General features: G+C 47.3%; 1 protein-coding gene across 1 annotated transcript; it reads right to left on the reverse strand.

The window, feature by feature from the left end:
- Positions 1–15,178: 15,178 nt before the first annotated feature.
- Positions 15,179–52,177, reverse strand: LOC140110290 (ubiquitin carboxyl-terminal hydrolase CYLD-like). The gene is made up of 15 exons (XM_072132135.1): positions 52,088–52,177; positions 47,371–47,870; positions 46,213–46,479; positions 43,243–43,315; positions 42,861–43,048; positions 36,478–36,640; positions 36,254–36,389; positions 35,369–35,479; positions 34,943–35,034; positions 19,135–19,201; positions 18,694–18,826; positions 17,398–17,506; positions 16,973–17,091; positions 16,686–16,893; positions 15,179–16,079 (listed from the first exon to the last, which is right to left on the reverse strand). The coding sequence occupies exons 2-15, from the start codon at positions 47,833–47,835 to the stop codon at positions 15,895–15,897; spliced, it is 2,316 nt and encodes a 771-aa protein (XP_071988236.1). The 5' UTR covers positions 47,836–47,870; positions 52,088–52,177; the 3' UTR covers positions 15,179–15,894.
- Between the last annotated feature and the right edge of the window lie 9,081 nt (positions 52,178–61,258).

A 61,258-nucleotide genomic window follows, 5' to 3' on the forward strand; every position in this document is an offset into this window, starting at 1 on the left:
CTATGTGCAAGAATATAACTACTATAATACTGCTCGCTATGTACAGGAATATAACTACTATAATACTGCTCCCTATATACAGGAATATAGCTACTATAATACTGCCCCTATGTACAAGAATATAACTACTATAATACTGCCCCCTATGTACAGGAATATAACTACTATAATACTGCCCCCTATGTACAGGAATATAACTACTATAATACTGCCCATATGTACAGGAATATAACTACTATAATACTGCCCCCTATGTACAAGAATATAACTACTATAATACTGCCCCCTATGTACAAGAATATAACTACTATAATACTGCCCCCTATGTACAGGAATATAACTACTATAATACTGCCCCCTATGTACAGGAATATAACTACTATAATACTGCCCCCTATGTACAAGAATATAACTACTATAATACTGCCCCCTATGTACAAGAATATAACTACTATAATACTGCCCCCTATGTACAGGAATATAACTACTATAATACTGTCCCCTATGTACAGGAATATAACTACTATAATACTGCCCCCTATGTACAAGAATATAACTACTATAATACTGCCCCTATGTACAGGAATATAACTACTATAATACTGCCCCCTATGTACAAGAATATAACTACTATAATACTGCCCCCTATGTACAGGAATATAACTACTATAATACTGCCCCCTATGTACAGGAATATAACTACTATAATACTGCCCCCTATGTACAGGAATATAACTACTATAATACTGCCCCCTATGTACAGGAATATAACTACTATAATACTGCCCCCTATGTACAGGAATATAACTACTATAATACTGCCCCCTATGTACAGGAATATAACTACTATAATACTGCCCCCTATGTACAGGAATATAACTACTATAATACTGCCCCCTATGTACAGGAATATAACTACTATAATACTGCCCCCTATGTACAGGAATATAACTACTATAATACTGCCCCCTATGTACAGGAATATAACTACTATAATACTGCCCCCTATGTACAAGAATATAACTACTATAATCCTGCCCCCTATGTACAAGAATATAACTACTATAATACTGCCCCCTATGTACAAGAATATAAATACTATAATACTGCCCCCTATGTACAAGAATATAACTACTATAATACTGCCCCTATATACAAGAATATAACTACTATAATACTGCCCCTATATACAAGAATATAACTACTATAATACTGCCCCCTATGTACAGGGATATAACTACTATAATACTGCCCCCTATGTACAAGAATATAACTACTATAATACTGCCCCCTATGTACAGAAATATAACTGCTATAATACTGCCCCCTATGTACAGGAATATAACTACTATAATACTGCCCCCTATGTACAAGAATATAACTACTATAATACTGCCCCCTATGTACAGGAATATAACTACTATAATACTGCCCCCTATGTACAGGGATATAACTACTATAATACTGCACCCTATGTACAGGAATATATCTACTATAATACTGCCCCCTATATGTAGTTATATTTTTGTACATAGGGGGCAGTATTATAGTAGTTATATTCTTGTACATAGGGGGCAGTATTATAGTAGTTATATTCTTGTACATAGGGGGCAGTATTATAGTAGTTATATTCTTGTACATAGGGAGCAGTATTATAGTAGTTATATTCCTGTACATAGGGGGCAGTATTATAGTAGTTATATTCCTGTACATAGGGGGCAGTATTATAGTAGTTATATTCTTGTACATAGGGGGCAGTGTTATAGTAGTTATATTCTTGTACATAGGGGGCAGTATTATAGTAGTTATATTCTTGTACATAGGGAGCAGTATTATAGTAGTTATATTCCTGTACATAGGGGGCAGTATTATAGTAGTTATATTCCTGTACATAGGGGGCAGTGTTATAGTAGTTATATTCTTGTACATAGGGGGCAGTATTATAGTAGTTATATCCCTGTACATAGGGGGCAGTGTTATAGCAGTTATATTCTTGTACATAGGGGGCAGTATTATAGTAGTTATATTCCTGTACATAGGGGGCAGTATTATAGTAGTTATATTCTTGTACATAGGGGGCAGTATTATAGTAGTTATATTCTTGTACATAGGGGGCAGTATTATAGTAGTTATATTCCTGTACATAGGGGCAGTATTATAGTAGTTATATTCCTGTACATAGGGGGCAGTATTATAGTAGTTATATTCCTGTACATAGGGGCAGTATTATAGTAGTTATATTCCTGTACATAGGGGCAGTATTATAGTAGTTATATTCCTGTACATAGGGGGCAGTATTATAGTAGTTATATTCCTGTACATAGGGGGCAGTATTATAGTAGTTATATTCCTGTACATAGGGGGCAGTATTATAGTAGTTATATTCTTGTACATAGGGGGCAGTATTATAGTAGTTATATTCCTGTACATAGGGGGCAGTATTATAGTAGTTATATTCCTGTACATAGGGGCAGTATTATAGTAGTTATATTCCTGTACATAGGGGGCAGTATTATAGGAGTTATATCCCTGTACATAGGAGGCAGTATTATAGTAGTTATATTCTTGTACATAGGAGGCAGTATTATAGTAGTTATATTCCTGTACATAGTGGGCAGTATTATAGTAATTATATTCCTGTACATAGGGGGCAGTATTATAGTAGTTATATTCTTGTACACAGGGGGCAGTATTATAGTAGTTATATTCTTGTACATAGGGGGCAGTATTATAGTAGTTATATTCTTGTACATAGGGGGCAGTATTATAGTAGTTATATTCCTGTAAATAGGGGGCAGTATTATAGTAGTTATATTCCTGTACATAGGGGGCAGTATTATAGTAGTTATATTCCTGTACATAGGGGCAGTATTATAGTAGTTATATTCTTGTACATAGGGGGCAGTATTATAGCAGTTATATTCCTGTACATAGGGGGCAGTATTATAGTAGTTATATTCCTGTACATAGGGGCAGTATTATAGTAGTTATATTCTTGTACATAGGGGGCAGTATTATAGCAGTTATATTCCTGTACATAGGGGGCAGTATTATAGTAGTTATATTCCTGTACATAGGAGGCAGTATTATAGTAGTTATATTCTTGTACATAGGGGGCAGTATTATAGTAGTTATATTCCTGTACATAGGGGGCAGTATTATAGTAGTTATATTCTTGTACATAGGGGGCAGTAATATAGTAGTTATATTCTTGTACATAGGGGGCAGTATTATAGTAGTTATATTCCTGTACATAGGGGGCAGTATTATAGTAGTTATATTCTTGTACATAGGGGGCAGTATTATAGTAGTTATATTCTTGTACATAGGAGGCAGTATTATAGTAGTTATATTCCTGTACATAGGAGGCAGTATTATAGTAGTTATATTCTTGTACATGGGGGAGAGTATTATAGTAGTTATATTCTTGTACATAGGGGGCAGTATTATAGTAGTTATATTCCTGTACATAGGAGGCAGTATTATAGTAGTTATATTCCTGTACATAGGAGGCAGTATTATAGTAGTTATATTCCTGTACATAGGGGGTAGTATAATAGTAGTTATATTCTTGTACATAGGGGGCAGTAATATAGTAGTTATATTCTTGTACATAGGGGGCAGTATTATAGTAGTTATATTCCTGTACATAGGGGCAGTATTATAGTAGTTATATTCTTGTACACACGGAGCAGTATTATAGTAGTTATATTCTTGTACATAGGGGGCAGTATTATAGTAGTTATATTCCTGTACATAGGGGGCAGTATTATAGTAGTTATATTCCTGTACATAGGGGGCAGTATTATAGTAGTTATATTCCTGTACATAGGGGGCAGTATTATAGTAGTTATATTCCTGTACATAGGGGGCAGTATTATAGTAGTTATATTCTTTTACATAGGGGACAGTATTATAGTAGTTATATTCCTGTACATAGGGGGCAGTATTATAGTAGTTATATTCTTGTACATAGGGGGCAGTATTATAGTAGTTATATTCTTGTACATAGGGGGCAGTATTATAGTAGTTATATTCTTGTACATTGGGGGCAGTATTATAGTAGTTATATTCCTGTACATAGGGGGCAGTATTATAGTAGTTATATTCTTGTACATAGGGGGCAGTATTATAGTAGTTATATTCTAGTACATAGGGGGCAGTATTATAGTAGTTATATTCTTGTACATAGGTGGCAGTATTATAGTAGTTATATTCTTGTACATAGGGGGCAGTATTATAGTAGTTATATTCTTGTACATAGGGGGCAGTATTATAGTAGTTATATTCTTGTACATTGGGGGCAGTATTATAGTAGTTATATTCCTGTACATAGGGGGCAGTATTATAGTAGTTATATTCTTGTACATAGGGGGCAGTATTATAGTAGTTATATTCAAGTACATAGGGGGCAGTATTATAGTAGTTATATTCTTGTACATAGGGGGCAGTATTATAGTAGTTATATTCTTGTACATTGGTGGCAGTTTTATAGTAGTTATATTCCTGTACATAGAGGGCAGTATTATAGTAGTTATATTCCTGTACATAGGGGGCAGTATTATAGTAGTTATATTCCTGTACATCGGGGGCAGTATTATAGTAGTTATATTCCTGTACATAGGAGGCAGTATTATAGTAGTTATATTCCTGTACATAGGGGGCAGTATTATAGTAGTTATATTCCTGTACATAGGGGCAGTATTATAGTAGTTATATTCTTGTACATAGGGGGCAGTATTATAGTAGTTATATTCCTGTACATAGGGGGCAGTATTATAGTAGTTATATTCCTGTACATAGGGGGTAGTATTATAGTAGTTATATTCTTGTACATAGGGGGCAGTATTATAGTAGTTATATTCCTGTACATAGGGGGCAGTATTATAGTAGTTGTATTCCTGTACATAGGGGGCAGTATTATAGTAGTTGTATTCCTGTACATAGGGGGCAGTATTATAGTAGTTATATTCTTGTACATAGGGGGCAGTATTATAGTAGTTATATTCCTGTACATAGGGGGCAGTATTATAGTAGTTATATTCTTGTACATAGGGGGCAGTATTATAGTAGTTATATTCTTGTACATAGGGGGCAGTATTATAGTAGTTATATTCCTGTACATAGGGGCAGTATTATAGTAGTTATATTCCTGTACATAGGGGGCAGTATTATAGTAGTTATATTCCTGTACATAGGGGGCAGTATTATAGTAGTTATATTCCTGTACATAGGGGGAGTATTATAGTAGTTATATTCTTGTACATAGGGGGCAGTATTATAGTAGTTATATTCCTGTACATAGAGGGCAGTATTATAGTAGTTATATTCTTGTACATAGGGGGCAGTATTATAGTAGTTATATTCTTGTACATAGAGGGCAGTATTTTAGTAGTTATATTCCTGTACATAGAGGGCAGTATTATAGTAGTTATATTCTTGTACATAGGGGGCAGTATTATAGTAGTTATATTCTTGTATATAGGGGGCAGTATTATAGTAGTTATATTCCTGTACATAGGGGGCAGTATTATAGTAGTTATATTCTTGTACATAGGGGGCAGTATTATAGTAGTTATATTCCTGTACATAGGGGGCAGTATTATAGTAGTTATATCCCTGTACATAGGGGGCAGTATTATAGTAGTTATATTCTTGTACATAGGGGGCAGTATTATAGTAGTTATATTCTTGTATATAGGGGGCAGTATTATAGTAGTTATATTCCTGTACATAGGGGGCAGTATTATAGTAGTTATATTCTTGTACATAGGGGGCAGTATTATAGTAGTTATATTCTTGTACATAGGGGGCAGTATTATAGTAGTTATATTCCAGTACATAGGGGGCAGTATTATTGTAGTTATATTCCTGTACATAGGGGGCAGTATTATAGTAGTTATATTCCTGTACATAGGGGCAGTATTATAGTAGTTATATCCCTGTACATAGGGGGCAGTATTATAGTAATTATATTCTTGTACATAGGAGGCAGTATTATAGTAGTTATATTCTTGTACATAGGGGGCAGTATTATAGTAGTTATATTCTTGTACATAGGGGGCAGTATTATAGTAGTTATATTCCTGTACATAGGGGGCAGTATTATAGTAGTTATATTCTTGTACATAGGGGGCAGTATTATAGTAGTTATATTCTTGTACACAGGGGGCAGTATTATAGTAGTTATATTCTTGTACATAGGGGACAGTATTATAGTAGTTATATTCCTGTACACAGGGGGCAGTATTATAGTAGTTATATTCCTGTACATAGGGGGCAGTATTATAGTAGTTATATTCCTGTACACAGGGGGCAGTATTATAGTAGTTATATTCTTGTACATAGGGGGCAGTATTATAGTAGTTATATTCTTGTACATAGGGGGTAGTATTATAGTAGTTATATTCTTGTACATAGGGGACAGTATTATAGTAGTTATATTCTTGTACATAGGGGACAGTATTATAGTAGTTATATTCCTGTACATAGGGGGCAGTATTATAGTAGTTATATTCTTGTACACAGGGGGCAGTATTATAGTAGTTATATTCTTGTACATAGGGGGCAGTGTTATAGTAGTTATATTCTTGTACATAGGGGGCAGTATTATAGTAGTTATATCCCTGTACATAGGGGACAGTATTATAGTAGTTATATTCCTGTACATAGGGGGCAGTATTATAGTAGTTATATTCTTGTACATAGGGGGCAGTATTATAGTAGTTATATTCCTGTACATAGGGGGCAGTATTATAGTAGTTATATTCCTGTACATAGGAGGCAGTATTATAGTAGTTATATTCCTGTACATAGGGGGCAGTATTATAGTAGTTATATTCCTGTACATAGGGGGCAGTATTATAGTAGTTATATTCCTGTACATAGGGGGCAGTATTATAGTAGTTATATTCCTGTACATAGGGGGCAGTATTATAGTAGTTATATTCTTGTACATAGGGGCAGTATTATAGTAGTTATATTCTTGTACATAGGGAGCAGTATTATAGTAATTATATTCTTGTACATAGAGGGCAGTATTATAGTAGTTATATTCCTGTACATAGGGGGCAGTATTATAGTAGTTATATTCCTGTACATAGGGGGCAGTATTATAGTAGTTATATTCTTGTACATAGGGGGCAGTATTATAGTAGTTATATTCTTGTACATAGGGGCAGTATTATAGTAGTTATATTCCTGTACATAGGGGCAATATTATAGTAGTTATATTCTTGTACATAGAGGGCAGTATTATAGTAGTTATATTCCTGTACATAGGGGCAGTATTATAGTAGTTATATTCCTGTACATAGGGGGCAGTATTATAGTAGTTATATTCCTGTACATAGGGGGCAGTATTATAGTAGTTATATTCTTGTACATAGGGGGCAGTATTATAGTAGTTATATTCCTGTACATAGGGGGCAGTATTATAGTAGTTATATTCCTGTACATAGGGGGCAGTATTATAGTAGTTATATTCTTGTACATAGGGGGCAGTATTATAGTAGTTATATTCTTGTACATAGGGGGCAGTATTATAGTAGTTATATTCCTGTACATAGGGACAGTATTATAGTAGTTATATTCTTGTACATAGGGGGCAGTATTATAGTAGTTATATTCCTGTACATAGAGGGCAGTATTATAGTAGTTATATTCCTGTACATAGGGGGCAGTATTATAGTAGTTATATTCTTGTACATAGGGGGCAGTATTATAGTAGTTATATTCCTGTACATAGAGGGCAGTATTATAGTAGTTATATTCTTGTACATAGGGGGCAGTATTATAGTAGTTATAATCTTGTACATAGGGGGCAGTATTATAGTAGTTATATTCCTGTACATAGGGGGCAGTATTATAGTAGTTATATTCTTGTACATAGGGGGCAGTATTATAGTAGTTATATTCTTGTACATAGGGGGCAGTGTTATAGTAGTTATATTCCTGTACATAGGGGGCAGTATTATAGTGTAAACCATTTAGTAAATTTAGACAATAATTTGGGATCCATAAAAACAAGAAAATGGACCCAGCGCTCATGGAAGGGCTTGTACTTATAAATGGTTAATCTTCATCTCTGAGACTCAAAGGCGAAACTAATAACGGATTAAGAAATCAGAGGTGAATGTGTGTCAGTACTTTGTGCACTCCTCCGTGTTGTTCCGTTTTTTATGACCATGTAGAAGCCGTTCCCCGAGCTCCGGGCGGTTGTCCTCGCTTTCCTGGCTTGTTGTCTCGTCTCTGGATGGACCTGGAGGGGGTCGGAGCGCTGAGTGCGCTTTATATTCCCTATAATTTTGGGATCATCGGTTATGAGTGGATTTGCTCGTTGTTGTCACGCACCAGGTTTGCGTTGTATCTGCGGTATTATTTATGCTGTCAGGTTGTTGTAGCGGAGGGATCGGACGCCATTAATTACACAAGTGGATTGGAGCGGTAATTAATATCCTGGTTTTCCGGATGTTGGGGTCTCGGGGGACGGCGGTTTTCCACTTGGGGTCTTTGGACCGTGATGGATCAGGTGATCTGCGCTCGGATTTACCTGCGACTACATGAAGGTCCTCCGTTTATCTCTGCCTGGTGATTAGAGGAGCGCGGGGAGGAAGCGCTCTCCTTGGAGGGACAGTCCCTGACATCCTTGTCACTCCCAATTACTCCCTAATTACCCCCATGACGTGCACTTTATTAATCAAATTAATAAAAACCCATCGGCCTGACCTCGACAATGTGCTGACACCAGGCCGATCCTGGCAGGCCGGAGCGTGGGGGAGGGGCCACATGTAATGGGGGGGGGGGGACGTGCTGCGTGTTTGTCTTTATTCTAATTAAAGTTGCGCTTGTTTGCTGGCGCCGCGGCTCTGGGGAGAGTCGGGGTTATTGCTCACATTATGTAAAACGTCTCTCCTCTTAACCCTTACAGTCCTGTGTCTATTTATTTATAGGGAACAAAGCGGGAAATGTTCAGCTGTAACATCACATCCGACGCTCCAGTCACATCCAAAGCTGCAAATCTAAACTCTAAAAGAGATGTAGAAAGTGCGGAACGTGGGGGGCAGTGTGTGGCGGGGAAAATAGGGAGAATCGCATCTTCAATGTCCTGGAATATTGTGGAGGAAGAAGAAACAAAGTATCAAGCGGCAGTAAGTCCTAGTGTCACCCGGCGCCGCTCAGATCCCAGAATATAATAACAATGTAATAATAATATAATAGTAATGAGGGAGCAGATCCCTGATACTGGAGTACAGATAATACCGCCATGCAGTGCACACATCGCAGCGTACACCATACAGCACCAGACTCACTATATAACAGGCTGGGGGCATCTCTGTGCGGCCCGGGTGACTCCTCCCCTCTATTCTTCGGGTCGGTACCATCACCGAGATGACAGCGCATTTATACATTTTTCTTTGTGTTTGCGTTTTTACTTTAAAAAAAAAAAAAATTAAAAAATCCCCATATTCTAATATCCATAATAAAAAAGTTGCCCCGGTGCGGGGGGCAGTGGAAGGTGCGTTGCTTTTTGCAGGATGAGGTGATGATTTTTGGGGACTATTCGTCCTACGTAATAACCCGGATTTATTACAGCCCTGCGCCACATTGCTGTCAGACTTTGCATGTTCTTTCTAGTGATAACTGCTGGTACATGTAGTCACTCAGTGTCCGCACTGCAGGGGGCGCCCCGGTGCTCAGATGGATTGTGCGCCACATTTATCATACAAAGTCCCACAGAATTGTGTCACACGCCCCATGTTATAGGTGCTCCAAAAAGAGTGCAGATAGTACACATCCCCTGCACATAGTACACACCCTGCACATAGAACACACCCTGCACATAGTACACCCCCTGCACACAGTACATCCCCTGCACATAGTACACACCCTGCACATAGAACACACCCTGCACATAGTACACCCCCTGCACACAGTACATCCCCTGCACATAGTACACACCCTGCACATAGTACACCCCCTGCACACAGTACATCCCCTGCACATAGTACACACCCTGCACATAGAACACACCCTGCACATAGTACACCCCCTGCACATAGTACACCCCCTGCACATAGTACACCCCCTGCACATAGTACACCCCCTGCACATAGTACACACCCCCTGCACATAGTACACACCCCCTGCACATTGTACACCCCCTGCACATTGTACACCCCCTGCACATTGTACACCCCCTGCACATAGTACACCCTGCACATAGTACATCCCCTGCACATAGTACACACCCTGCACATAGTACACACCCTGCACATAGTACACAGGACACTGAACATAGTACACACACCCTGCACATAGTACACACCCCCTGCACTAGTACACACCCCCTGCACATAGTACACAAGACACTGCACATAGTACACCCCTTGCACATAGTACACAGGACACTGCACATAGTACACAGGACACTGCGCATAGTACACCCCCTGCACATAGTACACACCCTGCACATAGTACACCCCCTGCACATAGTACACACCCTGCATAGTACACACCCCCTGCACATAGTACACCCCCCCAGCACATAGTACACCCCCCCTGCACATAGTACACCCCCCCTGCACATAGTACACACCCCCTGCACATAGTACACACCCCCTGCACCTAGTACACCCCCTGCACATAGGACACCCCCCTGCACATAGTACACACCCTGCACATAGTACACACCCCCTGCACATAGTACACAGGACACTGCACATAGTACACCCCCCTGCACATAGTACACACCCTACACATAGTACACACCCCCTGCACATAGTACACACCCCCTGCACATAGTACACAGGACCCTGCACATAGTACACACCCCCTGCACATAGTACACAGGACACTGCACATAGTACACAGGACACTGCACATAGTACACACCCTGCACATAGTACACACTGCACACAGTCCACACCCTGCACATAGTACACACCCTGCACATGGTACACACCCCCTGCACATGGTACACACCCCATGCACATGATCGCCGGACAATGCACTTTCTGTGAACTCCTCTGGACGGGTAAGCAAATGTGCGCCAATTTCTATATATATATATATAATGGTTTCTGGGCGGGAGGCAAAGTTTTTACAATTTTCCCTTTTACTACTTTCAGATGGATTCTATATCAAGACTGTATATCCTGTGTGAGCGGTGGTCACAGCCCCGCCCCCTGTGTGAGGGGTAGTCACAGCCCCGCCCCCTGCCTGTATATCCTGTGTGAGAGGTAGTCACAGCCCCGCCCCCTGCCTGTATAGCCTGTGTGAGAGGTAGTCACAGCCCCGCCCCCTGCCTGTATAGCCTGTGTGAGAGGTAGTCACAGCCCCGCCCCCTGCCTGTATAGCCTGTGTGAGAGGTAGTCACAGCCCCGCCCCCTGCCTGTATATCCTGTGTGAGAGGTGGTCACAGCCCCGCCCCCTGCCTGTATATCCTGTGTGAGAGGTAGTCACAGCCCCGCCCCCTGCCTGTATATCCTGTGTGAAAGGTAGTCACAGCCCCGCCCCCTGCCTGCATATCCTGTGTGAGAGGTGGTCACAGCCCCGCCCCCTGCCTGCATATCCTGTGTGAGAGGTAGTCACAGCCCCGCCCCCTGCCTGTATATCCTGTGTGAGAGGTAATCACAGCCCCGCCCCCTGCCTGTATATCCTGTATGAGAGGTGGTCACAGCCCCGCCCCCCGCCTGTATATCCTGTGTGAGAGGTGGTCACAGCCCCGCCCCCCGCCTGTATATCCAGTGTGAGAGGTGGTCACAGCCCCGCCCCCCGCCTGTATATCCTGTGTGAGAGGTGGTCACAGCCCCGCCCCCCGCCTGTATATCCTGTGTGAGAGGTGGTCACAGCCCCGCCCCCCGCCTGTATATCCTGTGTGAGAGGTGGTCACAGCCCCGCCCCCCGCCTGTATATCCTGTGTGAGAGGTGGTCACAGCCCCGCCCCCCGCCTGTATATCCTGTGTGAGAGGTGGTCACAGCCCCGCCCCCCGCCTGTATATCCTGTGTGAGAGGTGGTCACAGCCCCGCCCCCTGCCTGTATATCCTGTGTGAGAGGTAGTCACAGCCCCGCCCCCTGCCTTTATATCCTGTGTGAGAGGTAGTCACAGCCCCGCCCCCTGCCTGCATATCCTGTGTGAGAGGTGGTCACAGCCCCGCCCCCTGCCTGTATATCCTGTATGAGAGGTGGTCACAGCCCCGCCCCCTGCCTGTATATCCTGTGTGAGAGGTAGTCACAGCCCCGCCCCCTGCCTGTATATCCTGTGTGAGAGGTAGTCACAGCCCCGCCCCCTGCCTGTATATCCTGTGTGAGAGGTAGTCACAGCCCCGCCCCCTGCCTGTATATCCTGTGTGAGAGGTAGTCACAGCCCCGCCCCCTGCCTGTATATCCTGTGTGAGAGGTAGTCACAGCCCCGCCCCCTGCCTGTATATCCTGTGTGAGAGGTAGTCACAGCCCCGCCCCCTGCCTGTATATCCTGTGTGAGAGGTAGTCACAGCCCCGCCCCCTGCCTGTATATCCTGTGTGAGAGGTAGTCACAGCCCCGCCCCCTGCCTGTATATCCTGTGTGATGGTAGTCACAGCCCCGCCCCTGCCTGTATATCCTGTGTGAGAGGTAGTCACAGCCCCGCCCCCTGCCTGTATATCCTGTGTGAGAGGTAGTCACAGCCCCACCCCATGCCTGTATATCCTGTGTGAGAGGTAGTCACAGCCCCACCCCCTGCCTGTATCTCCTGTGTGAGAGGTAGTCACAGCCCCGCCCCCTGCCTGTATCTCCTGTGAGAGGTAGTCACAGCTCCGCCCCCTGCCTGTATATCCTGTGTGAGAGGTAGTCACAGCCCCTCCCCCTGCCTGCATATCCTGTGTGAGAGGTGGTCACAGCTCCTCCCCCTGCCTGTATATCCTGTGTGAGAGGTGGTCACAGCCCCGCCCCCTGCCTGTATATCCTGTGTGAGAGGTAGTCACAGCCCCGCCCCCTGCCTGTATATCCCGTGTGAGAGGTAGTCACAGCCCCGCCCCCTGCCTGTATATCCCGTGTGAGAGGTAGTCACAGCTCCGCCCCCTGCCTGTATATCCTGTGTGAGAAGTAGTCACAGCCCCGCCCCCTGCCTGTATATCCCGTGTGAGAGGTAGTCACAGCCCCGCCCCCTGCCTGTATATCCTGTGTGAGAGGTAGTCACAGCCCCGCCCCCTGCTTGTATATCCTGTGTGAGAGGTAGTCACAGCCCCGCCCCCTGCTTGTATATCCTGTGTGAGGTAGTCACAGCCCCTCCCCCTGCCTGTATATCCTTTATGAGAGGTAGTCACAGCCCCGCCCCCTGCTTGTATATCCTGTGTGAGGTAGTCACAGCCCCGCCCCTGATGATATCACTGGTATAATGCCCCTGTGATCACACATCTGGGGGCACATTTATATTGGGGTGCAGACTTGTCCCATTTCTGGGGGATGTGATTATGAGGACGGAGCGGGGGATCGGGGATCGGAGACTTCTCTGCGTCTGGTGTAAAACTGCTGAGCAAGCACAAGCTGCCGGTGACACAATGTAACAAGCTATGGGGGGGGCATGAGCCGTGTAACAACACTGCCATCTGCAGGAGCTCAGCGGAAGTGCAGGAGCAATCACCCCCATTACCTGGATCCGCCTGGAGTCCGCGCTCCGCACTTCTGGGATATTTTATATTTATTGCAGATTTTTCAGAAGTTTTTTTTTCTATTTTTGTGTTTAAAATAAGACAAGAAGCAACTTCAAAAAACGGCAGAAGAAAAAGAAAACTAGGAGGTTCCCAGGATCAGGGGCAGCAGGAGGGAGTACGGGACCCGAGGCAGGGGCGGATTATAATACAGGAGGTCTGGGCGGCGGCCTGGGGCCCAAGGCTTCTAGGGGGCCCCTGGTCACCCACTATATTATATACTGAGAAGGACCTTCCCCCTGAATCCTTGTACATCCGTCCCTGCTCTCATATCAGGATTACTATAGGACCTCCAAAGGTCCTGGAACTGCAGCCTGAGGGGCACATGTACTGAGAGTGGTGCAAACTGCACTAAATGCCTCTGCCTGTGTATAATGCAGGGGGCGCCAGAGACACCCCTGACCTGCCCCCACAGAGGGCAACAACTGTTTTTGCTGCACCTTTACCATGGGGGGTGCGACATGTGACTGTGCAGGATAAATCTGGCGCACGGTCAGAATGAGCACAGGGCGCCCCCTTGTGTTGTATGAAGATCAGTGCAGCCGCACCACAGGGTCACGTGCCACGTCTGCCCAGGGACCTGCGGCGTCCACAAGATGCACAATCCAGTCAGTGAGTGGTGATAGTCACAGGGGGAGGGGGGCGCAGGGGGTGCAGGTGTCCCCATGTAAGATGCAGGACTGTGAATGTGGGAGGAGCCTGGACGATCAGCAATGACATTCAGATAGAAAACCATCCACAACTGACACTCGTCTTACATGTAACAACACTGCCCCCTGCTGCTGCACAACAGAATGACACCCAGACAGAAAGCTCCGCTACAGGATAGGAGCCCCAATAACCTCAATACCTCAATGCGCCCCAATGTGTGAAATCCTACCTCTAGTGGCCGCAGTGAGCACAGCAGTGTTAGGACGCTCCGCCACTGCACTAGGAGAAGATGCAACCCTGGAATATAAATCAATATTTCACAGTCCTGCTGCTACTAACAACTTATACAAATCAGTGTATTTCCTCTCCAGGGACAATGCATAACACTGACTGCAGAGAGCACAGAGCACAGCAGTGTGAGGTCTGATTACACCTCTCTCCAGGGACAATACATAACACTGGCTGCAGAGAGCACAGAGCACAGCAGTGTGAGGTCAGGTTACACATCTCTCCGGGGACAATACATAACACTGGCTGCAGAGAGCACAGAGCACAGCAGTGTGAGGTCTGATTACACATCTCTCCAGGGACAATACATAACACTGGCTGCAGAGAGCACAGAGCACAGCAGTGTGAGGTCTGATTACACATCTCTCCAGGGACAATACATAACACTGGCTGCAGTCTGCACTGTCATAACTTCTGTTCTGATCCCCTTATATGTGAATGGAGATGAGCTGCATTACCAGACATGACCTGCATATGTGAGGTGGCGCTGATAATCTTGTGTGATCCCTTTACCAATGGTCTGTTACCTGTGACCCCAGTGACACTACAAGTCCCAGCACGTTGTGAAGATGCAGATTGTCACACATTATAATTGTATTTGTCCAACAACTGGGAAGACAATAAAACTCTGAGACATTGACTGTAATAAGATTAAAGGAAACTTCCGATAATCTGGATCCACTTCTGCAGGAGCATCGGATCTTCAGAACTTCATGACCGGGTTATTGATACATTGAGAATATTGTCTGTGGAGGAAGAGGCGGCACTTCCCTGAGATTCTCCATCATCAGACCCAGAAGCTGCCGGATGAAGGGAGACCCCATAACCCTGTGACTACCAGGGGTCTGACTATCATCCTATGAGATAGGGGAAGGGTGATGCCACTGGGCCAGGACCAGGGTGACCCATAACCCTGTGACTACCAGGGGGTCTGACTATCATCCTACAGGTGAGGATTGTTACTGGACCCTTCTCTTTTGCTATTATGGGGGGGGGGGACAGGACTTGGGTGTTGTGGGTGGTGGGGTTCTTCCTGAGAGCCTATAAATTCACAGTAATATCCAGAGATTGAGGGTCCCATAGATCCCCCCATAGAGCGGGGGGAGATGGCAGCACTGGAGGCTGACCGGAGCAGGTAGGTGCCTCGGGTAGGTGAACCTCCATCACCATTCTCATATATATCCCATATATGACTCCTTGTTCCTGGAGGGTCCACATCCCAGACCTGGGGCAGCATGAATGGAGCGCGGACCCCCGATGTGTCCTCACTTGTAGAGCGCCATCCGTTTGCTCTGGTACATGTACATGTAGGCGTCACAGAAGAGCCGCTTGGCCACGCCCTTCATGTCCCGCGGGTTGTGGTTGGTGAGGTCGCTGAGGGGGGCCGCCAGGTAGGTGGCCACTTCCGGACAGAGGGTCACTCGCGGGATGTTGTAGCCCTTTTCACTCCCTGTGGAAACAATGAGATAACTAAACACTTAAAGGGGGATTCCACCTACAACCAGGGAGTCAGGTCCCAAAGTCCTGGATACAGGACGGGCCGAGGACCTCTCCGTGCCGCCCCATTATTACCCCATTATTACCTCCACACCCTGTAACAGCTGGGGGTCGCATCCTCCTGGACCACACTGTGAGCCGGAACCATCTCCCCCTCCACCACATCCGTTACTAGTCCGCGCTCCGCTGATTCTGGCGCAGGTGGAACGTTTTCTGCATCCTGCGCCGATCCCGAGGGATCAGATAATTTTACCGCTCAATACGCCATTAGCCTCTTTACTGTCAAGTGGGCGGTCCTTAGCTGGAGCACATCCCACCTGCCGGTAGAGGGACTTATTAGCATATTGGGCGCTAATTGCTCGGGAATTCCAACTGCGCCAGAATCTATGGAGCGAAACCTATTGACGGATGTGAAGAGCTGAAGCTCCGCCTACCTCCACTGCTCCAACCAATCATGTGTCCAGGATCCTGGGACCACAGTGACGCTTCATGGTCTACGGTAGTGATGGACCCCATGACCTCCCCTTTACAGATTAGATCATGACCCTCAGTCACTCACCGAACCGGTCGGCCATGCTGTCGAAGAACATCCAGCTGCCCTTCTCGGCTCCGTACTTCACAAAGGACACGTAGTGACTCGTCTCGATGGAGAGAACGGCAAACAGCTCCAGGGTCTCCCGCGGGATCTTACCGGACGTCGCGTGGAAGCCCTCGGGGACCTTCAGGGGGGCGGGGCGGTGGTCCTTCCTCTTGTGATGTGAATGGACCTTGGGGGGACAGGAGACCGCTGTGATGTGTAATACCGGGCTGTGACATCACAGGGTAATTAAAGGGATTGTACGTTACCCGCTCATTGCAGGGTCGGCAGTACTGCTTCAGGCCGCTGTCCGAGAGGAGAACACCCAGGAAGCACTCGGCACATTCATGGGTGGCCAGGGTCCCGCACACCACACACTCCCGGGGACCTGGTAACACAGGAGGACCCCACATAGTCAGTCAGTAATAATCCATCCCCATCCCAGGGACAATCAGCCCAAATCCTTCCCCCGCCAGTGATCCCGGGACAACAGGTATCCAGCACATTGGAGCTGCTGGGATCGTTACAATGTATCAGCACAATACGGGATTTGTAACATTGTACCACCGCAGTGTGGGGTTTGTTACAATGTATCAGTGCAGATATTATCTCAGTGTGAACAGGGGAGTCATGTAAAGGTGCAAAAGTGAAGACAGCGAGAGGAAGGAGGAACCAGAGCATCCCCCAAACTCACTATCAGACAGAAGATCCGTGACGTCCAACTCTAGAGACGGGACAATCTTACTGAACATCTTATATTCCTTCCCAAACCGCGGCATCTGGATGATAAAGCAGGAGGGGACCTAGAAGAGACATCAAGCACGGCTGATAACAGAGAGTAATAGATTGTATCCCCCCTGTACAGTCTCCTCTCCCCGGGATGTAATGGCTGATAACAGAGAGTAATAGATTGTATCCCCCCTGTACAGTCTCCTCTCCCCGGTATGTAATGGCTGATAACAGAGAGTAATAGATTGTATCCCCCTGTACAGTCTCCTCCCCCCGGGATGTAATGGCTGATAACAGAGAGTAATAGATTGTATCCCCCCCTGTACAGTCTCCTCTCCCCGGGGTGTAATGGCTGATAACAGAGAGTAAAAGATTGTATTCCCCCCCTGTACAGTCTCCTCTCCCCGGGGTGTAATGGCTGATAACAGAGAGTAATAGATTGTATCCCCCCCTGTACAGTCTCCTCTCCCCGGGATGTAATGGCTGATAACAGAGAGTAATAGATTGTATCCCCCCTGTACAGTCTCCTCTCCCCGGGGTGTAATGGCTGATAACAGAGAGTAATAGATTGTATCCCCCCCTGTACAGTCTCCTCTCCCCGGGATGTAATGGCTGATAACAGAGAGTAATAGATTGTATCCCCCCCCTGTACAGTCTCCTCTCCCCGGGATGTAATGGCTGATAACAGAGAGTAATAGAATGTATCCCCCCCTGTACAGTCTCCTCTCCCTGGGATGTAATGGCTGATAACAGAGAGTAATAGATTGTATCCCCCCCCCCCCTGTACAGTCTCCTCTCCCCGGGATGTAATGGCTGATAACAGAGAGTAATAGATTGTATCCCCCCTGTACAGTCTCCTCTCCCCGGGATGTAATGGCTGATAACAGAGAGTAATAGATTGTATCCCCCCTGTACAGTCTCCTCTCCCCGGGATGTAATGGCTGATAACAGAGAGTAATAGATTGTATCCCCCCTGTACAGTCTCCTCTCCCCGGGATGTAATGGCTGATAACAGAGAGTAATAGATTGTATCCCCCCTGTACAGTCTCCTCTCCCCGGGATGTAATGGCTGATAACAGAGAGTAATAGATTGTATCCCCCCCTGTACAGTCTCCTCTCCCCAGGATGTAATGGCTGATAACAGAGAGTAATAGATTGTATCCCCCCTGTACTGTCTCCTGTCCCCGGGATGTAATGGCTGATAACAGAGAGAAATAGATTGGGATGGCTGATAGCAGGGAGCAGTAGCGGCGCTCCTCACCTCGGCCAGCTTGAGTCGGGAGTGATGGAACGATTGCTCGAGGAGCTGCTGCACGTTGGGCACGTTCATCCCCTGCTGTTTCTCTATGAAGATCTGGTAGCAGTAACTTTCCTGCACCCTCTGACCCTCAGATCTGCCGGGAGGAATCACCAGAGTCATCCTTAAAGGGATTGTCCATACAACCACCAAATAAAGATTTCTGACATAATTCATGGACTGAATGTAACATCACAGAGATCAGAGACATTGTACAATCCATGTGAGGTCCTGTGTGTTACAATGTATCAGAACATTCCAGGCTCTTCAGCTTACAGAGGGCTGTATATAATACATGCAATTGCAACAAACCCTCAGCTCTCAAACCCCCAATAGATTTCAATAATTGAATATATGGCAAACAGTGATAAAGCAAATCTCCAAGCTCCTCCCACAGTCACTTACTGAAGCTTTAAGAGAGGGTCCGCCCCCAGGATTCGGTGCATGATGAGGTTAAGGAACTCCTCCGGATCTAAGGAGAAAGCAAGGAATAAAACCTATTATCTGACTCCTGCAGCAGAATAGTGAGTGCAGCTCTGGAGTATAATACAGGATGTAACTCAGGATCAGTACAGGATAAGTAATGCCATGTATGTACACAGTGACTGCACCAGCAGCAGAATAGTGAGTGCAGCTCTGGGGTATAATACAGGATGTAACTCAGGATCAGTACAGGATAAGTAATGTCATGTATGTACACAGTGACTGCACCAGCAGCAGAATAGTGAGTGCAGCTCTGGGGTATAATACAGGATGTAACTCAGGATCAGTACAGGATAAGTAATGTCATGTATGTACACAGTGACTGCACCAGCAGCAGAATAGTGAGTGCAGCTCTGGAGTATAATACAGGATGTAACTCAGGATCAGTACAGGATAAGTAATGTCATGTATGTACACAGTGACTGCACCAGCAGCAGAATAGTGAGTGCAGCTCTGGGGTATAATACAGGATGTAACTCAGGATCAGTACAGGATAAGTAATGTCATGTATGTACACAGTGACTGCACCAGCAGCAGAATAGTGAGTGCAGCTCTGGGGTATAATACAGGATGTAACTCAGGATCAGTACAGGATAAGTAATGTCATGTATGTACACAGTGACTGCACCAGCAGCAGGACAGTGAGTGCAGCTCTGGAGTATAATACAGGATGTAACTCAGGATCAGTACAGGATAAGTAATGTCATGTATGTACACAGTGACTGCACCAGCAGCAGAATAGTGAGTGCAGCTCTGGGGTATAATACAGGATGTAACTCAGGATCAGTACAGGATAAGTAATGTCATGTATGTACACAGTGACTGCACCAGCAGCAGAATAGTGAATGCAGCTCTGGGGTATAATACAGGATGTAACTCAGGATCAGTACAGGATAAGTAATGTCATGTATGTACACAGTGACTGCACCAGCAGCAGAATAGTGAGTGCAGCTCTGGAGTATAATACAGGATGTAACTCAGGATCAGTACAGGATAAGTAATGTCATGTATGTACACAGTGACTGCACCAGCAGCAGAATAGTGAGTGCAGCTCTGGGGTATAATACAGGATGTAACTCAGGATCAGTACAGGATAAGTAATGTCATGTATGTACACAGTGACTGCACCAGCAGCAGAATAGTGAGTGCAGCTCTGGGGTATAATACAGGATGTAACTCAGGATCAGTACAGGATAAGTAATGTCATGTATGTACACAGTGACTGCACCAGCAGCAGAATAGTGAGTGCAGCTCTGGTGTATAATATAGGATGTAACTCAGGATCAGTACAGGATAAGTAATGTCATGTATGTACACAGTGACTGCACCAGCAGCAGAATAGTGAGTGCAGCTCTGGAGTATAATACAGGATGTAACTCAGGATCAGTACAGGATAAGTAATGTCATGTATGTACACAGTGACTGCACCAGCAGCAGAATAGTGAGTGCAGCTCTGGAGTATAATACAGGATGTAACTCAGGATCAGTACAGGATAAGTAATGTCATGTATGTACACAGTGACTGCACCAGCAGCAGAATAGTGAGTGCAGCTCTGGGGTATAATACAGGATGTAACTCAGGATCAGTACAGGATAAGTAATGTCATGTATGTACACAGTGACTGCACCAGCAGCAGAATAGCGAGTGCAGCTCTGGAGTATAATACAGGATGTAACTCAGGATCAGTACAGGATAAGTAATGTCATGTATGCACAGTGACTGCACCAGCAGCAGAATAGTGAGTGCAGCTCTGGGGTATAATACAGGATGTAACTCAGGATCAGTACAGGATAAGTAATGTCATGTATGTACACAGTGACTGCACCAGCAGCAGAATAGTGAGTGCAGCTCTGGGGTATAATACAGGATGTAACTCAGGATCAGTACAGGATAAGTAATGTCATGTATGTACACAGTGACTGCACCAGCAGCAGAATAGTGAGTGCAGCTCTGGGGTATAATACAGGATGTAACTCAGGATCAGTACAGGATAAGTAATGTCATGTATGTACACAGGGACTCCTCCAGCAGCAGAATAATGAGTGCAGCTCTGGTGTATAATACAGGATGTAACTCAGGATCAGTACAGGATAAGTAATGTCATGTATGTACACAGTGACTGCACCAGCAGCAGAATAGTGAGCGCAGCTCTGGGGTATAATACAGGATGTAACTCAGGATCAGTACAGGATAAGTAATGTCATGTATGTACACAGTGACTGCACCAGCAGCAGAATAGTGAGTGCAGCTCTGGAGTATAATACAGGATGTAACTCAGGATCAGTACAGGATAAGTAATGTCATGTATGTACACAGTGACTGCACCAGCAGCAGAATAGTGAGTGCAGCTCTGGAGTATAATACAGGATGTAACTCAGGATCAGTACAGGATAAGTAATGTCATGTATGTACACAGGGACTGCACCAGCAGCAGAATAGTGAGTGCAGCTCTGGGGTATAATACAGGATGTAACTCAGGATCAGTACAGGATAAGTAATGTCATGTATGTACACAGTGACTGCACCAGCAGCAGAATAGTGAGCGCAGCTCTGGGGTATAATACAGGATGTAACTCAGGATCAGTACAGGATAAGTAATGTCATGTATGTACAAAGTGACTGCACCAGCAGCAGAATAGTGAGTGCAGCTCTGGAGTATAATACAGGATGTAACTCAGGATCAGTACAGGATAAGTAATGTCATGTATGTACACAGTGACTGCACCAGCAGCAGAATAGTGAGTGCAGCTCTGGGGTATAATACAGGATGTAACTCAGGATCAGTACAGGATAAGTAATGTCATGTATGTACACAGTGACTGCACCAGCAGCAGAATAGTGAGTGCAGCTCTGGGGTATAATACAGGATGTAACTCAGGATCAGTACAGGATAAGTAATGTCATGTATGTACACAGGGACTCCTCCAGCAGCAGAATAATGAGTGCAGCTCTGGTGTATAATACAGGATGTAACTCAGGATCAGTACAGGATAAGTAATGTCATGTATGTACACAGTGACTGCACCAGCAGCAGAATAGTGAGTGCAGCTCTGGGGTATAATACAGGATGTAACTCAGGATCAGTACAGGATAAGTAATGTCATGTATGTACACAGTGACTGCACCAGCAGCAGAATAGTGAGCGCAGCTCTGGGGTATAATACAGGATGTAACTCAGGATCAGTACAGGATAAGTAATGTCATGTATGTACACAGTGACTGCACCAGCAGCAGAATAGTGAGTGCAGCTCTGGAGTATAATACAGGATGTAACTCAGGATCAGTACAGGATAAGTAATGTCATGTATGTACACAGTGACTGCACCAGCAGCAGAATAGTGAGTGCAGCTCTGGGGTATAATACAGGATATAACTCAGGATCAGTACAGGATAAGTAATGTCATGTATGTACACAGTGACTGCACCAGCAGCAGAATAGTGAGTGCAGCTCTGGAGTATAATACAGGATGTAACTCAGGATCAGTACAGGATAAGTAATGTCATGTATGTACACAGGGACTGCACCAGCAGCAGAATAGTGAGTGCAGCTCTGGGGTATAATACAGGATGTAACTCAGGATCAGTACAGGATAAGTAATGTCATGTATGTACACAGTGACTGCACCAGCAGCAGAATAGTGAGCGCAGCTCTGGGGTATAATACAGGATGTAACTCAGGATCAGTACAGGATAAGTAATGTCATGTATGTACAAAGTGACTGCACCAGCAGCAGAATAGTGAGTGCAGCTCTGGAGTATAATACAGGATGTAACTCAGGATCAGTACAGGATAAGTAATGTCATGTATGTACACAGTGACTGCACCAGCAGCAGAATAGTGAGCGCAGCTCTGGGGTATAATACAGGATGTAACTCAGGATCAGTACAGGATAAGTAATGTCATGTATGTACACAGTGACTGCACCAGCAGCAGAATAGTGAGTGCAGCTCTGGTGTATAATACAGGATGTAACTCAGGATCAGTACAGGATAAGTAATGTCATGTATGTACACAGTGACTGCACCAGCAGCAGAATAGTGAGCGCAGCTCTGGGGTATAATACAGGATGTAACTCAGGATCAGTACAGGATAAGTAATGTCATGTATGTACACAGTGACTGCACCAGCAGCAGAATAGTGAGTGCAGCTCTGGAGTATAATACAGGATGTAACTCAGGATCAGTACAGGATAAGTAATGTCATGTATGTACACAGGGACTCCTCCAGCAGCAGAATAATGAGTGCAGCTCTGGTGTATAATACAGGATGTAACTCAGGATCAGTACAGGATAAGTAATGTCATGTATGTACACAGTGACTGCACCAGCAGCAGAATAGTGAGCGCAGCTCTGGGGTATAATACAGGATGTAACTCAGGATCAGTACAGGATAAGTAATGTCATGTATGTACACAGTGACTGCACCAGCAGCAGAATAGTGAGTCCAGCTCTGGGGTATAATACAGGATGTAACTCAGGATCAGTACAGGATAAGTAATGTCATGTATGTACACAGTGACTGCACCAGCAGCAGAATAGTGAGTGCAGCTCTGGGGTATATTACAGGATGTAACTCAGGATCAGTACAGGATAAGTAATGTCATGTATGTACAGTGACTGCACCAGCAGCAGAATAGTGAGTGCAGCTCTGGGGTATAATACAGGATGTAACTCAGGATCAGTACAGGATAAGTAATGTCATGTATGTACACAGTGACTGCACCAGCAGCAGAATAGTGAGTGCAGCTCTGGAGATCGTTATCTCATTAGCAGAGGGTGTGGCTGTGTGTGAAGCTGCTCTGTGCTTGTGCTCCTGAGCTCCTGGAGGAAGATCTGCCCGCCCAGGGCCTGCTCTCTCCTCTCCCAGGGAGGGAGTTAGGTTCCTGGGGATGAGTGAGGGAGCCAAGTCCCAGGCTCCTGCTTCCCGGTCTAGGCCGGCGGGAGGCAGGAGAGGACACCAACCGGCCAGCGCTATGGAGGACTCAGGGGTGAGACGTTCCACCCGGAGTCGTAGCAATACGGCTCCTGCTCCCCCTGAGAAGCGGAGAACCCAGAAGCTGAATGCCCAAGTCGGTGCGGGTGGGAACGGTCCTTCCGGGGCTGGAGCCATGAAGCGGAGTGCTCACAGAGGTAAGGCTGACCATGCGGGGGGAGGCTGGGCGGTGCAGGGGCCCCAGGAGTCTTTGTCCACCTATGCCTCCCGGGTCCAGAGCCACCTCTGTGAGTACGAAGAGGCAACTAAGACCATCAGGAGGCTCCGGGAGGAGCTGCGATGTGCCCGCGCCAGGGTGAATACAGCAATGGGGAAGCAGAGGTCAGAGATTACCGGTGAAATTAAAAGGCTAAAATCAGACATTGAGAAGCTTCTTATAAGAAAGACTTTTATTAGTGAGAACGGCGGTCCATTCAAGGAAAAATTGTTGAATGATGACAGATTTGCAGACATGGCTGATAACAGAGAGCAAAGGCTGAGGGGGTTGCAGCCTGCGAGCCAGGTGGAGGAGGAGGATGATGATGATGATGATAACGAGCAGCAGTTCCCACCTGGTGGCCTGCAGGAAGATCAGCAGGCCTCGTGCAGTGGGCCCCCTGCAGGACAGCCAGCAGTAACACCTCGCTCGGGGGAGGACAGTGACACCGGCAGCCAGGGAGGGGCGCTCATGGCAGAGATCCGGCTGCTCGAGTCCCCAGTGTGCATGGAGAACTTTTCGTTTGGTGATGAACTCCCAGAGGAAGCCGCTGGGGGGAGCAGCCGGAGGAAGAGTAAGAAGACCAGGCCAAAGCAGCAAGAAGAGGTACGTTTCATCTTTACCCCCCTCCCTGTACACCCCCCCGGGCAAAGCGCAGGGTCAGCTCACTGTGCAAGCCCTGCTACCCAAACCCCCCCGAGTTCTGCAGCGGACCCGGTGCAAGGGTGCAGGGAGATTACAAAGCCAGGTGGCGAGGTGCAAGGCTCCATCTCTGCTTGTAGTAGTGGAGATGGAGCAGGGAAAGCATCGGCTGAAAGGCCGGACACTGAGTGTCGCCCCGCGGGGGGCGCTCCATCTAGCACTGGCACTGTGGCCTGCTCCCCAGGGGGAGGGGGGGGCAGCCTGGTGTCGGCGTCGGTTACGGGTCCCAGTCCCAGTCCTCCCAGCGGTGGCGATTTCTCCATGGAAAAAAAAGTCCTGTTTTGTATTGGAATTGGTAATAATGAAAATAGACATCCTGTAGAGACTGGTGAAAGACGGACGGCGAGCAAACGCAAACTGACATCTGACGCCGAAAAAGTTACTGCTGGTCCAGCGAGAGTGAATGGTGCTGTGGCTGAAGGATCGTTATCAGGGGGAGAAAATGCAGGTGATGGTGGTGCTGTGAGTAGAGATGGTGGTATGGAGAGAGGTATTGCTGGGACTAGTGGTGCTGCTATGGTGGGAGGTGATGTTGTTACTATGAGTGGAAGTGTTGCTGTGGATGAGGGGGCTGTTGTGAGTGGCGGGGCTGCTGTGAGTGGAGATGGTGGTATGGAGAGAGGTATTGCTGGGACTAGTGGTGCTGCTATGGTGGGAGGTGTTGCTGTAACTGGGGAGGTTCCTGTGAGTAGAGATACTGGTGTGGCTGGAGGTGTTGCTGGGACTTGTGGTGATGCTATGGTGGGAGGTGATGGTGTTGCGGGATGTTTTGCAGGTAATAAGAGGGCTGTTATGAGTGGGGGTATGGTGGGATCTGGTCCTGTTGTGCCCCCAGCGGTGGCAGAAGTTATGCCAGTGTCACTGCTGGGGGAGATTTCGCATCCTCCTCGTCTTCGGGCCCTAGGGGCAATATTTTGCAGCAGCGTCTTTTGGAGGCTCTGAGAAAAGGGGAAAGATCAATCACTGTAGAGGGTGGAGAGGTTGATCTGTCCTTCTGGATAGAGAGGCACGGCCTTGGAGCCTTCCGAGAAAATAGAGGGGGGGAAACTGCATGGTCCCTCCCGACAGCCGGGCCAGGTGGCGCCCGTAGGAATGTGGTCCGTCTTAGGTGGCGGGGCAGTGATGCGTGTCCACCTAGAACTAAGGTGGTTGAGCTCCTCCTAGAGATGGGCTTCAAGGCAATAGACATCTTTGCCTTGATCCATCCCTATGGTACATCTGAGTTCGATGTCAGTTTTGTTCGCCCGGAGGGACTTGAGCTCTTCTGGGGGAATTATGAGCTGAAAAAGAACATGCCCGGTTGGCGAGACTTTGCTGTTCAGGCAGTGTCTCGCCAAAATCAGGTCAAGAAGGTGACCGTTTTAACCCGTAATGAATCACTTTCTTGCTATGACATCATGACTTGGCTTGGGCGATATGGTGAAGTATTAGAGACGCCAAGGAAAAATCGGGACGAGTTTGGTATCTGGTCAGGGGCCTGGACCTTTATGATGAAGTTAAAGGTTTCAGGCAACTCGGTTGCCCACATCCCTTCATCAGCCTTCCTGGGGAGGGATCGCATCCAGATCTTCTACCAGGGTCAGCCGAAGCTGTGCCACAGGTGCGGTGACCCCACACATTTCAGCGCAAACTGCACCGTGCAGAAGTGCGCGTTGTGTGGGGGTGTCGGCCATCTCGCTGCATCCTGTAAGCAGATTCGGTGTCACCTGTGTGGTGACTTAGGTCACCCGTTCAGCCGTTGTCCTCGTTCTTTTGCTAATGCGGTTCTGGCTCCGGTGGGTGAAGGCCATGAGGCCGAATCTGCTGGGGAGGGGACTAGCAAAGGCGGAGGAACTGAGGGGCCAGGGAAGAAAGATAAGAAAGTGACGCCATCACGACAGAGGCGTCAGGAGAGGCGCCAAAGGGACAGGGAGGTGGGGGAGTCGCGGGTCACTGCTCCCGGCCCTGTCCTTCAGCCCAATCTTGTTGCTGAGGCCCCGAGGAATGATGAGTTGGATGAGGAGGTCAGGAGGATCCAGAGGGAGGAAGCGGCCACGCTCTCAGAATCCTCCCATTATGAGAGTATGGATGAGGATAGTAGGGCGTGGCTACAGGAAAAGCGCAAGCAGGGCAAAAGGAAAAAGAAAAAGAAGGGAGATTTACAATCTTCTCTCACCCTGACTCAGAAGCCAAAGGAAGGTAAAACTTATTCCCCTCTGGTTGGTCTTTCCAACCGGTTCCAAGCCCTTGACAACGTCTCTGCCTCAGAGGTTGAGGGTGAGGTTCCGGAGAGGGCGGGAGGGCTTTCAGGAGATGCTGAGTCTTCCGCTGAGGATGCTTCGTCCTCAGAATGGGAGACTGACCTGGAGTCCGGAGACGAGGATGAAAGAGCTGATATGGACACTACAGTTTCAAAAAAGAGAGGGAAAGGGTCCTCTTCTGAAACTGAAGAGAAGAGCGGTGGGAAAAAGAAAGCCGTCTAACTCAATCACTCATGATGGCGGCACCCACTCCGTTGACGCTGGCGTCCATTAATGTCGCCAGCATTAAGTCTGATGCGGCTAGATTTGCGGCCTTTGATTTTCTCGGCCGTGTTGAAGCCGACATTTTATTTTTGCAGGAGACCAGGCTGCCAGATTTGGCGGCCGTGTTTAAAGCTAAGAGGGAATGGAGACACGGGCCTTCCTATTGGTCTCTTGCGGCTGAGCCGTATAGCGGAGTGGCGGTCCTATTTACCGCACCGGTAGAATGCCGACGAGTTATTGAGTTAGAAATGGGGAGGTGCCTGATCCTGGATGTCCTCATGAAGGGACAAGAACTTCGCCTAATTAACATCTATGGTCCCCAGTCCAAGTGGGACAGGAAGTGTCTCTTTATGAGGATCAAGCCCTACCTTTTTACAAGTCGCCAGGTGGTCTTTGGAGGGGACTTCAATGCTGTCACGAGGTCCCAGGATAGGGGAGGTTCCAGAGACAAGCTGACTTATGATAGCGTCGCTCTTAATAGCATAGCCAGTGAGGCTCGCCTGGTGGATGTCCACATCCGGCACACCCCAGGCCACGCGGGGTTCACCTATTATAGGGGTAGCTGCAGGTCTAGAATAGACAGGTTTTATGTAAAGGAGGAAGCCATTTCTTCAGCAGTGTCTGTTGTTGAGGTGGAGTTCTCCGACCACTGTCTAATTTTGTTTTCTCTGAATGTTACAGAGACCCCCCGGATGGGAAGAGGCTACTGGAAGCTCAATTCGTCTCTCCTGGAAGAAGCGGAGATCAGACAATCCTTTGAGGACTTTCTTCAGAGCCAGGTACCATTGCTGGGCCTTTGTAGCAGTAAGGCAGAGTGGTGGGAGATGCTCAAGAAAAGGGTGGCGAGATTCTTCCGCCAGCTCTCGAGCCTCAGGAGCCTGGACAGGTACCGCCTGTATCAGGGCCTGAGGAGGAAACTCGAGCATCTCGTCTCGACTGGAGGTAGTCGTGAGGACATCTCCAGAGTGAAATCCTTGCTGAAGAGGTGTCAGTACGATAGACACGCATCTTTGGTTTTTGAGAGGGATTACGGGAAATACCGCTCGCCCGACCCTTACAGAAACTGCAAGATGTCAGTGAATGGTAAAGTTGTCACAGGACTGGTTGACAGTACGGGATCCCTGAAAAGGTCCAGATCAGGGATTCTGGAGGTCGTCAGATCCTTCTACTCGCACCTCTTGGGCAGGAAGGATCTAGATCGGGATGTGATGTCGGCTTTCCTGGCTGAAACTGTCCCTGAGCCAGGAGTAGACCCCTCTCTTGATGTTTTGACAGAGATGATTAGGGAAGAGGAAGTCAGCCGGGCGATTGAAGGGCTCGCCCTCAAGAAATCGCCGGGTCCAGATGGCTTAACATCTGAGTTTTATAAGACCTTTAAGGACGCCTTGGTTCCCCTCTTGACTGAGGTATTCAATGAGTGTCTTTCCTCGGGCGCTCTGCCGAAGTCAATGAGGAGGTCTGCCCTGATCATCCTGTCAAAGGGTAAGGACCGATCTCGTATTGAGAACTGGCGTCCCATAGCGCTTCTCAATACGGACAGAAAGGTTTTGGCAAAGGTGCTGTTTAATCGGCTGGTGCAGTTTGCGCCCCGGCTCCTTTCGGGGACCCAGCACTGCTCTGTTCCAGGCCGCAGTACATTTAGTGCTGTGCTTTGTGTCCGGGAGGCAGTGGAGCAGGGCAGGGCTGGTAACTGGAAGGGGTACTTGCTGTCCTTGGATCAGGCAAAAGCGTTTGATCGGGTTAACCACGAGTACCTCTGGTCTGTCCTTCTGAGGTATGGCCTGCCGGGGGAGTTTGTCAATTGGCTAAAGGTTTTGTACGCAGGGGCAGAGAGTTTCCCGCTTGTGAACGGTTGGATTGGCCGCTCTTTTGAGGTCGGGTCTGGTGTTCGCCAGGGTTGTCCTCTGAGCCCACTTTTATACGTGTTCGCGATTGACCCATTCCTTAGGAGGGTTGATTGTGGGCCGTTGGTGGGAGTCGGGATGGACCAGGCGGCACCGGAAGCCACTCTAAGGGTGGTAGCGTATGCCGATGATGTCACCGTTTTTGTGTCCTCGAGAGGGGAGGCGCAATGGGTGATGTCGGAGGTTGACCGCTACTCAGAGGCTTCTGGGTCCAAGATCAACCGGGATAAGTGTGAGAGTCTCTGGCTGGGAGAGGGAGGTCCAGGCTTTGATCTCCCGGACACTCTTCCAGGGCCCCAAGACTCTGCCAAAGTTCTCGGCATCAAATTTGGCCAGGGGGATTACCCCATGCAAAACTGGGATGGCAGGCTTAAGATCGCCGCTCAGAAGGTGGACCAGTGGAAGGGTTGGTCTTTGACCCTCAGAGAAAGGGTTAACCTGATTAAAACCTACATGCTCCCATTGCTGATATATCTGGGCAGTGTGTGCATGTTGCCAGAACCCCTCTGGACTCGGGTCTACAGTCTGTTCTTCCAGCTGTTATGGGGGAATAGGCTGAACCTTATCAAGAGGGAGGTTACTTACCGCACGAGGAGACAAGGAGGGTTGTGTATGGTCAACCCTGTGGTGTTCCTAGTGAATACCTTTCTTAAGATCAATGTAGCAAACCTCTGGAAAGAGAGGGCTCCTCCGTGGGTATACTCCTGCAGGGGATGGGCTCCTCCGTGGGTATACTCCTGCAGGGGATGGGCTCCTCCGTGGGTATACTCCTGCAGGGGATGGGCTCCTCCGTGGGTATACTCCTGCAGGGGATGGTTTCGGCCTTTCTTCCAGGAATGGGAGACAGGAGGGCGAGTGAAGGATCTCCGTACACCGCATGGGCATCTTCCGGCTTACGCTACCCCGGTTCTGAAGGTGATTCGCCGGTGGGGTCTGGGAATGTGGGAGATCAGGACCATGTCGAGGAAACTCCTTGACAAGAGGGTTCTGTTGACCCATTTCCAGAAGCCTCTGGCCCTCAGGGATTGCCCAAGTCGGGATCTGGGGGTGGGTTTGAGTTTATTGAATTCTATCCGGATCCCCTTGAAGTTTTGGGACTTGACTTGGCGCTGCTTCCATGGAAAGCTGTGTGTGAGGGACAATCTGAAGTGTAGGAGCTCTGAGGAAAGGGGTTGTCCCCGGGAGGAGTGCGGTGGCCTGCTGGAGAGCATGGACCACTTCCTGCTTCAGTGCCCCTTTAACACAGAGGTGTACAACCGGGTGGGCGCTTCCATCCATTGGCCCGGGTTGGCCGGTCTCTCCTATGCGGAGTGGGCCTATGGAGCATTCAGAGGCCTGGGTGGCCGGGACCGCTGCACGTTATTCCTAGTTAGTCTAGTGGTCAGGTACCACACGTGGAACGCACGGTGTTTAGTATCGACGCAGCGTAAAATCCTCCCGGTGGATGAGGTGGTTAGGAACATTCTGGGTGACCTGGTGAAGGTGCGCTCTCTGGAGTATGAGAGGCTGGGCACGGGGAGGACCTCTCTCCTTAGTGTCCCTTAGTCTGTCCTCTCCCCTCCTGGTGAAGGTGCGCTCTCTGGAGTATGAGAGGCTGGGCACGGGGAGGGCCTCTCTCCTTAGTGTCCCTTAGTCTGTCCTCTCCCTCCTGGTGAAGGTGCGCTCTCTGGAGTATGAGAGGCTGGGCACGGGGAGGGCCTCTCTCCTTAGTGTCCCTTAGTCTGTCCTCTCCCCCCTGGTGAAGGTGCGCTCTCTGGAGTATGAGAGGCTGGGCACGGGGAGGACCTCTCTCCTTAGTGTCCCTTAGTCTGTCCTCTCCGCTCCTGGTGAAGGTGCGCTCTCTGGAGTATGAGAGGCTGGGCACGGGGAGGGCCTCTCTCCTTAGTGTCCCATAGTCTGTTCTCTCCCTCCTGGTGAAGGTGTGCTCTCTGGAGTATGAGAGGCTGGGCACGGGGAGGACCTCTCTCCTTAGTGTCCCTTAGTCTGTCCTCTCCGCTCCTGGTGAAGGTGCGCTCTCTGGAGTATGAGAGGCTGGGCACGGGGAGGGCCTCTCTCCTTAGTGTCCCTTAGTCTGTCCTCTCCCTCCTGGTGAAGGTGCGCTCTCTGGAGTATGAGAGGCTGGGCACGGGGAGGGCCTCTCTCCTTAGTGTCCCTTAGTCTGTCCTCTCCCCCCTGGTGAAGGTGCGCTCTCTGGAGTATGAGAGGCTGAGCACGGGGAGGGCCTCTCTCCTTAGTGTCCCTTAGTCTGTCCTCTCCCCTCCTGGTGAAGGTGCGCTCTCTGGTGTATGAGAGGCTGGGCACGGGGAGGGCCTCTCTCCTTAGTGTCCCTTAGTCTGTCCTCTCCCCTCCTGGTGAAGGTGCGCTCTCTGGAGTATGAGAGGCTGGGCACGGGGAGGGCCTCTCTCCTTAGTGTCCCTTAGTCTGTCCTCTCCTGGTGAAGGTGCGCTCTCTGGAGTATGAGAGGCTGGGCACGGGGAGGGCCTCTCTCCTTAGTGTCCCTTAGTCTGTCCTCTCCTCCTGGTGAAGGTGCGCTCTCTGGAGTATGAGAGGCTGGGCACGGGGAGGGCCTCTCTCCTTAGTGTCCCTTAGTCTGTCCTCTCCCCCCTGGTGAAGGTGCGCTCTCTGGAGTATGAGAGGCTGGGCACGGGGAGGGCCTCTCTCCTTAGTGTCCCTTAGTCTGTCCTCTCCCCCCTGGTGAAGGTGCGCTCTCTGGAGTATGAGAGGCTGGGCACGGGGAGGGCCTCTCTCCTTTGGAGGGGGTTCTCCTTTAGTGTCCCTTAGTCTGTCCTCTCCCCTCCTGGTGAAGGTGCGCTCTCTGGAGTATGAGAGGCTAGGCACGGGGAGGGCCTCTCTCCTTAGTGTCCCTTAGTCTGTCCTCTCTCCTCCTGGTGAAGGTGCGCTCTCTGGAGTATGAGAGGCTGGGCACGGGGAGGGCCTCTCTCCTTTGGAGGGGGTTCTCCTTTAGTGTCCCTTAGTCTGTCATCTCCACTCCTGGTGTTGGGCTGAAGCTGACACTGTAGATTTTTGTTTTGTATCTGAGGTTATAGTGATGTTGGGCTTGCAGGCGCCGAACCTGGGCTTTATGTGGTTTTGATTGATGTTGTTGAGATTTTAATTGTATTCTGTTTTCTTTATGTTATGTTGTAAATACTGTATATATTGTATATAGTGGGGTTTGGGATTAGTGTTAGGTTGGGAGGGGGGTGATGGTGGTGGGATTTACGAACTGACCTTGGACTCTATGACCCTGGGCACTGGTCTGGACTACTTAACGCAAACTTTGGACGTTAGACCAGTGTCTGGGGGGAAGGGGAGGGTGCGGGCGAGGGATCTAGTTTAGTGTAGTGTTGTGTGTATTTGTTATTATATATTAAAAAAAAAAAAAAAACGGGTGTGGGATGTGATCTGTGTGGGGTGGTTTGTTATTAGAGGGTGTGGGGTGGGTTTATGTATATTTATAGTCATTTATGTTTATTTGTGGGTGTGGCTTGTCTTATTGTTTATTGGGTTGGTTGAGGATGTGACAATCGGTTGGGTGGGGGTTGTAGTATTTGGTGTTATTCATTTCGGTGTATTGTAAGTTAATGTTTTGCTAGGAGTGAATGTGGCTGGACCAGCAGGTAAGATATTGTATATATTGTATATTATGTTTGGTTTGTGTTGTTATGTTTTTTTTACTTTTATATAAAATAAAAGATCTACAGGATGTAACTCAGGATCAGTACAGGATAAGTAATGTCATGTATGTACACAGTGACTGCACCAGCAGCAGAATAGTGAGTGCAGCTCTGGGGTATAATACAGGATGTAACTCAGGATCAGTACAGGATAAGTAATGTCATGTATATACACAGTGACTGCACCAGCAGCAGAATAGTGAGTGCAGCTCTGGAGTATAATACAGGATGTAACTCAGGATCAGTACAGGATAAGTAATGTCATGTATGTACACAGTGACTGCACCAGCAGCAGAATAGTGAGTGCAGCTCTGGGGTATAATACAGGATGTAACTCAGGATCAGTACAGGATAAGTAATGTCATGTATGTACACAGTGACTGCACCAGCAGCAGAATAGTGAGTGCAGCTCTGGGGTATAATACAGGATGTAACTCAGGATCAGTACAGGATAAGTAATGTCATGTATGTACACAGTGACTGCACCAGCAGCAGAATAGTGAGTGCAGCTCTGGGGTATAATACTGGATGTAACTCAGGATCAGTACAGGATAAGTAATGTCATGTATGTACACAGTGACTGCACCAGCAGCAGAATAGTGAGTGCAGCTCTGGAGTATAATACAGGATGTAACTCAGGATCAGTACAGGATAAGTAATGTCATGTATGTACACAGTGACTGCACCAGCAGCAGAATAGTGAGTGCAGCTCTGGGGTATAATACAGGATGTAACTCAGGATCAGTACAGGATAAGTAATGTCATGTATGTACACAGTGACTGCACCAGCAGCAGAATAGTGAGTGCAGCTCTGGGGTATAATACATGATGTAACTCAGGATCAGTACAGGATAAGTAATGTCATGTATGTACACAGTGACTGCACCAGCAGCAGAATAGTGAGTGCAGCTCTGGGGTATAATACAGGATGTAACTCAGGATCAGTACAGGATAAGTAATGTCATGTATGTACACAGTGACTGCACCAGCAGCAGAATAGTGAGTGCAGCTCTGGGGTATAATACAGGATGTAACTCAGGATCAGTACAGGATAAGTAATGTCATGTATGTACACAGTGACTGCACCAGCAGCAGAATAGTGAGTGCAGCTCTGGGGTATAATACTGGATGTAACTCAGGATCAGTACAGGATAAGTAATGTCATGTATGTACACAGTGACTGCACCAGCAGCAGAATAGTGAGTGCAGCTCTGGAGTATAATACAGGATGTAACTCAGGATCAGTACAGGATAAGTAATGTCATGTATGTACACAGTGACTGCACCAGCAGCAGAATAGTGAGTGCAGCTCTGGGGTATAATACAGGATGTAACTCAGGATCAGTACAGGATAAGTAATGTCATGTATGTACACAGTGACTGCACCAGCAGCAGAATAGTGAGTGCAGCTCTGGGGTATAATACAGGATGTAACTCAGGATCAGTACAGGATAAGTAATGTCATGTATGTACACAGTGACTGTACCAGCAGCAGAATAGTGAGTGCAGCTCTGGAATATAATACAGGATGTAACTCAGGATCAGTACAGGATAAGTAATGTCATGTATGTACACAGTGACTGCACCAGCAGCAGAATAGTGAGTGCAGCTCTGGGGTATAATACAGGATGTAACTCAGGATCAGTACAGGATAAGTAATGTCATGTATGTACACAGTGACTGCACCAGCAGCAGAATAGTGAGCGCAGCTCTGGGGTATAACACTGTGTACGTGGTGGGGGGGGGCACTTACCTTTCTCGGAGGTGGTGAAGCTGGGGCACTGACTCTCCTCCATCAGTTGGCAGCGCAGGTTCATCACGCTGTCCGCTGACACAAAGCCGTTCCTGCAAATAAAAAAAATGGTTTATTATTTTAAGAAATCGTCTCCTCAGTATTTTAGAGATTTATGTCCAAGAAATATGCCCCCCCCCCCCCTCTGTCCCCCTGCTGACCCTGTGCTGCACACACACAACTGCTGCAGCCAATCAGGGGTCTGGATGGTCACATGTTGTAGCTAGTAGTGCGTCATGTGACCACAGAGGCCACTGATTGGCTGAGGATAATCCAGTCTTATGAAATATTGCAACATTATAAAAGAGAAACTTCTGCAACAATTGTTGCTTCTATTTCTTGTCATTCTCATTCATTTTACCACATTTGGATAAAGCCCTCACTCACTGGCGCAGGGGGTTGACTATTTCCTCTCTCAGGGTTTGCTGAATTTTTCCATCAGGAAGAGATGAAGGTTTGAAGAGGAGCGAATCCAGCACAGAGCTGCAGGAGAAGAGACTGAACAGAGGGATAAAAGGTGAGAATAAGCTGTAACTGAGAGCCCCGCCCCTGAGGAGCACATGGACAACTCCTCCCACTACCTCAAAGGTACAAGGATTAGGATTACCCAAAAGATACAGATTATTACTTAGGAATATAATTCAGTAGATGCTTTTTTTGTCAAAGTTATCAGCATGCAGCATTTCCCCACCCCCGAGAAACAAGTATCCAATCACAGCACAAGCGGCAAAGTAATATTGCAGTATTTTGCAGCATTGTCCCACCCCTGAGGAGATCAGTGCCATTCATAAACCGCCCACATGTTACCCAACCCCATCCACATAATGAAACTGCAATTGAATTTGCTTCAGCTAAAAGCATAGGGAGCTATTGCTCCGGAAATTCTCACACAGCTGTGATCCCTCCACCCCTGAGGAGCCAGCAGCCGTCATGAAGCCCCCCTGTCCTGCCATAAATGATCCAAATAATAAGACATGCAATAGACTTTACCAAACTATCAATTCAATCTACACAGGCAAAAAACTATTCTCCAGACATCCTCAGGATTCTCTGTCCTGCAGCATGGCCCCGCCCCTGAGGAGCACCTAGCCAATCATTAACCTCCCTGGAGTTTTCTAAATCTTCTCACTTAATAAAAACTGATAAGTTATGCACTTGAATTTATTAGCCAATCAAGAACCCCCTGTGATACACTCAGAATGCGGTGTCCTGGAGCTTTGCCCCGCCCCCGAGGAACAAGTTGCCAGTTAATCAAAGCGTCTTATGGATTACCTGAAGAGTGCAGCATCCATGTAACATGAATTGCAATGGCCTTGGATCCCCCTCATGTCTCCTTCTAAAATATCCACCGCAGCCGCCCCCTGCAGAGGAGGGACCTTCCCCCTCACCCTGGGACCGTCATCTTTACCTGAAACATAGAAAGTCCCTGTGAGCAGATATAGCGCCTCTGTCTGTCCAATGAGGGACTGGCGGGCACAGTGTGGGCGGGGACTCACTGGGTTTCTCGCTCTGCAGGCTACTTGGGGTGGAATCTCTATTGGACAGGAAGCGGGTGTCCGGCTGACAGGCTTTCAGCTTCACAAAAAGTCCTCGCTTTGGTGGACAGAAGAAATAGCGGTGACCACACCAGAGGCCGTCACTGAAGCCCTGGTCTTCTTCCTGAGGAGGCAAAAACAGGAGTGGGGCAGCCCCACAGCAGCACAGAGGATTTCAGGGAAGGTGTGTACTTATGGTATAAGAGTCACACAGTGGGGCAGCCCCACAGCAGCACAGAGGATTTCAGGGAAGGTGTGTACTTATGGTATAAGAGTCACACAGTGGGCGGCCCCACAGCAGCACAGAGGATTTCAGGGAAGGTGTGTACTTATGGTATAAGAGTCACACAGAGGGCGGCCCCACAGCAGCACAGAGGATTTCAGGGAAGGTATGTACTTATGGTATAAGAGTCACACAGTGAGCGGCCCCACAGCAGCACAGAGGATTTCAGGGAAGGTGTGTACTTATGGTATAAGAGTTACACAGTGGGGCGGCCCCACAGCAGCACAGAGGATTTCAGGGAAGGTGTGTACTTATGGTATAAGAGTCACACAGTGGGCGGCCTCCAGCAGCACAGAGGATTTCAGGGAAGGTATGTACTTATGGTATAAGAGTTACACAGTGGGGCGGCCCCACAGCAGCACAGAGGATTTCAGGGAAGGTGTGTACTTATGGTATAAGAGTCACACAGTGGGCGGCCTCCAGCAGCACAGAGGATTTCAGGGAAGGTATGTACTTATGGTATAAGAGTTACACAGTGGGGCGGCCCCACAGCAGCACAGAGGATTTCAGGGAAGGTGTGTACTTATGGTATAAGAGTCACACAGTGGGCGGCCCCACAGCAGCACAGAGGATTTCAGGGAAGGTGTGTACTTATGGTATAAGAGTCACACAGAGGGCGGCCCCACAGCAGCACAGAGGATTTCAGGGAAGGTATGTACTTATGGTATAAGAGTCACACAGTGAGCGGCCCCACAGCAGCACAGAGGATTTCAGGGAAGGTGTGTACTTATGGTATAAGAGTCACACAGTGGGCGGCCTCCAGCAGCACAGAGGATTTCAGGGAAGGTATGTACTTATGGTATAAGAGTTACACAGTGGGGCGGCCCCACAGCAGCACAGAGGATTTCAGGGAAGGTGTGTACTTATGGTATAAGAGTCACACAGTGGGCGGCCTCCAGCAGCACAGAGGATTTCAGGGAAGGTATGTACTTATGGTATAAGAGTTACACAGTGGGGCGGCCCCACAGCAGCACAGAGGATTTCAGGGAAGGTGTGTACTTATGGTATAAGAGTCACACAGTGGGGCGGCCCCACAGCAGCACAGAGGATTTCAGGGAAGGTGTGTACTTATGGTATAAGAGTTACACAGTGGGGTGGCCCCACAGCAGCACAGAGGATTTCAGGGAAGGTGTGTACTTATGGTATAAGAGTTACACAGAGGGCGGCCCCACAGCAGCACAGAGGATTTCAGGGAAGGTGTGTACTTATGGTATGAGAGTTACACAGTGGGCGGCCTCAAGCAGCACAGAGGATTTCAGGGAAGGTGTGTACTTATGGTATAAGAGTTACACAGTGGGGCGGCCCCACAGCAGCACAGAGGATTTCAGGGAAGGTGTGTACTTATGGTATGAGAGTTACACAGTGGGCGGCCTCAAGCAGCACAGAGGATTTCAGGGAAGGTGTGTACTTATGGTATAAGAGTCACACAGTGGGCGGCCCCACAGCAGCACAGAGGATTTCAGGGAAGGTGTGTACTTATGGTATAAGAGTTACACAGTGGGCGGCCTCAAGCAGCACAGAGGATTTCAGGGAAGGTGTGTACTTATGGTATAAGAGTCACACAGTGGGCGGCCCCACAGCAGCACAGAGGATTTCAGGGAAGGTGTGTACTTATGGTATAAGAGTTACACAGTGGGGCGGCCCCACAGCAGCACAGAGGATTTCAGGGAAGGTGTGTACTTATGGTATGAGAGTTACACAGTGGGGCGGCCCCACAGCAGCACAGAGGATTTCAGGGAAGGTGTGTACTTATGGTATAAGAGTTACACAGTGGGCGGCCTCCAGCAGCACAGAGGATTTCAGGGAAGGTGTGTACTTATGGTATAAGAGTCACACAGAGGGGAGGCCCCACAGCAGCACAGAGGATTTCAGGGAAGGTGTGTACTTATGGTATAAGAGTTACACAGTGGGGCGGCCCCACAGCAGCACAGAGGATTTCAGGGAAGGTGTGTACTTATGGTATAAGAGTTACACAGTGGGGCGGCCCCACAGCAGCACAGAGGATTTCAGGGAAGGTATGTACTTATGGTATAAGAGTTACACAGTGGGCGGCCCCACAGCAGCACAGAGGATTTCAGGGAAGGTGTGTACTTATGGTATAAGAGTTACACAGTGGGGCGGCCCCACAGCAGCACAGAGGATTTCAGGGAAGGTGTGTACTTATGGTATGAGAGTTACACAGTGGGCGGCCTCCAGCAGCACAGAGGATTTCAGGGAAGGTGTGTACTTATGGTATGAGAGTTACACAGTGGGGCGGCCCCACAGCAGCACAGAGGATTTCAGGGAAGGTATGTACTTATGGTATGAGAGTTACACAGTGGGGCGGCCCCACAGCAGCACAGAGGATTTCAGGGAAGGTGTGTACTTATGGTATGAGAGTTACACAGTGGGGCGGCCCCACAGCAGCACAGAGGATTTCAGGGAAGGTGTGTACTTATGGTATAAGAGTCACACAGTGGGCGGCCTCCAGCAGCACAGAGGATTTCAGGGAAGGTGTGTACTTATGGTATGAGAGTTACACAGTGGGGCGGCCCCACAGCAGCACAGAGGATTTCAGGGAAGGTATGTACTTATGGTATAAGAGTTACACAGTGGGGCGGCCCCACAGCAGCACAGAGGATTTCAGGGAAGGTGTGTACTTATGGTATAAGAGTTACACAGAGGGGAGGCCCCACAGCAGCACAGAGGATTTCAGGGAAGGTGTGTACTTATGGTATAAGAGTCACACAGTGGGGCGGCCCCACAGCAGCACAGAGGATTTCAGGGAAGGTGTGTACTTATGGTATAAGAGTTACACAGTGGGCGGCCTCCAGCAGCACAGAGGATTTCAGGGAAGGTGTGTACTTATGGTATAAGAGTTACACAGTGGGGCGGCCCCACAGCAGCACAGAGGATTTCAGGGAAGGTATGTACTTATGGTATAAGAGTCACACAGTGGGGCGGCCTCCAGCAGCACAGAGGATTTCAGGGAAGGTATGTACTTATGGTATAAGAGTTACACAGTGGGCGGCCCCACAGCAGCACAGAGGATTTCAGGGAAGGTGTGTACTTATGGTATAAGAGTTACACAGTGGGGCGGCCCCACAGCAGCACAGAGGATTTCAGGGAAGGTGTGTACGTATGGTATAAGAGTCACACAGTGGGCGGCCCCACAGCAGCACAGAGGATTTCAGGGAAGGTGTGTACTTATGGTATAAGAGTTACACAGTGGGTGGCCCCACAGCAGCACAGAGGATTTCAGGGAAGGTGTGTACTTATGGTATGAGAGTTACACAGTGGGCGGCCCCACAGCATCACAGAGGATTTCAGGGAAGGTGTGTACTTATGGTATAAGAGTCACACAGTGGGGTGGCCCCACAGCAGCACAGAGGATTTCAGGGAAGGTATGTACTTATGGTATAAGAGTTACACAGTGGGGCGGCCCCACAGCAGCACAGAGGATTTCAGGGAAGGTGTGTACTTATGGTATAAGAGTCACACAGTGGGGCGGCCCCACAGCAGCACAGAGGATTTCAGGGAAGGTGTGTACTTATGGTATGAGAGTTACACAGTGGGGCGGCCCCACAGCAGCACAGAGAATTTCAGGGAAGGTGTGTACTTATGGTATAAGAGTTACACAGTGGGCGGCCTCCAGCAGCACAGAGGATTTCAGGGAAGGTGTGTACTTATGGTATAAGAGTTACACAGTGGGCGGCCCCACAGCAGCACAGAGGATTTCAGGGAAGGTGTGTACTTATGGTATGAGAGTTACACAGTGGGGCGGCCCCACAGCAGCACAGAGGATTTCAGGGAAGGTGTGTACTTATGGTATAAGAGTTACACAGTGGGCGGCCCCACAGCAGCACAGAGAATTTCAGGGAAGGTGTGTACTTATGGTATAAGAGTTACACAGTGGGGCGGCCCCACAGCAGCACAGAGGATTTCAGGGAAGGTGTGTACTTATGGTATAAGAGTTACACAGTGGGCGGCCCCACAGCAGCACAGAGGATTTCAGGGAAGGTGTGTACTTATGGTATAAGAGTTACACAGTGGGGCGGCCCCACAGCAGCACAGAGGATTTCAGGGAAGGTGTGTACTTATGGTATAAGAGTCAGACAGTGGGCGGCCTCCAGCAGCACAGAGGATTTCAGGGAAGGTGTGTACTTATGGTATAAGAGTCAGACAGTGGGCGGCCTCCAGCAGCACAGAGGATTTCAGGGAAGGTGTGTACTTATGGTATAAGAGTTACACAGTGGGTGGCCTCAAGCAGCACAGAGGATTTCAGGGAAGGTATGTACTTATGGTATAAGAGTCACACAGTGGGCGGCCCCACAGCAGCACAGAGGATTTCAGGGAAGGTGTGTACTTATGGTATAAGAGTCACACAGAGGGCGGCCCCACAGCAGCACAGAGGATTTCAGGGAAGGTGTGTACTTATGGTATAAGAGTTACACAGTGGGGCGGCCCCACAGCAGCACAGAGGATTTCAGGGAAGGTGTGTACTTATGGTATAAGAGTTACACAGTGGGGTGGCCCCACAGCAGCACAGAGGATTTCAGGGAAGGTGTGTACTTATGGTATAAGAGTTACACAGTGGGCGGCCTCCAGCAGCACAGAGGATTTCAGGGAAGGTGTGTACTTATGGTATAAGAGTCACACAGTGGGCGGCCCCACAGCAGCACAGAGGATTTCAGGGAAGGTGTGTACTTATGGTATGAGAGTCACACAGTGGGGCGGCCCCACAGCAGCACAGAGGATTTCAGGGACGGTGTGTACTTATGGTATAAGAGTTACACAGTGGGGCGGCCCCACAGCAGCACAGAGGATTTCAGGGAAGGTGTGTACTTATGGTATAAGAGTTACACAGTGGGGTGGCCCCACAGCAGCACAGAGGATTTCAGGGAAGGTGTGTACTTATGGTATGAGAGTTACACAGTGGGGCGGCCCCACAGCAGCACAGAGGATTTCAGGGAAGGTGTGTACTTATGGTATAAGAGTTACACAGTGGGGTGGCCCCACAGCAGCACAGAGGATTTCAGGGAAGGTGTGTACTTATGGTATAAGAGTTACACAGTGGGGCGGCCCCACAGCAGCACAGAGGATTTCAGGGAAGGTGTGTACTTATGGTATAAGAGTTACACAGTGGGGCGGCCCCACAGCAGCACAGAGGATTTCAGGGAAGGTGTGTACTTATGGTATAAGAGTTACACAGTGGGGCGGCCCCACAGCAGCACAGAGGATTTCAGGGAAGGTGTGTACTTATGGTATAAGAGTTACACAGTGGGGTGGCCCCACAGCAGCACAGAGGATTTCAGGGAAGGTGTGTACTTATGGTATAAGAGTTACACAGTGGGGCGGCCCCACAGCAGCACAGAGGATTTCAGGGAAGGTGTGTACTTATGGTATAAGAGTCACACAGAGGGGAGGCCCCACAGCAGCACAGAGGATTTCAGGGAAGGTGTGTACTTATGGTATAAGAGTTACACAGTGGGGCGGCCCCACAGCAGCACAGAGGATTTCAGGGAAGGTGTGTACTTATGGTATAAGAGTTACACAGTGGGGTGGCCCCACAGCAGCACAGAGGATTTCAGGGAAGGTGTGTACTTATGGTATGAGAGTTACACAGTGGGGCGGCCCCACAGCAGCACAGAGGATTTCAGGGAAGGTGTGTACTTATGGTATAAGAGTTACACAGTGGGCGGCCCCACAGCAGCACAGAGGATTTCAGGTAAGGTGTGTACTTATGGTATAAGAGTTACACAGTGGGCGGCCCCACAGCAGCACAGAGGATTTCAGGGAAGGTGTGTACTTATGGTATAAGAGTTACACAGTGGGCGGCCTCCAGCAGCACAGAGGATTTCAGGGAAGGTATGTACTTATGGTATAAGAGTTACACAGTGGGCGGCCCCACAGCAGCACAGAGGATTTCAGGGAAGGTGTGTACTTATGGTATAAGAGTTACACAGTGGGCGGCCCCACAGCAGCACAGAGGATTTCAGGGAAGGTGTGTACTTATGGTATAAGAGTTACACAGTGGGTGGCCCCACAGCAGCACAGAGGATTTCAGTATGTTCCTACTTACCAGCTCCACTCCGACCATGACATCCTCATTCAGAGGTAAGTACCCCAACCAGCGGATAATCCCGAAGGCCAGCTCCCCTTCCTTATACTGGATCTGCACCAGGGAGTTCACTTCCAGGGGTCTCTCTTTGACTTTCCCGGGGTCCTCCGGATTCCCGCACTTCCCATCATGCACCGGGCTCTGATGATCTGCCAGTATAAGTGACATCACAGCTTCATCATTGTGCACTGCAGCTGATGGAGTTCAGCATCTCTTCTTGTTGTCAGTGAATGGAGATACTACTCATCCATCACTGATACATTTTAACAAAGCCCTGGGGTTGTGACTAGGACATGACAATGGGGGGGGGGGGGGGGGGTCTTACGTGGTCCTGATACTGTACCTGGGGCCGCAGTCTCCTCCTTCACTATAGAATCCAGAGGAATCTTCATCAACTCACAGGACGGAGCCTCCTCCTGCCGAAGAAGATGGAAGAGGTGAGAGTGAAGGGAACGCCGGACCACCCAACCCCATCCACTGCCCCCAGTGTCTAATGAGGCCCTGGAATGCACTGTTATTCACAGTCCTGCTGCTACTAACAACATACACTAAGGTATATTTACACATCTCTCCAGGGACAATACATAACACTGGCTGCAGAGAGCACAGAGCACAGCAGTGTGAGGTCTGATTACACATCTCTCCAGGGACAATACATAACACTGGCTGCAGAGAGCACAGAGCACAGCAGTGTGAGGTCTGATTACACATCTCTCCAGGGACAATACATAACACTGGCTGCAGAGAGCACAGAGCACAGCAGTGTGAGGTCTGATTACACATCTCTCCAGGGACAATACATAACACTGGCTGCAGAGAGCACAGAGCACAGCAGTGTGAAGGATGATTACACATCTCTCCAGGGACAGTACATAACACTGGCTGCAGAGAGCACAGAGCACAGCAGTGTGAGGTCTCATTACACATCTCTCCAGGCATAATACATAACACTGGCTGCAGAGAGCACAGAGCACAGCAGTGTGAGGTCTGATTACACATCTCTCCAGGGACCGTACATAACACTGGCTGCAGAGAGCACAGAGCACAGCAGTGTGACGTCTGATTACACATCTCTCCAGGGACAATACATAACACTGGCTGCAGAGAGCACAGAGCACAGCAGTGTGAGGTCTGATTACACATCTCTCCAGGGACAATACATAACACTGACTGCAGAGAGCACAGAGCACAGCAGTGTGAGGTCTCATTACACATCTCTCCTGGGACAATACATAACACTGGCTGCAGAGAGCACAGAGCACAGCAGTGTGAGGTCTGATTACACATCTCTCCAGGGACAATACATAACACTGGCTGCAGAGAGCACAGAGCACAGCAGTGTGAGGTCTGATTACACATCTCTCCAGGGACAATACATAACACTGGCTGCAGAGAGCACAGAGCACAGCAGTGTGAGGTCTGATTACACATCTCTCCAGGGACAATACATAACACTGGCTGCAGAGAGCACAGAGCACAGCAGTGTGAAGGATGATTACACATCTCTCCAGGGACAGTACATAACACTGGCTGCAGAGAGCACAGAGCACAGCAGTGTGAGGTCTCATTACACATCTCTCCAGGCATAATACATAACACATAACACTGGCTGCAGAGAGCACAGAGCACAGCAGTGTGAGGTCTGATTACACATCTCTCCAGGGACCGTACATAACACTGGCTGCAGAGAGCACAGAGCACAGCAGTGTGACGTCTGATTACACATCTCTCCAGGGACAATACATAACACTGGCTGCAGAGAGCACAGAGCACAGCAGTGTGAGGTCTGATTACACATCTCTCCAGGGACAGTACATAACACTGGCTGCAGAGAGCACAGAGCACAGCAGTGTGAGGTCTGATTACACATCTCTCCAGGGACAATACATAACACTGACTGCAGAGAGCACAGAGCACAGCAGTGTGAGGTCTCATTACACATCTCTCCTGGGACAATACATAACACTGGCTGCAGAGAGCACAGAGCACAGCAGTGTGAGGTCTGATTACACATCTCTCCAGGGACAATACATAACACTGGCTGCAGAGAGCACAGAGCACAGCAGTGTGAGGTCTGATTACACATCTCTCCAGGGACAATACATAACACTGGCTGCAGAGAGCACAGAGCACAGCAGTGTGAGGTCTGATTACACATCTCTCCAGGGACAATACATAACACTGGCTGCAGAGAGCACAGAGCACAGCAGTGTGAAGGATGATTACACATCTCTCCAGGGACAGTACATAACACTGGCTGCAGAGAGCACAGAGCACAGCAGTGTGAGGTCTCATTACACATCTCTCCAGGCATAATACATAACACTGGCTGCAGAGAGCACAGAGCACAGCAGTGTGAGGTCTGATTACACATCTCTCCAGGGACCGTACATAACACTGGCTGCAGAGAGCACAGAGCACAGCAGTGTGACGTCTGATTACACATCTCTCCAGGGACAATACATAACACTGGCTGCAGAGAGCACAGAGCACAGCAGTGTGAGGTCTGATTACACATCTCTCCAGGGACAATACATAACACTGGCTGCAGAGAGCACAGAGCACAGCAGTGTGAGGTCTGATTACACATCTCTCCAGGGACAATACATAACACTGGCTGCAGAGAGCACAGAGCACAGCAGTGTGAGGACAAAACCCCAGGAGAAGTTACATTCTTGGAATATAAATATTGTGGAGATTTCAAAACAGCAGAATAAGAATCTGTAGAGCTGGAAAGGAGAGATCAATCTGCCTCCATACTAAACGTCACTGAGGTCACAGACCAGGAACGGAAGTTTTTTACTTCCGCTTTATGATTGAATTGGCTTTTTTTTATTAGCAGCAAGCCACGAGGGAGCAGAAGCCACGAGGGAGCAGAAGCCACGGGGGAGCAGAAGCCACGGGGGAGCAGAAGCCACGGGGGAGCAGAAGCCACGGGGGAGCAGAAGCCACGGGGGAGCAGAAGCCACGGGAGAGCAGAAGCCACGGGGGAGCAGAAGCCACGAGGGAGCAGAAGCCACGGGGGAGCAGAAGCCACGAGGGAGCAGGAGCCACGAGGGAGCAGAAGCCACGAGGGAGCAGGAGCCACGAGGGAGCAGCAGCCACGAGGGAGCGGAAGCCACGAGGGAGCGGAAGCCACGAGGGAGCGGAAGCCACGAGGGAGCGGAAGCCACGAGGGAGCAGAAGCCACGAGGGAGCGGAGGCAACCAGAAGCAATAAGGGGCAGAAGCAAGGGGGAGCAGAAGTCAGGTCCGAGATGAGCCGGTCCCTGTCCACATGGATATTGGAGATGGACCTTAGGAGACATCCTCACCGGCAGGACCTCCACACAGCCCGTTGCTGCCAGATTGTTGGAGAAGACCACGATCCCGGACTTCAGAGAGTCATCCACAAAGAAGGACACCTTGTCCCCAGGATTCACAGATCCGGACTGAGGGACCGACCCCGCATCATCAGCCGGGGGGGCGCCGGAGAAGATAACCTTATTGAACGGCAGGAGGAGGCCACTGTTCTTCTTACATTTGAAGAACGTTGCCCCTTTATAAGAGCCGTCCATATTCCCGCGACCTTCACCTTCACCCTGTGAGAGAGAAAATATCACAAATCATCACAATCATCTACCACCAGGATGAAGGATTGTAAACCAAGCACCGACACTGGTGTGCGCCCCCTCTGGCAGGATCACAATCATCTCTGACCAGGCCAGACATCTACCACCAGGATGAAGGATTGTAAACCAAGCAGAGACATCCTCTGGCAGGATCACAATCATCTCTGACCAGGCCGGACATCTACCACCAGGATGAAGGATTGTAAACCAAGCAGAGACATCCTCTGGCAGGATCACAATCATCTCTGACCAGGCCGGACATCTACCACCAGGATGAAGGATTGTAAACCAAGCACTGACATCCTCTGGCAGGATCCGCTCTTCTTTTAGCTTCTCATGCCTTGGTTTTTAATGCAAATGAGCCTCAGGGGCTCCAGGCTCCATAGCTGTTAATTAGGCCCAGAGCCCCTCAGGCTGCACAAGGACATAAGAAGCTATAAGAAGAGCGGATCCTGCCAGAGGATGTCAGTGCTTGGTTTACAATCCTTCATCCTGGTGATACATGTCCGCTTAGCCACGGTTAGCTTTACTCCACAAGTTTATACCCAGTCCAGCTCAATTTAAAACCAATTCTGCATTAAAGCCAAGCCTAACCCTATGCCCCGTCCTATAACTAATAACCTAAACCCTCCCCCTCCCCCCATCCTGATTGTAGTTATTCCCCTCCCCCCATATTATAACAATCCAATATCTTTCATCCCTCGCTCAGCCCCATCTCTAGGGACATGTGATGGTAACGCTTCACCAGGCACGCGGGCGTCACCCAAACCTCCTGCCCCGGCCATGACCTCCCATTGTTACTAAATGACAACAATTATGTAAATGACCCCAAATAACTTGTCATATAGAAGGATGACCCACCTCCAGCTCCACCCCAAAGTAGACGGGGGGCAGCAGGGTGCTGCTGTCCAGGGTGCTGCCCACATGGTGGATGAGGGCTGGGTACAGCTTCTGCTCGTGCTCCACCAGGACCCTCTGGCCCACCAGGGCTTGGGTGGCCTGCTCCAGAAGACCCCTCTCCAGGAAGCAGCGGAGCCTCTCGCTGGGGCTGCGGATGGCCAGGAGCAGGGCCGCTTTCCGGGGGCTCAGAGGGTGCAGGGAGTTGACGTCCACATCAATCATCACATTCATCTCGATGGCGGTGACACTGAGGGACTGGGCCGGGGACTGATCCGGGGACTGTGGTTCTGTTACCCTCTGGAGATACGACTCCTCACTCATACAGCAGAGCTGCCCGGGCTCCACCGCCTGAGCCCCTACCGGGACCTTCTCCATCAGGATGAAGTACATGAGGAAGTCGTCCACCTCCCGGGCGTCCTGGGCCATGATGTCCCACAGGTGGAGAAGACCCGAGCCGTCACCTGCAGAGAGGAGCCAGACGTCCTGTGTCACTAATCCCCATAATCCCATCAACGCAGCCATAATCCCAGAGCACAGAACCTAATCCCAGGCCCAACACAAGATAAGACCCAAAGAACTGCAGGTAACAACATGATCTGTACTGTGTCCTGCAGTCCCATGTAACACCACAGATAACACAGTGATATCTCTGAGTACAGATCATGTAGTAGATGTGTCCTGCAGTCCTATGTAACAGCACAGATAACACAGTGATATCTCTGAGTACAGATCATGTAGTAGATGTGTCCTGCAGTCCCATGTAACACCACAGATAACACAGTGATATCTCTGAGTACAGATCATGTAGTAGATGTGTCCTGCAGTCCTATGTAACACCACAGATAACACAGTGATATCTCTGAGTACAGATCATGTAGTAGATGTGTCCTGCAGTCCCATGTAACAGCACAGATAACACAGTGATATCTCTGAGTACAGATCATGTAGTAGATGTGTCCTGCAGTCCCATGTAACACCACAGATAACACAGTGATATCTCTGAGTACAGATCATGTAGTAGATGTGTCCTGCAGTCCTATGTAACAGCACAGATAACACAGTGATATCTCTGAGTACAGATCATGTAGTAGATGTGTCCTGCAGTCCCATGTAACACCACAGATAACACAGTGATATCTCTGAGTACAGATCATGTAGTAGATGTGTCCTGCAGTCCTATGTAACACCACAGATAACACAGTGATATCTCTGAGTACAGATCATGTAGTAGATGTGACCTGCAGTCCTATGTAACACCACAGATAACACAGTGATATCTCTGAGTACAGATCATGTAGTAGATGTGTCCTGCAGTCCTATGTAACAGCACAGATAACACAGTGATATCTCTGAGTACAGATCATGTAGTAGATGTGTCCTGCAGTCCTATGTAACACCACAGATAACACAGTGATATCTCTGAGTACAGATCATGTAGTAGATGAGCCCTGCAGTCCTATGTAACACCACAGATAACACAGTGATATCTCTGAGTACAGATCATGTAGTAGATGTGTCCTGCAGTCCTATGTAACACCACAGATAACACAGTGATATCTCTGAGTACAGATCATGTAGTAGATGTGTCCTGCAGTCCTATGTAACACCACAGATAACACAGTGATATCTCTGAGTACAGATCATGTAGTAGATGTGACCTGCAGTCCTATGTAACACCACAGATAACACAGTGATATCTCTGAGTACAGATCATGTAGTAGATGTGTCCTGCAGTCCTATGTAACACCACAGATAACACAGTGATATCTCTGAGTACAGATCATGTAGTAGATGTCACCTGCAGTCCTATGTAACACCACAGATAACACAGTGATATCTCTGAGTACAGATCATGTAGTAGATGTGTCCTGCAGTCCCATGTAACACCACAGATAACACAGTGATATCTCTGAGTACAGATCATGTAGTAGATGTGTCCTGCAGTCCTATGTAACAGCACAGATAACACAGTGATCTCTCTGAGTACAGATCATGTAGTAGATGTGTCCTGCAGTCCTATGTAACACCACAGATAACACAGTGATATCTCTGAGTACAGATCATGCAGTAGATGTGACCTGCAGTCCTATGTAACACCACAGATAACACAGTGATATCTCTGAGTACAGATCATGTAGTAGATGTGTCCTGCAGTCCTATGTAACACCACAGATAACACAGTGATATCTCTGAGTACAGATCATGTAGTAGATGTGTCCTGCAGTCCTATGTAACACCACAGATAACACAGTGATATCTCTGAGTACAGATCATGTAGTAGATGTGACCTGCAGTCCTATGTAACACCACAGATAACACAGTGATATCTCTGAGTACAGATCATGTAGTAGATGTCACCTGCAGTCCTATGTAACAGCACAGATAACACAGTGATATCTCTGAGTACAGATCATGTAGTAGATGTGTCCTGCAGTCCTATGTAACAGCACAGATAACACAGTAATATCTCTGAGTACAGATCATGTAGTAGATGTGTCCTGCAGTCCTATGTAACACCACAGATAACACAGTGATATCTCTGAGTACAGATCATGTAGTAGATGTGTCCTGCAGTCCCATGTAACACCACAGATAACACAGTGATATCTCTGAGTACAGATCATGTAGTAGATGTGTCCTGCAGTCCTATGTAACACCACAGATAACACAGTGATATCTCTGAGTACAGATCATGTAGTAGATGTGACCTGCAGTCCTATGTAACACCACAGATAACACAGTGATATCTCTGAGTACAGATCATGTAGTAGATGTGTCCTGCAGTCCTATGTAACACCACAGATAACACAGTGATATCTCTGAGTACAGATCATGTAGTAGATGTGACCTGCAGTCCTATGTAACACCTCAGATAACACAGTGATATCTCTGAGTACAGATCATGTAGTAGATGTGTCCTGCAGTCCTATGTAACACCACAGATAACACAGTGATATCTCTGAGTACAGATCATGTAGTAGATGTGTCCTGCAGTCCCATGTAACACCACAGATAACACAGTGATATCTCTGAGTACAGATCATGTAGTAGATGTGTCCTGCAGTCCTATGTAACACCACAGATAACACAGTGATATCATGTTACATAGGACTGCAGGACACATCTACTACATGATCTGTACTCAGAGATATCACTGTGTTATCTGCGGTGTTACATAGGACTGCAGGACACATCTACTACATGATCTGTACTCAGAGATATCACTGCGTTATCTGTGGTGTTACATGGGACTGCAGGACACATCTACTACATGATCTGTACTCAGAGATATCACTGTGTTATCTGTGGTGTTACATAGGACTGCAGGACACATCTACTACATGATCTGTACTCAGAGATATCACTGTGTTATCTGTGGTGTTACATGGGACTGCAGGACACATCTACTACATGATCTGTACTCACAGATATCACTGTGTTATCTGTGGTGTTACATAGGACTGCAGGACACATCTACTACATGATCTGTACTCAGAGATATCACTGTGTTATCTGTGGTGTTACATAGGACTGCAGGACACATCTACTACATGATCTGTACTCAGAGATATCACTGCGTTATCTGTGGTGTTACATGGGACTGCAGGACACATCTACTACATGATCTGTACTCAGAGATATCACTGTGTTATCTGTGGTGTTACATAGGACTGCAGGACACATCTACTACATGATCTGTACTCAGAGATATCACTGTGTTATCTGTGGTGTTACATGGGACTGCAGGACACATCTACTACATGATCTGTACTCACAGATATCACTGTGTTATCTGTGGTGTTACATAGGACTGCAGGACACATCTACTACATGATCTGTACTCAGAGATATCACTGTGTTATCTGTGGTGTTACATAGGACTGCAGGACACATCTACTACATGATCTGTACTCAGAGATATCACTGTGTTATCTGTGGTGTTACATAGGACTGCAGGACACATCTACTACATGATCTGTACTCAGAGATATCACTGTGTTATCTGTGGTGTTACATAGGACTGCAGGACACATCTACTACATGATCTGTACTCAGAGATATCACTGTGTTATCTGTGGTGTTACATAGGACTGCAGGATACCTCTACTACATGATCTGTACTCAGAGATATCACTGTGTTATCTGTGGTGTTACATGGGACTGCAGGATACATCTACTACATGATCTGTACTCAGGGATATCACTGTATTCTGTGTGCTGTTACATGGGACTGCAGGACACATCTACTACATGATCTGTACTCAGAGATATCACTGTTATCTGTGGTGTTACATAGGACTGCAGGACACATCTACTACATGATCTGGAGATATCACTGTGTTATGTGTGCTGTTACATGGGACTGCAGGTGTAGTGTCTGCGCTGGGCACTAGGCTGCAGTGTTGTGCTGTGTAGTAGTTGTGGATATTCTTAGTTGGGGATTTCCCGGCTCTTTGGGTTTTCTCTTTGATGTTTGTTGTTTCCGGTTTATAACTTTTGTATCTTTATACAAGTAAAATATAATAAACAATGTATCAGCAGAGAGGAAGTAAAGGAAGAACTACCACCCCCAGCAGATCCTGATAACAGCGCAGGTGTGCAGTGCAGTGACAGGCTGACACACTGTACCGGACACACAGCTGCAGTGTGTACAGTACGGAGGGGCCCGGGTACTCACTGTTGTCGCCCCCCGTGTCCTGTGCGGGCGGAGCTCCGTGTTCTGGGCCCTCAGTGTCTCCCCCAGGAGCCGTGTAGACAGGGGCGGGGCAAGCAGACACCAGACCAATCTGAGGCGAGAGGGGCGTGCGGGGCGTGGTTTATTTTGAAAGGAGGCGAAGCCCCGAAAAACGAAACTACAACCTTCCCAGGACACAGCAGAGGAATCCCATCATCTCACACACTGACTGTATCTAATCCCATCATCTCATACACTGGCTGTATCTAATCCCATCATCACACATACTGACTGTATCTAACCCCATCATCTCACACACTGACTGTATCTAATCCCATCATCTCATACACTGACTGTATGTAATCCCATCATCTCACACACTGACTGTATCTAATCCCATCATCTCACACACTGACTGTATCTAATCCCATCATCTCATACACTGACTGTATCTAACCCCATCATCTCACACACTGACTGTATCTAACCTCATCATCTCACACACTGACTGTATCTAATCCCATCATCTCACACACTGACTGTATCTAATCCCATCATCTCACACACTGACTGTATCTAATCCCATCATCTCATACACTGGCTGTATCTAATCCCATCATCACACATACTGACTGTATCTAACCCCATCATCTCACACACTGACTGTATCTAATCCCATCATCTCATACACTGACTGTATGTAATCCCATCATCTCACACACTGACTGTATCTAATCCCATCATCTCACACACTGACTGTATCTAATCCCACCATCTCACACACTGACTGTATCTAATCCCATCATCTCACACACTGATTTATCTAATCCCATCATCTCACACACTGACTGTATCTAATCCCATCATCGCACACACTGACTGTATCTAATCCCATCATCTCACACACTGACTGTATCTAACCCCATCATCTCACACACTGACTGTATCTAACCTCATCATCTCATACACTGGCTGTATCTAATCCCATCATCTCACATACTGACTGTATCTAACCCCATCATCTCACACACTGACTGTATCTAATCCCATCATCTCACACACTGACTGTATCTAATCCCATCATCTCATACACTGACTGTATGTAATCCCATCATCTCACACACTGACTGTATCTAATCCCATCATCGCACACACTGACTGTATCTAATCTCATCATCTCACACACTGACTGTATCTAACCCCATCATCTCACACACTGACTGTATCTAACCTCATCATCTCATACACTGGCTGTATCTAATCCCATCATCTCACATACTGACTGTATCTAATCCCATCATCTCACACACTGACTGTATCTAATCCCATCATCTCATACACTGACTGTATCTAATCCCATCATCTCACACACTGACTGTATCTAATCCCATCATCTCACACTGACTGTATCTAATCCCATCATCTCATACACTGACTGTATGTAATCCCATCATCTCACACACTGACTGTATCTAATCCCATCATCGCACACACTGACTGTATCTAATCCCATCATCTCACACACTGACTGTATCTAACCCCATCATCTCACACACTGACTGTATCTAATCCCATCATCTCATACACTGACTGTATGTAATCCCATCATCTCACACACTGACTGTATCTAATCCCATCATCGCACACACTGACTGTATCTAATCCCATCATCTCACACACTGACTGTATCTAACCCCATCATCTCACACACTGACTGTATCTAACCTCATCATCTCATACACTGGCTGTATCTAATCCCATCATCTCACATACTGACTGTATCTAACCCCATCATCTCACACACTGACTGTATGTAATCCCATCATCTCACACACTGACTGTATCTAATCCCATCATCTCATACACTGACTGTATGTAATCCCATCATCTCACACACTGACTGTATCTAATCCCATCATCGCACACACTGACTGTATCTAATCTCATCATCTCACACACTGACTGTATCTAACCCCATCATCTCATACACTGACTGTATCTAACCCCATCATCTCACACACTGACTGTATCTAACCTCATCATCTCATACACTGGCTGTATCTAATCCCATCATCTCACATACTGACTGTATCTAACCCCATCATCTCACACACTGACTGTATCTAATCCCATCATCTCACACACTGACTGTATCTAATCCCATCATCTCATACACTGACTGTATCTAATCCCATCATCTCATACACTGACTGTATCTAATCCCATCATCTCACACACTGACTGTATCTAACCCCATCATCTCACACACTGACTGTATCTAATCCCATCATCTCACACACTGACTGTATCTAATCCCATCATCTCACACACTGACTGTATCTAATCCCATCATCTCACACACTGTCTGTATCTAATCCCATCATCTCACACACTGACTGTATCTAATCCCATCATCTCACACACTGTCTGTATCTAATCCCATCATCTCATACACTGACTGTATCTAATCCCATCATCTCACACACTGTCTGTATCTAATCCCATCATCTCATACACTGACTGTATCTAATCCCATCATCTCACACACTGACTGTATCTAATCCCATCATCTCACACACTGACTGTATCTAATCCCATCATCTCACACACTGACTGTATCTAATCCCATCATCTCACACACTGACTGTATCTAATCCCATCATCTCACACACTGACTGTATCTAATCCCATCATCTCACACACTGACTGTATCTAATCCCATCATCTCACACACTGACTGTATCTAATCCCATCATCTCACACACTGACTGTATCTAATCCCATCATCTCACATACTGACTGTATCTAATCCCATCATCTCATACACTGACTGTATCTAACCCCATCATCTCACACACTGAAAGTATCTAACCCCATCATCTCACACACTGACTGTATCTAATCCCATCATCTCCCACACTGACTGTATCTAATCCCATCATCTCATACACTAACTGTATCTAATCCCATCATCTCATACACTGACTGTATCTAATCCCATCATCTCACATACTGACTGTATCTAATCCCATCATCTCATACACTGACTGTATCTAATCCCATCATCTCACACACTGACTGTATCTAATCCCACCATCTCACACACTGACTGTATCTAATCCCATCATCTCACACACTGACTGTATCTAATCCCATCATCTCACACACTGACTGTATCTAATCCCATCATCTCACACACTGACTGTATCTAATCCCATCATCTCACACACTGACTGTATCTAATCCCATCATCGCACACACTGACTGTATCTAATCCCATCATCTCACACACTGACTGTGATAATAATATTACTCCTCCACAGTTTGTTTGTTGTATATATATATATTTTTTTATTCTTTCTTTGTGTTTCATTCTGCCTGTTATAAATCATTAGGCTCCATTTGTTTAAGATCAGCCAGGAAGGTGAGCCTAGCAGGGTGGTTATAAAACCCCAGGGAGTCTATGCTTGATCAGAGAAGCATGGTCTTCTAAGTGGTAAAATTAACACCTCTCGGCCAGAGTAGTCTAGTTAGTGGGGGATGAAAAGAAGCCAGAGACTGCATGTTTTTCCCTCCAAATTCAGACAAAGGGGAATATCATAGCTGCCCATAACTGGGACATAATTCATAATTATAGGTCCCAAGTTACACAGGACAGTTATGGGGTCTAGACACACTCCTGGTCTGAAAATCAGAACATTAGCTGCAATGGAAGGCAGCCAATAGCAGAACACCCCTGATATTAGGCTAAGACACCCCGAGTTTGGTATGGGGTTAATGGGAATAACATGTCCGTTTGGTTGGAAGCCATGGCACAATTGTGCCATCTCCCAATCAAAAGTTATGGGATTCTGATAAAAACCCAGACCCAAAAAGTAGCTCACTGATGGGAGGGGGATAGAAAAATCCCCCTCACAGTGACATCACAGCCAGGGGTGGGGGTCAAAAATCACCTGGGCTTAAATTAATGAAGCAGCCACATAGTAGTGTTCAGTCTGGGTGACTCTATGACAATAGAAGGCTGGATCGATGCTTATGCCCTGTCCTCGGGCCAAAGAATTTCTTCCTATTTCACTAGCAAGAATTTTTTGTTTCCTCTTCTCCCATAACTGTTTGTAAGTATTGTATGTGTATTGTTTTAATCCTTTTTTTTTATTTTATCTGACAATTGAATTCTTTGAGTGTACTGCATTTTTATGTAAATTAAAACTTTTTAATAAGCCTCTGCTTGTAGCCTTAGAGAATCTGAGTCTCTAAAGGGAATCACGTTACCAGAGGTCATTATTAGCATAGTCCATGTAGTAAGCGATTGCATGTTCTGTGTGAGTTTATAATTGTAATATCGTGTAAGTAGTGAGTGCATGTGCTGAGTTATCATCAGGGTGCATTGTCTGTGTGGTTGAGGTGCCTACGGCCTTCTTTGAGCAAGTAACTCGTGGGTGGTGGCAGTGTGGCTGGGGCGGAAATTCTGTGGAGTAAATTTAGCGTAAGGACGCCATTTTGTGGAAGTGGGCGGAGCTTAAGGGCTAAATTCTGGGACTCCATAGAGTAGGTATCCCCGTGTGTGAACTCCGGTGAGTCGGGTTCGTGACACTGACTGTATCTAATCCCATCATCTCACACACTGACTGTACCTATCCCCATCATCTCACACACTGACTGTATCTAACCCCATCATCTCACACACTGACTGTACCTATCCCCATCATCTCACACACTGACTGTATCTAACCCCATCATCTCACACACTGACTGTATCTAATCCCATCATCTCACACACTGACTGTACCTATCCCCATCATCTCACACACTGACTGTATCTAATCCCATCATCTCACACACTGACTGTACCTATCCCCATCATCTCACACACTGACTGTATCTAACCCCATCATCTCACACACTGACTGTATCTAATCCCATCATCTCACACACTGACTGTACCTATCCCCATCATCTCACACACTGACTGTATCTAACCCCATCATCTCACACACTGACTGTATCTAATCCCATCATCTCATACACTGACTGTATCTAATCCCATCATCTCACACACTGACTGTATCTATTCCCATCATCTCACACACTGACTGTATCTAACCCCATCATCTCACACACTGACTGTATCTAATCCCATCATCTCATACACTGACTGTATCTAATCCCATCATCTCACACACTGACTGTATCTAATCCCATCATCTCACACACTGACTGTATCTAATCCCATCATCTCACACACTGACTGTATCTAATCCCATCATCTCACACACTGACTGTATCTAATCTCACACACTGACTGTATCTAATCCCATCATCTCACACACTGACTGTATCTAACCCCATCATCTCACACACTGACTGTATGTAATCCCATCATCTCATACACTGACTGTATCTAATCCCATCATCTCATACACTGGCTGTATCTAATCCCATCATCTCACACACTGACTGTATCTAATCTCATCATCTCACACACTGACTGTATCTAATCTCATCATCTCATACACTGACTGTATCTAATCCCATCATCTCACACACTGACTGTATCTAATCCCATCATCTCACACACTGACTGTATCTAATCTCACACACTGACTGTATCTAATCCCATCATCTCACACACTGACTGTATCTAATCCCATCATCTCACACACTGACTGTATCTAATCTCACACACTGACTGTATCTAATCCCATCATCTCACACACTGACTGTATCTAACCCCATCATCTCACACACTGACTGTATCTAACCCCATCATCTCACACACTGACTGTATCTAATCCCATCATCTCACACACTGACTGTATCTAATCCCATCACCTCACACACTGACTGTATCTAATCTCATCATCTCACACACTGACTGTATCTAATCCCATCATCTCACACACTGACTGTATCTAACCCCATCATCTCACACACTGACTGTATGTAATCCCATCATCTCATACACTGACTGTATCTAATCCCATCATCTCATACACTGGCTGTATCTAATCCCATCATCTCACACACTGACTGTATCTAATCTCATCATCTCACACACTGACTGTATCTAATCCCATCATCTCATACACTGACTGTATCTAACCCCATCATCTCACACACTGACTGTAACTAATCCCATCATCTCACACACTGACTGTATCTAATCTCATCATCTCACACACTGACTGTATCTAATCTCATCATCTCATACACTGACTGTATCTAATCCCATCATCTCACACACTGACTGTATCTAATCCCATCATCTCACACACTGACTGTATCTAATCTCACACACTGACTGTATCTAATCCCATCATCTCACACACTGACTGTATCTAACCTCATCATCTCACACACTGACTGTATCTAACCCCATCATCTCACACACTGACTGTATCTAACCCCATCATCTCACACACTGACTGTATCTAATCCCATCATCTCATACACTGGCTGTATCTAATCCCATCACCTCACACACTGACTGTATCTAATCTCATCATCTCACACACTGACTGTATCTAATCCCATCATCTCACACACTGACTGTATCTAACCCCATCATCTCACACACTGACTGTATGTAATCCCATCATCTCATACACTGACTGTATCTAATCCCATCATCTCATACACTGGCTGTATCTAATCCCATCATCTCACACACTGACTGTATCTAATCTCATCATCTCACACACTGACTGTATCTAATCCCATCATCTCATACACTGACTGTATCTAACCCCATCATCTCACACACTGACTGTAACTAATCCCATCATCTCACACACTGACTGTATCTAATCCCATCATCGCACACACTGACTGTATCTAATCCCATCATCTCACACACTGACTGTATCTAATCCCATCATCTCACACACTGACTGTACCTATCCCCATCATCTCACATACTGACTGTATCTAATCCCATCATCTCACACACTGACTGTATCTAATCCCATCATCTCACACACTGACTGTATCTAACCCCATCATCTCACACACTGACTGTATCTAATCCCATCATCTCACACTGACTGTATCTAATCCCATCATCTCACACACTGACTGTATCTAATCCCATCATCTCACACTGACTGTATCTAATCCCATCATCTCACACACTGACTGTATCTAATCCCATCATCTCACACACTGACTGTATCTAATCCCATCATCTCACACACTGACTGTATCTAATCCCATCATCGCACACACTGACTGTATCTAACCCCATCATCTCACACACTGACTGTATCTAATCCCATCATCTCACTCACTGACTGTATCTAACCCCATCATCTCACACACTGACTGTATCTAACCCCATCATCTCATACACTGACTGTATCTAATCCCATCATCTCATACACTGACTGTATCTAATCCCATCATCTCATACACTGACTGTATCTAATCCCATCATCTCACACACTGACTGTATCTAATCCCATCATCTCACACACTGACTGTATCTAACCCCATCATCTCACACACTGACTGTATCTAATCCCATCATCTCATACACTGGCTGTATCTAATCCCATCATCTCACACACTGACTGTATCTAATCCCATCATCTCACACACTGACTGTATCTAATCCCATCATCTCACACACTGACTGTATCTAATCCCATCATCTCACACACTGTCTGTATCTAATCCCATCATCTCACACACTGACTGTATCTAATCCCATCATCTCACACACTGACTGTATCTAATCCCATCATCTCACACACTGACTGTATCTAATCTCACACACTGACTGTATCTAATCCCATCATCTCACACACTGACTGTATCTAACCCCATCATCTCACACACTGACTGTATGTAATCCCATCATCTCATACACTGACTGTATCTAAACCCATCATCTCACACACTGACTGTATCTAATCCCATCATCTCACACACTGACTGTATCTAATCCCATCATCTCGCACACTGACTGTATCTAATCCCATCATCTCGCACACTGACTGTATCTAATCTCACACACTGACTGTATCTAATCCCATCATCTCACACACTGACTGTATCTAACCCCATCATCTCACACACTGACTGTATCTAATCCCATCATCTCACACACTGACTGTATCTAACCCCATCATCTCACACACTGACTGTATCTAATCCCATCATCTCACACACTGACTGTATCTAATCCCATCATCTCGCACACTGACTGTATCTAATCTCACACACTGACTGTATCTAACCCCATCATCTCACACACTGACTGTATCTAATCCCATCATCTCACACACTGACTGTGTCTAATCCCATCATCTCACACACTGACTGTATCTAACCCCATCATCTCACACACTGACTGTATCTAATCCCATCATCTCATACACTGACTGTATCTAATCCCATCATCTCACACATCGACTGTATCTAATCCCATCATCTCATACACTGTATCTAATCCCGTCATCTCACACAGACTGTATCTAATCCCATCATCTCACACACTGACTGTATCTAATCCCATCATCTCACACACTGACTGTATCTAATCCCATCATCTCACACACTGACTGTATCTAATCCCATCATCTCACACACTGACTGTATCTAATCCCATCATCTCACATATTGACTGTATCAAATCCCACCATCTCACATACTGACTGTATCTAATCCCACCATCTCACACACTGACTGTATCTAATCCCATCATCTCACACACTGACTGTATCTAATCCCATCATCTCACACACTGACTGTATCTAATCCCACCATCTCACACACTGACTGTATCTAATCCCATCATCTCACACACTGACTGTATCTAATCCCATCATCTCACACACTGACTGTATCTAATCCCATCATCTCACACACTGACTGTATCTAATCCCATCATCTCACACACTGACTGTATCTAATCCCATCATCTCACACACTGACTGTATCTAACCCCATCATCTCACACACTGACTGTATCTAATCCCATCATCTCACACACTGACTGTATCTAATCCCATCATCTCACACACTGACTGTATCTAACCCCATCATCGCACACACTGACTGTATCTAATCCCATCATCTCACACACTGACTGTATCTAATCCCATCATCTCACACACTGACTGTATGTAATCCCATCCTCTCACACACTGACTGTATCTAATCCCATCATCTCAC

Source organism: Engystomops pustulosus, unplaced genomic scaffold, assembly GCF_040894005.1.
Source record: "Engystomops pustulosus unplaced genomic scaffold, aEngPut4.maternal MAT_SCAFFOLD_240, whole genome shotgun sequence".
Lineage (NCBI taxonomy): Eukaryota > Metazoa > Chordata > Amphibia > Anura > Leptodactylidae > Engystomops > Engystomops pustulosus.

What these genes read in the sequence shown, in the direction of transcription:
- LOC140110290 (XM_072132135.1), bottom strand. Translation starts at nt 47,835, where the DNA reads ATGGCCCAGGACGCCCGGGAGGTGGACGACTTCCTCATGTACTTCATC. An exon ending in GCTGTGTGGAGGTCCTGCCG is followed by an intron (nt 43,316 to 46,212) that starts GTGAGGATGTCT and finishes CTTCTTCGGCAG; the next exon opens with GAGGAGGCTCCGTCCTGTGA. An exon ending in ATAGTCAACCCCCTGCGCCA is followed by an intron (nt 35,035 to 35,368) that starts GTGAGTGAGGGC and finishes TTTTATTTGCAG; the next exon opens with GAACGGCTTTGTGTCAGCGG.